The following is a 72,089-nucleotide window of genomic DNA, read 5'->3' as shown; positions in this document are numbered from 1 at the left end:
ACCATGGTCGGCCCTGCCTACAAGAGTACAAGTTTAGAACCAGTTACACAATATTACCTTCTTTATCATATAAGGCGCATCCACACGCACATGACCTTCCCACTTCTGGTATGTCAATTTGTATTTTAGTAGTGATGAAGGTTGATGAGGCTCCGAAGAATCGACATGACTACCCCACTTGGCGTGACAGAGCGGTGTTCATGTTGGTCCCGAAGCTATGCCAAGCCCATATTTTGGCATCCCCCCCCTAAATGCTCTAAAAATGATAAAATACGGACATTACTAGCAGTGGCGGGTGTTTCTTTGATCCAAGGTGGGTCGCGATCCCATCACGTTTTTCACTCGTTACTGTATTTTTTCCGGAAAAATAAAAATATATATATATAAATGTATTGAGTTCGCCCCAACCAAGTTATTTGAATCCGGACCAACCATAATGTTTGAGTCCGGGCTAACCTTGAATTTTTTTTTAAAAAAAAGAAAGCTTTTTTAAAGCCAAAAAACAAGAAATCATTTACAAAATAAAAATATAGATGAAGAAAGGCTAAGAAACAAAACTACGCAAGACCAAAGCCAAGCCCAAATAAAATTTAAACAAACAAACAAAAAAACTTTAAACCCAAAATCCAACCCTACCATCTGGTAGATGTTCGAACACAACAACAAACAAATGGAGTTTTCATTATGCGCTGGATGCTGTGTGACATAAGCTAAGGTGAATTGGTGAAATCGTTTGGGTGTGAAGTCAATTAATCGATTGATTGGGCACTATCGCTGTCTGTTGAAGCCTGAGGTTCGAAACTGACTCGTGTTGGAGTGAAATCGATTAATCTAATTACTCAACATAAGCAAGTAGAGACCAGGTTCGGCAAGTCGCATTTCACCTTTTTGTATTTCTTTCAATTTGGTATGTTAGGGCTTGAAATTATTGTTTACCCAGCCCGAACCGGATAACCTAGAAGCACAAAAAATATTTAGGTCTTGTGACTTTCGGCCCATACATATTAGATGCTCAAAATCCGTCACTGATTACTAGTCGACCTCCATGTAATGCTTCGGAACAATACCGCATTCCTCGATGGCAAATTAAAAATGTATGTGGAAAGAAATATCTAACAACCTATTAAATAAAGTTATATAAAATATATTTTCAATAAGGTATTAAAAAATCACCACATGTGTTCCAGTGGTAGGAGGTATGAGTTTTTTATTGAAGACTTAAGTTTAAATTTTACATGTGTCACTTTTGGGTGTATATTGACAATGAAGGAGTTGAGCTAGGCTTGTTCAAATGTTGTCAGTTCGAACCCTGAGCCCAACCGGGTTTTCGTCCAACCGTGTGTTATGCTAGAGAGTTATGCTCTTGTGGTGACAAAACGATTGTCAAGTAACTGTTGGCGGTATGGTTTCCCAGGGGAACGTCCAAGCCAAACTCTGAAGTCAGCGTGTGTCTGGTTAAGACAACATAGTTTGATCAGAGTTGAACGTCGGGACAAACCTAATTTGAAGAGTGCGGTAACCTAAATACAAAAAGTTAAAAGGTATTAAACAAAACCCACCCCTTTTGTAGCCTAGGGGGCAATGTTCACCAAAAAAATACCCCGTCGCCTTATTTTATCGGCCCACTACGACTAGCCTAACGGAGGAGACATAGTACATATGTTACACACACGGTCAACAAATAACCTTAGGTTCAAGTCACAAGCAACTGCTATTTTATTTTTGTATGTCCCCAAAAGACCACTCATAGCACTTTTTATGTTCTCAAAACGATATAATAGAATAGTAAAATGTATGCTATGAGCACATGAACGATTCGTTGTTATGTTCTTAGAGCATTCTCATCCCATTCTCCATCCTCATCTCTATAATTACACTAAAAAACATTACATTTCTCTCTTATGTTCAATTAAATAATATTTTTTATACCTTTATCAATACAGTTTTCTCTCTCCTCTACTCACAACCAATCCAACAAATATTAAAAAATAAATAGGGGCAAACAATGTTCCCCAAATGTTTCCCCAAATTTACAAAAAATCACTACATTTCTCTCTTCACCCTATAATTTACACTCACAATCACTCACAACCGCACCCCATAATTTACAAACTCTCCACATATAATTATAGGGGATGGGATGTGAATGCTCTTAATATGCAAATATATTTCCCTCTTTTTATGTACGGAAACCTTATTCGATTTGTGAAACTTAATTTTTTTTTATTTTTTTTTTGAAATAAAGGATTAATTTATATATAACACAAACCGAGCTACATCTGGATAATTGGAGGTTAACTAAGAGTAAGCGGGCTGACTTCTACTATCGATCCGAGCCATTTAATCACGTTGATCAGTTATTAAAAATTAAAACTAAAGCGTTAGCTATAGGTTCGGTTTTAACTCGCAAGTGAATGTCATATTCATACTTTTTATAATCATCATTAATGAGAGATTAGGCATTGTTAATCCTCATTCAAATCTCATACACAAAATAACGTGTTTCAAACTATCAATAAAATCACAAAGTTAAAAAATGTATGCTTGAGTCTTTTAAATCTGAATATGTTCATTTATTGATAAAAGTATATCAAAATATCTTGACTCTATTTGTAATTTTGTATGTGGCCATGATAACATTTGCTTTTTCCTTTTCTCTAAGCCTACCTTCTATTAAGACGATATGTTTACTTTTTATAAACAATAACATTAAAAGGTACAAATTATGCCTCTAAAGGCATGAATCTATCATCAACAATGTTGGCATTGACATTAGTTATCAATTCAAGTTTATGAAGTAAGTAATTTGATTAATTGCAACAATTTTTTTTTTCTTTTTCATGGAAATCTTAGATTTACATACATGCAATATATTAAGGCGGGGGGGGGGGGGGGGGGGGGGATGTGGTGTGATCACTCATCACACATCCCACCCAATCAAATGGTGCCACATCACCAACCCAAAATCCATCACATGTAATGGTTTTTTACTAGGGGTGGTGGTGTGGTTGATGGTGTGTGATGTTTTTTTTAATAAATACTAAATTAAATAAAAAGAAAACAATATTTTACATTAACTAAAAAATAAAACAAGATTACATTAAACAAAGACAACTAAATTAAAAAAAAACCGACAAAAAAAAAACCTACGGCCCTTCCCAACCCCACTTGTCGCATATCTCGCGTTTTCGTTGAAGTAGTAGCGATTTAACGGGTTCATCAAGATGGTCGTGCAGTTGTAGGAGGATTTGTAGATCGGCGTTTTTTTGTTTTTCATTCAAATGGTTGATATACGCCTCCTCACGCTTCATTTTTAAAATATGAGCCTCTTTCCTAATCTCCTTCTTCTCGGCCATTTCCCCCATCCTAGCCGACTTGTATTCGGCGAAGTTTTCGGCCACCGCTTCCTTTCCAAGTCTTGACGGTTCCCCACTTTTCTTGCGATTCGGCCGTGTGGGTGTGGGTATGTCTTCGTCGGGATTGTCTTCGGGTTCTTCGTTCAAGTTCATGTTCGGCATGTTGCATGACAAGCCACCGGTAGACGTCGTGTAGTCCCCGGACTCGGAAGTTTTTGATCTTTTTGAACAAGATCCTTTCTTCCTTGGAGCCGTTGGTCCCTTCAAATCGACCAACGGAATCGGTACCCACTTCGCGTGACGTCTCGCAATCTGCCACGCATCCAAGTGGGGAAAATCCTTAACTTTGTAAACTGAGACATATTCGCGCAAAGCGTTCGTTATCATAGTCGCCTCGCTCGCTCCGCTTTGTGGAGTTCGGGTTTACAAAACATTTAGAAAAAATATATTTATAACAAATTGTAAAAATAAACTACTAGATTATAAAATAAATAAGCTAAAATAGTTACCTCTTGGACGTAACAAGCGTTAAATTTTGACATTTTTCGATTCAAATCTCCCCACTTGCCAATCATTTTATCCTTGTTTCGTTCGGTTGCGCCGGGAAGTTGCGAGAAATGTTCTTTAATACGTTTCCATAACGCGTCTTTTTTTGTTGGTTTGAGCGTTTTTTTGATTCGGAGCAATGTAAATAAGCCTTGGTCAAGGCGACCTCCTCATCGGACAACCAACGCCGAGCACCTCTTTGATGCGGCTCCTCATCCTCGGATTCATCTTTATCCAAAGTTTGCACATCGTGACGAAAAGCACTTGCAAATTGATGTATAACATCGTTATTGTCTAGGGGATCGACGGACATTTGGGACGGTTGAGAGCCAAACATTTGAGACGGTTGAGACGGTTGAGATCCAAAATTTTGAAAAGCATTATTTGGGTAATTTTGGGTAGAAAAAGGGGGTATAAAAGATTGGTTTTGATACGATTGGTTTTGGGACGGTTGATAATAACGTTGTTGTTGGGAAGGTTGTTGTTGGTTTTGGGACGGTTGAAAAGGTTGGGGATAATAAGGATGTTGTTCGGAAGGTTGGTTTGTGTCGGATTCGTCTTGTAAGCGAAATCTCGTCGGTTCGCCTAGATTTTGTCGAACCTTTGGTTGGGTTTGGGTTTTCTTTGAACCCGACCCACGTTTCTTAGAACCCTCCATTTGATATGTAAAAAATGGTGTGTGTAATAGAAGATTTTGAGTTGGATTTGTGTATGTTTTGAAGATATATTTATAATGTTTTTATTGTGTTTGGTTTTAATGTTTTTTTTTTATTTTTTCAATTCCAACGGCTACATTGAACCCCCCCCCCCCCCCCACGGCTCTTTCTTCTTGGAAAACACCCCCACCAAGCGTGATGGCCATCTCGCAAATTTGATATTTTCGCGTGACCATAGGACCGGCAGCGGTGTTGTCTACCTCATTACGCGTGGCGGGGAGGCCACCACACACCGCATCGTCCGCCCTTATATGATGACAAATCTCATTATATGACCGTATTCTTTTATGCAACTTAAGAGCAATTTAATCTTGTGATTTTAACACTAGAACTTTGTTCATTTTATTACTTTTAAGTATTATAGGACGGAACGTTAAAACCAACTATATTAGACTGCACCGTTCAAAACAAAGCAAGTCAACCGGTTTAAGATTTATATGATTAGCTTTGGTTCGACAGTTTACAATTTTACATAATCCTCCGAGTGTTTTAGAAGTTAAAATTCGTCATGTATTGAACTTTAGCATTACTTAAGTACATAAGTCAAATAGATATTCATTTATTATATACTTTTTATTTGGATTATATTTGAGTTTTAACAAATATATTAATCATTTGCATGAAGAGTGACCTTCCACAATTGATCCACGTGATTTAGTGGTCCACATGCTATTATTATTTTTTAGATATAACTTCGCCTTTACCTTATACTTTAAATAGTATCGTTTTTAATTTTTAAACTATTTAAATTAAACTCAATATGATTTTTCTTTCATAGCTTATACTTGTTTACTTAAAAAAAACTATTACAACTTAATTATATTTTTTCTTTCTTTTACTTGAAATATTCAGCTCCAATGCCATAACAAAACAAACCAACTCGATTGAATTCTTGCGTCACAACGAACCAAAAACGTTTAGATACCCTTTCGGCCATTTTACGATTATGTTTTTGGGTTATCTGTTTCATTTCCTATAACCAGCCGCGAAGTGTGAACCAAACCACCGAGCAAGTCGTGACTCTCGTTTAATAAACGTATATTATTTTGTATTAATGTTAAATATGTATGTAAAAATATCTAAAGGTAGCCGAAGGTGATTTGGTGGTGTCGGAAGATGCTACCCTCTTCACACTTCTCAAAGTCACCCACTTTTTTGTCCTCTATCAATTTGAGATCTGGCTTCGTATCGGCCCATGGCCTTTACGATCCTGTTTAAACATTTTGGCCCTTGAGATTTGAGAATGGAGATGCTTAACCCTTCTTTTAGGGGTTTTTAAGAACACCATCCATTTTTATTAAAACACATATCAATACGCTCCAAATTGTGCTATACGGGTCGTATAATATGCGCCTTGTAGTCTTATAAGAGACGTATAAGGAGGCTGGGTGTCCTTAATAGGACCTTTATTATTATTATTATTTTGATACTTGAAATTTACATTTTGTAACAAGTTTGGTTGCTAACATTAGCCCTGTTAGATTTTCCTAGTTAAGTTAGAATGTATTTTAAAATCTACGTATTTAAGAACGGAAGAACCTACTCATATATATGTAACTAACTTTTGAACCCGTGTATTACACGGGGGTTTGTCAAATAATAAAAATAAAAAGATCTATTATCTAAAAGAAATGAATAGAATTATAGGTAAAAATAAAATATAATATATAGTATAAACAATAAGAAGTCTAAAATATCAAATTTACAAATTTGATTTTTTAATGTACAACATTTGCAAAAGTTGTTTTGACCAATTACTCGTGGATTACTATGATAAATGAGATGAGAGATTAGAGAATCAAAAGAGAAATTATAACCCATTTCTCAAAACTGTTTTGTCCCATGACCCATGGATATGTAGGAAAAAAAAGATGAGAAATTAGAGAATTTGAAATGAATTTATAACCCATTTGCCAAAATTGTTTTGGCCCGTGACCAATGGATAGTTAAAATGAATGAGAAGATAAATTAGAGAATTAGAAAGAAAATTATAACTCATTTGCCAATATGGTTTTGCTCCATAACCCATGGATAGGTAGGATGAATGAGAAGAGAGATTAGACCTAGAATGAATGTGGGATTGTCACATCATCCTCATTATTTTCTTTTATTAGTATAGTTAGATTGTTTAATATTTTGGTCCCTTAACTTGGTCATTTGATTTACCCGCCGCTATGTCGATGCATTAACGTGAATTGATTTGGTTGTTAAGGGTTAAGTTTGTTACAATACTGATACTAAATTGAAAAATTATCCTGTCATCGTAGAAAGCAATAGGGTTACTTGTATATCTTATAATTAAATTTTTAGATATATTTAAATAAATTAACTACAACTTATGATCAAAGCAACACAAATTCGTTTGGTATCGGTTAGGCTCGTTACGTTACTGCACTAAACTCTATAATTTAATTAATAAACATGCAGAATAATCGTGTAGATTATGATACAAAAACATATTAAAAAGACATTTATTTATTCAATAAAACACGGACCCGATTCGACACGAATTGGGTCGGTTTTAGTATTCAGATGTGTTCGCTACGATACAAAGAGAAAAACAATCAAACAAAAGAAAACATTTTTAAAGATAAAAACTTGATGGTGTGGCATAAACTGGTGGCGCCACGTGCATCAGCTTCAAGACAAGTAGTCTTTTAAATGCTGTAGTACAGAATCATGGAAATCAAATTCAAACCTAAGACGTTTAAAGAATCAATAGCTTACAAATAAACTACCATTTAGAGGTTCTAAACTTCTAATTAATGCGATGCATAATCTTGTAGAACAAGTATGAGATTCTGATAAGTCACCATCACCAAACTCAATAAATTGGTGTACCTTAGAACAAGTGTCACGTTCAAGTGGCACAAAAATGTGACAACATAGCAAAAGTATGAACTTACAACAAATTTTGAAATTTCCTCCCTTTTTTTTCTCTTCCTTGACGTGAACGAAAATTGATAATTAACAGTGATAGATTTATTCGCCTAACTATAGTATGCATCTTGATCTTCCAAAAAGTGTAAGGGTAAGTACGTTTTCGTATTGAAATTGATTAACTTAAACACAATTCGTATATGTATTTGCGACAAATACATCAACCCTAATCCGAATATATTTAAAACTATGTAATTGATAAATCGAATTGAACCATAAACTTCTAAGATTTGACAGTGAGAAAATATAAATAACATAATCAACCAACAAAACTGAATCGAAATTATCGACCAAGCTAATTACCAATGGTTGGATTTGGAAGATTTTTAACAAAGAAATACAATCTGGTTTCAGATATACCTAGTTTCAAAACTAACCATCGCCAAAACAAAACAAAACATAACCACGTTGAACTTGTTCGAATATTTGTTATTGGACGTATGGCCCAAAATCATCATTTTAGACCGAACTTTATCAAGTATTGGTTAACAAGTAGTTTAGTTCAAAAGTTTATGTCCAAAATTCATTATTTTATACCAGCTATTATGTTCGAACATTTTAAGTCCAAATGTAAAACGAAAAACCATCCATAATCAAACAGTTTCCATACGTAAAATCAAAAGCGACAAGGGCCGGCTTTCTAAAACCAAAAAACATAAATTATGGTAGCAGACCGAAAGAAAAACCAAAGAACTACAATTGTGATAGACCTAAAGGGATATCAACAAGTGTTTTAAATCGATGGAAACTTATAAAAATGAATAAAGTCAAGATATGCTTAGATAGATACAAACAAGTGTTTTACATCGATCGAAAACCACAAAAAACGACCATCATTTATACTTGGTTCCTCGCAAAGTTGTAACGAAACATCGAGAAAAAGAAAATTAAACACGCTTTCTCAATGCCTATACTAATATGCATATTAATTTCTATTGAAAAATGCTCCCATATGTTTGACGTGTCACCCTGATTCAAACGTACACGTTAAACTCTAGATAATCATCAGTCATCACGTGAGTATATAAGAGCTTTACGTGTTTAGAGCGGAACTATAACTATTCAAACCTAGGTCAAGGTTGTAATAGAAAATATTTTAATTGATTTAATGACAACTAAATGGATAAAGTACTTTTTTTTAGATAGGCAAACCGCATATATAAAGTACTAAACTTACAGAAAACAATCTCGTTGCAAACCTCTTTTAATAAAAGTTTGAAATGAGATAATAAATGAATCCTCTAGCTAAGTCTATACTTTATATAGCTATAATTTAAAATGGTCTTATGTGATATAATAGGGATGCAAACGAATTGAGCCTTTACAAATCTGAGCCCAAGCATCAAACAAAGTTCGTTTATTTGTCGAGCCCGAGCTCAAACCTTATAAAGGAAGCTCGTTTAGGCTTGTCGAGCCTTATGTATTTTTAAGTTCTACGTATTTTGGATTTTCGATGTATTAATTTCACATTGCATAGCCGAGCTGGCGAGCTTATACTCGTTTAAGGTTTTTTTTCTTAAAGTATATAAACAAGCTGTAGATAATTTAGTTAATAAATAATAAAGGAGTCGAGCCAAAGTTTGAAAAAAACAACTCAAAAGCCTAGCTTTAGAAACAAGCTCGAAGCAAGCCGAGCTAGAAACAAGCTCGAAACCCCTAGTTATATTCAGATGAAAACCAAAAAAAAAAAAGTCAAATATCACACATTAGTTACTCGTTTTTACAACAAAATTCTCCATTATTTTATATTACATTACCAAGTATTCGAATCCAGAACCTTATATTAATAGGTAAGTTAGTAGCATGTTTAGTGCCAATGATATTAAACATTATTACCAAATTGCAAATTATTCAAATTCATTGTTAATGCTTGCTCAAAAGAAATGGTGGCTTGTGTCTAATCTCTCCGTTTTCTTTTCGTAAGTATAATAATTTCTTTATGACAATTGATGAAATGAAATGTCATGCTTCAAATTTCAACATGATAACACCAGACATTAAAAGCCACATGTTAATGCTCCTTGATTTTTCTTGATATTAGTTAAAACTTCCTTAAAAATAATGATTTTAGCTAACCCAACATTAGCCAATAGTCATCGCTTATTCCTCTACCCACCGGTCCTACGATTAATAGATCATCTGTCATCAAGAATATATAATGGTTGAGTTTGTGTTTTCTATTTATGTGAGAATGTTATGCATACCAACAAATTTATGAGAAGGTCGGAGGGGCTTTAGTATGTAATGGTTGAGTTTATCAGTAGGGATGATAATGAGTCGGGATTAAATATTTCTAAACTCATACCCGATTATTAAACTCCGTTCCAAACATGTGGGGCTTTAATTGGGTAATTACTCGTCGGATTTCGGGTTTTCCCATTAGGTTTCGGGTTTCCTATCAGGTTTTGACAATATACCTGAATCAAATTCCATCGGGTTTCTATCGGATTTTGGCAAAATATAACTGATTAATTGCAAAAAATGATTACCATAAAATTGAAATGTCTAAAATAATTGTCATAAAACAGTTTCGATGGATAATATATGTAAAATATACTATATATAAACATATATAATATAAAAAAATATGTGAGGTACATCGGGTATATAATGAGATAAATGGGTTAACGTTATCGGGTAATCAGGTATATTAAAAATCCCAACTCATAAAAAATTTCTTAAATAATCCCAAACCCTCGTCCCAAACGCTAATTATTCGGGTATTACCTGTCCCATTTATGTCGGGTTTTGATTTTCCCATCGGGTTCGGGTTTCATTGTCATCCCTAGGTTTCTGTTTTATATTTTGGTGGTTTGTATTTCGGTTGGTGGCGGTGGATGTAATTTTGTGGCCAGTGGGCGTAGACAGCGTTTGGGGAATGGGTTTAGCCGTACCCATAAAAAAAGTTTTTTAAGTGCTATATATTCGTCAATTTCGACATCGCACCCATAGAAATTTTGACATCGAACTTGTAGAATCGTTTACACTGAATCTTAAGAAACCTTGACAACGAACGTTAACCCACATTTCAATTAAAACAATGTGATTTTTCCTATATTTATCATGTGACACGCCGAATCGCTTGGTCGGACCAAAAAGAAAAACCTGCACGTGAATGATAGACAATCAGTCGTCCGACTCAAAGTTTCAGTCACATAGAAAAAATCCTGGTTACGTCACTGTATGTAGCTAACGTCGTGCTTGGTTTTTTTCTAATAGAACTGGTTGGTAGTTAAAAAAATTAAAGATTGACACTCTAATGCCCAAAATTTTGGGGTTTTAAGTATTAGTAAAAACATCAAGCAAACTAGCAAAGTGTATTTACTTTTTGTAAAAAACATTAGAAAAAAAAACCTTTCGAATCTAATAAATTATAAAAGCAAATTAAAAAACAAAAGCAAACTCGAACATGTCTAAAATCTTTCAAATGCTATAAAGTCTAAATTTCTTCTTTTCCTTAAAGTTCGGTATCTTATATTTCCTTAAACATGATAATGCTAAACATTGGTTAAAGACTTAAAGGTGCCAAAATGAACAAAGCCATAGTATTTTGAAATACCTAAAATAACTTTAAATAAATGTGTTACATGCATTATGCATGCAAACATAAAAAAAAAAAAAACTTAAAGCGTCAAAAGTGTTTTAACCATTGAAAATTCCAAACTGGTAAAAGCGGGTTTATCAGACCGAGTGAGTGAGTGACCGACCAGCCCAAAATCTGGTTTGTGTTGGAATTTCCAAAAGCGATAGTTAGCGTTTGGGCAAAATGTTTCATATAAACCCGCCGAGCCAAAGCATAAACACCCCTGACCCATATATATTAACTTTGTAAGTTAACTTAGTTTTAGATATTAACTTTGAGGTTTTAGACTATCAATATGTACATCAAGCAAATAGTTTTACTCTTGATATCAAACTAAACATCAAATCTAAGAAAATGAAACTATTCTGACATACTAAAACATAAAAACGAACTAGCATGCAAAATGTAAATAGACCATTTTCATATAATTACTAATTGTTAGATTATTTCACAACCTTTTAGTTTTGTCAGGTTGCATTAATTCACATAACGATTTACTTTTCATACAAGAATAGTTCATATTGAATTTTTCTCGTATTCAAAATAAAACATGCATTATTTATGCATCTTATTAGAAAAAGAATAAATGAAACAAGCCTAAACTGACCTAATAACCGGTCAATTTTAACGTGCTTATATCTCTCCATTGATTAGCAAGATATTAACAGGGTCTCGTGAGTTTTCTAGTAACAGGTTTGCCGTCTATGTAAATTCAGGTGGCAATATTTCTTTCCCCTACCAAAGTGGGCTTAATGGCAACCCATGAGTCCATGGCCATCTTTTATTTCGCACTTGATTCATATTTGAGGCCCACTATACAACAACTTCATGGTTATAAAATACACATTCATCATCATCATAAAATATAAGTAATAAACATGGATTAAAAAAATTTTGAAGTAACTGAATTTGGAACTAGAATAATGTTGATATGTAAACACCAATATCATATGATAGCATACAATCGTATATTCTAACATTATTAGTATACACGCTCCAAGATTTCAGTATTAGACGATTACAAGAATTGTATAATGTTACATAACAAAATCCGTGAACGAAAATGAAAATGACAAACATACAATTTGTGTCAATGCTTATATCCGGCTTATATCACGACCAAACACGAATGTAGTTAACCAATTTATTGCCACGTAAAATCTATTCCTCCAGCTTACAACACGTGTAAGATAGGCTGAACGCCAAATGAACCAACTAGTGAATCCAGAAATCGACAAACCTTTCGTTTCCTGCAGATATAAAGGTTCCACATAAGTAAGGTCCAACCGCTTCGATAAGAGGTCAAAACCATTCATTTACAACTATGTTATTTTCCTTACACATTGTTAATGTATTTAAATATATTTTAATAAAGTATATTATTTCAGTAAAAATCTATATTTTCAGAATAACAAACTGCTGATTTGTTAACCTCTTTAATGTTTTATATATAAACATAATATAAATCAACTAAAATATAGGTAAATCAATAAATGAGTTAAAATTTGCTATAAATATTATTATTATTTTTACCTTGCTTTGCCTAAGATCCACAAGAGCTTTATAACTACCAACGGTCGCCATACTTCCGAGATGCTTATAAACAAAGGGTGCCCCGAGTTCCATGCCGCTGCCACCGTTAGCATATCCACCGCCCTCTTTACCAATCTTGTTTAGAAGAGCCGCTAGGTACTTCCCCTCTCTCTCCGCCACCTGACACACATGCAAAACCCGTGTGATTACATATAAAAAGAATGAAAACAAAGCCCACACTTATGCACTTACTTGGGCTAAAGCGGGAAGTGTTTGTTTCCCGGTGCTCTCGAGGTACCCACTACAATCCCCGATTGCAAAAATGTCGGGTGCGGATGGTACCCTTAACCATTCATCAACTCCTATCCTACAAAACATTATAAAACGTTCACATGTTGGGTAACACGTCAACGGGTTGGATTGTCCAATAACACATTTTGTTCATTTCTTAAAAAATATGGATAAATAGCTAATGCATTAAATAATATTATTGCAACGATCTAAATCTTTGAATAAAACGATTTAAGAGCTCCTATGCATTAAAAATACGCTCCGAGCAAGTTTCAACATGTTTGACTAAAAGTATTTATTTGACCCGCTTGAGAATAAACATAACCCTGAATATTTATTACCTTCCACCTGGAGCCTTTGGGAGATCCAAATCACGAATGAAAGACGAGGGGCCCACACCGGTAGACCAGACCAATAAACCGTATGGAACATCGGTCCCGTCGCTTAGAACTATCTTTTTAGGTTGTACATCCTTTACGGTTCCATGAACTAATCGAACTCCCGACTGCAAAAGTTCAATTTACTGTAAATGTAAAATTTGGAGATTAATATTTTGACTGGTAATCGTATCTTACCTTGGTCAGCTGAGTAGTAGCATACACCCGAAGGCGGTCATCAAATGAAGATAAGATATCATTAGCCTGCAAAAAAAATCACAATAATATACAAAATAAAAAAAAGGTGACAATTTCAACCCGTTTACTACTCTATCCGACCAGCCATTAACCCGTCAAAGAAAGAATTCTAAACACATTAACCTGACCTCGATTAAGGTAACATGAATGTAATCTTGTACATGAGTATATCTTTGACGAACATCTCTCATGATGAAATCACTAAGCTCGCCACTAAACTCGACTCCAGTGGGCCCGCCACCAACGACAACACAATGCAAAAGTCTACGCTTTTCTTCATCAGAAACGCCTGCGACAGATGTTTAGCTATTAGTAAGGCTGTAAATTCAGCCGAGCCAAAGTTGGGCTCGGACTTGAGCTCGAAGCCAGCTTGGTATGTTAACGAGCGGAGAACTCGAGCTTGAGCTCGGCTCATAACAAAGCTCGAGTCAGCTCGTTGAACTTTTCTATTTTCTTTATACATATTGATATATGAAATACAAAAAGTTTATTTTTTTAATACGCACATAATACAAAATTTATAAACTAGCGAATTTGTAACATAATATGTTTTATTTCTTCATTTGTTTATTTATAGATTGAGGATTTGAGGGACAGATTCAAAATACTACACGTATAAGTTTTATGTGTTATTATTATATATACTATAAATTTGCCTTTTACAGTTTAAATTAAACGAGGCAACTAGCCAGTTATCGAGTGAGCCACAAGTCGAGCCAACCCAAGCTCGGGCTCAGCTCTTTTACAAACCAAGCCTGTTTGGCTCAGCTCGTTTACAAACGAGCTTTCTTCAAGCGAGCCACGAGGTTTTGAACATCTCTAAGCCATTAGATACCAGGAACATCAGAGAGCATCAAGTTGAGAAGCAGCTTTCTTCTTATTTCTTGAGCATGGTGCACCTCGCGAAGGAAAATCGCGTGTTCTTTTACACCCTTGATTCCAAACGATGAAGCTTCGGCTCCCGAAGCAATAACTAGTTTGTCATATGAAATCTTGAAATCCCATGGTTCTAGTGTTTGTACTCCCTCTGTTATTGTTTGGCAATGCACCTAATGGTTCATAAACTTTTAAGGAAGCATGATCAAGGGTACAAAACTAAGTTAAAACAGTTACTTCAATAATCTTTTTTTAACAATTTGTTACCAGATACTAGAAAAGTGGAAGCAAACATGTATGTTTTCCATATGTTTTCCATGTGTATATGATCATAATTCAAGATCAGAAAAACCGCACACAATAGTAACCAAGTTTTCCATATGTTTTACGAAAGCTGCTCAATATTCGTCTTTCATTCAAAGCTTCGTGTCACTCAACTTCGTTAGGTATTCCAATCTTGTGTAATAATTTTTTTTCCATAAATAACAACTAGGTTTCGCAATAGTTAAATAACAACTAATTAAGATTCATACATTTTTCATTTACTTCCCAACTTTTAAAAACAATCATAACTAAATTTCATAGATTTTCAAATTAAAAAGAAAATTAGAAAGAAAAAATCAATAAATAGTAATCAAGATTTGGTCCATATATTTTCATTTACTTCACTTAATATTGATAAAAATTTAAAAGAACATTAAATACCTAAAAATATTTGGGAAATTTGTTTACAAGGTTGGCCATGAATCCATGATTTGCGGTTTAAGTGATCAATTCCCATATGGGATTATTATAGATCAACCAAGCAATTCAAATTATCAAAGATTTAATATTTTTAACAAATAAAGAATCTAAATTCAAAACCTTGTTTACAAAGTTACCCATGATTCTTGAAATTATTAAAGATCAACCAAACATGAAACAATTATCAAAAACTTGTTTACAAATTTACCCATTATTTTTAAAAATTATTAAAGATCAACCAAACATGAAGCAATTCAACTAAAAATCTATTCTTTACATACCCAAATGACCAAAAATTCAATCTTTTCAACAAATCAAGAAATTAAATTCAAAAACTTGTTCACAAAGTTACCCATGATTCTTGAAACTAGGGGGGTGCAAACGAGCTGAGCCGAGCCTGAGCTCGACTAGGCTCGTTTAACTTACAAAGAGCTCAAGCTCAGCTCGTTTCACGCTTTATTTTCAAAGCTCGAGCTCTAAGTAGATTTTCAAGCTCGAGCTCGGCTCGTTTACAATTTATCAATTATTTTTTATATAATTATAGTTATTTTTATATAATTTTTTTTCTATTATAATTTTATTTATAAAATAATATATATTGTTTAGTTATTTTATATTTATTTTTTCATAACATTATATATAATAACTAATAATTCTTAAATATATACTCTTAAAAATTATATAAATAATAGGCTCGTTTAGGCTCACGAAGAGCTTACTTTTAGGCTCGAGCTCGGGCTCGATTAAGCTCGGCTCGATCAAGCTTTTTAATGAGCCGAGCTAGTTCGGCACCCCTACTTGAAACTATTAAAAATCAACCAACCAATTCAACTAATAAAAAACTATTCTTTACACACTCAAACAATCAAAGATCCAATCTTTTCACCAAATCAAGAATAAGTTACCCATGATCCTTAAAATTTATTAAAGATCAACCAAACAATTCAACTAAAAATCTAATCTTTAGTTCTTTACACACTCAAAAAACCAAAGATCCAATATTTTTCACCAAATCAAGAACCTAAACTCTATACATACCTCATGATTCTTGGCATCAAGTCTTTTACAATTTGCCAAGAAGAAAAACGAACCGGGTTCATGCGAAATCGCCGGTTGGATCCGTCCAATCGGTTCAGCAACGGACCGAAACTCAAGAGTACCCACACAAGTAGAAGCTAATAAAGGAGTAAACACCATATGATTCCTGGGTGACACACAAACGACGTCGTATATGCTCGTATCGATTCCTTTCATTAACCTGCAACCCGCCCACCCGGAACCCAGAACCACGATCCGTGGCTTGTCGGGTTTCTTGGTGGGTCCCAGACTGGATATTGCCGGAGCAACGGTGTTGAAGTGGCGGGTGTGGTGGGTGACCCGGGTGGTGAATCGGGTCAGATTCTTGAACCGGTACATTGTGAAGAATATTTTGAGCGAAAATGTTGGAAGACAGAGGTGAAGTGAAGACTAAAGAAGGTGTTGGATGTTGACTTGTTGACCAAGTGCCACGTGGCGTGATTTAAGGATTGATGGAGAGTGTGGTGGCGGCTGAGATGGGATCTGTCGGTGGTCGGATTACGATGGATTTGACTCATGAGCACGTGGGCGGTTCAAGCGAATCTTATAACAAAATCGTTAGCCGATAGTTGAACGATGTGATAAAACTAGCGATTAATCGGATTCGAATTTATATGTATTTTTTGAATATATGTATATATGCCAAATTTTATATAAAAAATGTGGGTACTGACTAATGATTAATAAGAGATTAATCAGTGTCTAGTGAGGAATTTTACAGCCATTATTATGGTATCCCTTTCGGGGTTCGGCTGCCTAAGCGACTATAGCGCCACCTCCCATGCAGTTAGGCACAATGGTTAGGTGATGGCTTGGGCGGGTAATAATTACTTGCGTATGTTCTAACATGGATAACAAATTTCTAATATATTCAGACATTTCTAACAAATTTCAAACATGTATACAACAAAATGGATTATTATAATTTCGAAAATGTTTTCATTACACCCAGCAACTACAATGATATGATTTTGAAAATGGTTTACTCACCAATAGACGATTTTGGCTACGAGCTTGTCAAACAAACCGAAGAGGAAGACGTGATAACATCTACAAAAAATACATAACTGATAGCTCTAGATAGTGAAAAAGTTAGCCAGCTTTTAATGAAAGTTTATATCGTTGACGCCTTGACGATCCGAAATACAATGAAGAGACCCTTCAAGCAAGGTAGGTATTGGTAGCGGTGTGTTTAAGACTATACATTAGTTTTAGTATATGGTCTAGGTTATAAGAGCCACGTAGCCATCACGTAGACAGTGAAACTTTAACTAACATTTTTTTTCCTCTTGGATGTAGTGGTTTTAAATAAATTAAATTAAAGAAAAAACAATGTGTGATTAGTTAATTGACCCTCACCTCCTTTAAAGGCTTGGTAGAATCCCTTTTACGTCCCCTTGCATCTTCATTACACATTGTTTAAAGGTTAAACACCAAAATTCAATGGTTAGTTGATTTGTGCTATCAAATTCAAAATATTATGGTGCATAAAATGGGTTTTTGGGTTTTCGATAGCATTAAAACTCTTCCACAACATTATATGACATTGGGAGATATAACGTGCAAATAAAACGAATGTGTTAATTGTGAGAATCAAATAGGGTAATTATGTAATTACATCATAAAATAATTACATATTACTCTATGATGTAATTACATAATTATTCTACTTATATATATAGGGTTGAGTTATAATAAGAAGATTAGTTTTCCTATGAAGGATAGGAAATAATCTTGTCTATTCATATAAGAATTGAATGGTTGAGATTAGATTAGAGAGATCATCAAATGTAAAACAAGGGTAAATGTATAATAGGGATAACACATTTGTTGACTTTCTCTCTCCACATGCAAGGCACATGTCAAATACCAACATCATTTTAAAACGTTCATAACTTTTTTATACAACATTTTTTTTTCAAAACAATTTCACCATAAAAATGAGTGTTTTTTTATCTTTTATATGAGTACCATATTGCTTTATAAAAATAAAAAAAATCGTGGGTTTTTACAAGGTGTGTTTTATCATAATTGTGTTTTACAAAATTGTGTTATACAATTGTGTTTTATTTTTTCATAGTGTTTTTTGCATTGTGTTTTTTACATTGTGTTATTTAATTGTGTTTTCATTGTGTTTTTGTCATTGTGTTTTTATTTTCATAGTGTTTTTTCCATTGTGTCTTTTTCATTGTGTTTTTCATAGTGTTTTATTTTCCGACGAAATTTCCGAAGACTTTTCCGGCAAGGTGGTGGCGGTGGGTGGCGGTGGGCGGTGGTAGTTGTAGGAGATGAGTGAAAATTTAAGTGGGTTTTAATTAAGTGGGTTTTTGAAATTAAATTAAGTGGGTTTCAATATTAAGGTAGTAGACTAAAATACCCTCCTTCCTAGCCTTCTTAGGAAAACCAAATTTCTTATTTGATCCTTTCTCTATATATATATTAGGGGTGAGCAATAACCGAATCGTAAACCGAAAACCGACAAAACCGAATCGATATAACCAAAAACCGAATTAACCGAAATTAACTAAACCGAACCGAACTCTACATTGTTTAATATTTTCAAGTCTTTTCCCCTCTATTTCATATGTTATATGTATCAATAGTTAAATACTATCATTTTCATGTACATTTATCTCCATTTCATGTACTAATATCTCAATTTCATATATTTATATCTTCATTTTATGTAGTCATGCATTTATTTCATGTAAAACATTCATTTAATGTTTTTTAAGCAAAAATTTTAGCCCAAGTTTGATACGGTTATTAACCGAAATTAACCGAGCCGAACCGATAACCGATCGGTTAGGTTAGGTTAATGCTAATAACCGAACCGAACCATGCACACCTCTAATATATATAATTACTCTACATGATTCTCACAATTAACTCGTTAATTTTGTTTATATTTAATCCAAACCCTGTATGACATATGCTAGTAAAATATGTAAATAGTACTTCAATCTACTAGCAAACCATTTGTTTCTAAATCGTAAAATTTCAAATCGATTTTAAATGTGCCAATTGATTTGGTTCAGTTTGTAAACGAGCCAAACACAAGAAAGTCCGAGGTTTGAATTAAAAAAGAAAAATGAATGCACGAAGACCGTTATTTGAAACACCTATCAAAAATCATCTTGTACAAATACAATCTCCCCCAAACTATCAAACAATACATGTAAATGAATCAGTAGATTAGTGTGTGTGTGATTTCCTTATTTTACCTCCTTATAACTTTTCTCAAAAGTTAATATGTAACATCCTAGCCGAATTTCGCATCGGCCGTGGACATGAGAGATCCTCGTTTTATAAGTAAATACCATGCCTCTTAAATCACCAACATGTTTTGAGCTTAATGTTAGTGGACGAGAGGAGAGCTCCACAATTAAGCGTGCTCAGGTGGAAGTAGTACTAAGACATATGACCTCCTGTATGTCTGCACCCGGGCAGCCAAAATCAAATTCATGAGCTTTTCGTGTGCAAAGCGGACATATGGTACGAGGGACATGATGTTACATGATAAGTTACAACTTTGCAACTTTATCCCCTCATAATAACACACAATACCAAATATTTTTTAACCTTTTCTAATAATTAACTTGAAAAATAGGCCTAACCCGATTACACTGTGAGCATAAAGAATATACATCCCTCTAGCCCCGGCAACAAATTAGTGTATTGTTTGTCACTTGAAATAATAATACTGTTGACATAACTATTATGTGAATCTTTATGTATTATCAAAACTTGTTTATGACATTTATTTGAGACATTTTATGGTAATTATTTGTTTGTAATTGATTAGTTATTTATTGTTAAAACCTGATAGAAACCTAATGGGCTTTTAACAGGTATACCCGATAGGTGTTTTGTCAAAACCTAATAGAAAAGCCAAAACCCTATGGGTATTCTCAAAACACGACGAGTTTAAAACATGCTTTAGTAACCCGGTATGAGTTTGAGAACAACTAAACCCTACCTATTTTGACATAAAAAAAAACCCTCCTTTAAATGCATTTCAAGTTGTTCATACTTTAAACCCTCAAATTAAAATGCAGTAAACCTTATCAATGACAATGGCTACCGACATTCAGCTGATGATTATGGAGCAATCAAGAAAACGACAGAGACTCAATCATCACGCTCCAAAGCTTCTTCCAAACGAACAAGTCGAAGTAATAATGTTTACCCTCAAATTTAACCTAAATTGTTTTACTGCATTCAGAAATTTCCAATTTTTGTAAAAGGGTTTTTGGGGTTTCATGTTTGGGTGTTGTTTGATCATCATTTAACCCTCAATGTGAAGACTAATTAGGGGGTTTTTAAGTAATAATCTCAAGATTTTCATGCTTAATTTGGAATTTAAAGTTGCTTCATTTATGAGTTTTAGTTTTATTAATATAAGTTTTTACTTTAGTTTATGTGCATTCTATTTTACAAAATTTTTAAAAAATGAGCTCGAGCACGAGCTTCGGCTTAAAAGTAAGCTTGTTCAATAAAGGAGCCTGAACTTTACTTGTCGAGCTCGAGCTGGCTCATGAGCTTAAGCAAAACTATCATGTATCTAATTTTTGTTTATATAATAATATAGTAAAAAACTAAAAATATATTTTTATAATATATACATAAGGCAGGTATAGATATTAGTTAAATAATTATTATATGATAAACGGGCCTAACTCGAGCTTGAAAAACTACTCACGAGTCAAGCTCAAGTTTTAAAAATAGAGCTCGAAAGAAGCTGAGATCAAGCTTGAAAAACTACTCATGGGCTCGAGCCTAGACGAGTTTGGGCTCGGCTTGGCTCGCTTACACCCCTTGGTTTGTTCAGTTTTAGCTTTACGATTCAGTTTAGTGTAGATTGTTAGGGTGAGAAAATAACTGATTAACCGAACCGAAACCAAATTGACCGACGATGAACAATTCAGAGATATTTTGGTTAAGCCATAACTTATTAACCGTATCTGCATGTTTTGGTTCTGTTTTGGCATGTGGCATAACTGAATTGACTGAACCGATTATAAAATATTGTTTCATGCTTCAAAGGTTTAAAGTTTGTGTTCATAACAAATATTGTTGCAGGTCCGGAGTGTGGAAGAACAGTTCCGAGGTTCATGGCACTCTGCAACCGTGATTAAACGCAGAACTCATATCCGTGTAGTGAAATACCATCATCTTCTATGTGATGATAACTTAAAGAATCTTGTTCAGTTCATCCCAGTTTTATTTTCAGTTGATGGCATAATTCCCACTAATTGGCAACCATCTAATTTCCCTAATTATCGGGGTAGAATCAGACCGGTCCCACCATTCCATGACGAAAAATATTATCATTTTGGACTATGTGTGGATGCATTTCTTGAAGATGCATGGTGGGAAGGTGTTATATTTGATCATAATGATAATGATATAGTTAATGCTGATGATGATGAGTTGGATGAACGGTTAGTTTTCTTTCCTGATTTGGGTGATGAATCAAGGGTTTTGTTGAAGAATTTGAGGGTTACTCAAGATTGGGATGCGACTATTGACACGTGGCGAGTTCGTGGCGATTGGGTTTTTCTTGAAATTATTGAGGAGTTTAAGGTCAAATTTAATTTACCTGTTTTTGTTTCGGTTAAACAAATTTGGTATGAATTGAGGACGACGAAGTGTTTTCTTGATGAAATGAGAGAGTGGACGTGCCCCGTTAAAGAAAGTTGGAAAGAAACCGTTAAGGAGGTAATAATTAATAAGTTCAGTTTGCTAATGTACGGTTTTTTGCAAGGATTAACGTTTTCGGACACAATTTTGGCGCTTGAATGCGATTATGAGACAGACTATGTTGGTTTGCATACAGAAGAGAAAGTTGTGAAAAGTTTGAAACTTTAAGGACTAATAGCGCCGAAAGGTCAAGTAAAAGGGCTAGAAAAGAAGTTTCACCAAAGTACCGGACTCTACAAAGCGTCTTAAATTGCTTTCCGGAGGATCTTGATTTAAACCCAGACGAGATTCGGCTATCAAATCCGATTATAACATAAACAATGATGTTTTGCATAAAAACAAGAAAGTGGTTAAAAAGGTTGAAACTTTAAGGACTAACTGTGCCAAAAGCACAAGGAAAAGGGCTAGAAAAGAAGTTTCACCAAAGTACCGGACCCCACGAACTGTTTTATCTTGGTTGATAGATAATAACATTGTTTTACCAAGAGCAAAAGTACAATATTGTTGCAAGGAGTATGGGGCCATAACAAAGGTAGGCCGAGTGACACGTAATGGGATAAAGTGTAATTGTTGTAACCGTGTTTTTAGCCTCGCTAAGTTTCAAAAACATGCGAGTAGCAACAGTAACGGGCTGCCCTCAGCTAACATTGTTCTTGAAGATGGTCGGTCTTTGTTAGATTGTCAGTTGCAAATTAAACGTGATCAAAGTTCAAGATTGAAGAAAAGGCGAGATAATATTGGAAATGATAGTGATTATATATGTTCGGTTTGTCAATATGGTGGGGATTTAGTGTTGTGTGACCAATGCCCGTCTTCGTTTCATACGTCTTGTGTAGGATTGAAGGTAAGATTCTTGGCATTTTACTTTCAATTTATTCATTTATTATTTCTTTGACTTTTTTTAAAGATGGCAACTTACCCGTTTGCATCTGACTATGTTTATTTCAAACGGGTCAAATAAAAAAAATCAAACGGGTTGAACGGATTCTCCCTAAATCTATTTTTGACTCATTTACTTATGCCCGTGTTTGATCCCAAATGGATCAAATAAAAAAAGTCAAACGGGTCGAACAAGCTGAAAGTCTCCCACTATCTATTTTCAACCCATTTGTGTTTAATCTTAAACAGGTCGAATAAACGCTTCAAATTGGTCAAATAAACAATTCAAACTGGTCAAATAAAAAAAGTCAGACGAGTCAAATAATAAAGTCAGACTGGTCATAAAAATAAGTCTTTCTGGTCAAATAAAAAAGTCAAATGTGTCAAAGCGGTTTTGACACATATGAAATAAATGACTTGTTTCAACCCGGACCTGGTTTGACCCGTTACCCAACCGACCCGTTTTAACACCTCTAACTTTAGTTTTCTATAAATTTGGTTTTGATTGATTAGGAAGTGCCAGATGGCGAATGGTTTTGTCCATCATGCTGTTGCGGAATTTGTAATCAAAGTACATTTAGTGAATATTATCAAGAAAATGTGGAAACTAACATTCTAAATTGTGAACAGTGCGAAAAACGATGTATGTAGGTTCAATTCTCTGTGTTAATTAATTTCGCGTATAAGCATTTTTATTAAAGTTTTTAATTAATTATTAAGTTTGATGTGATAGATCATATTGGGTGCTTAAAAAGAAGCATAGATTTCAAGAAGGTGAAGGATTTTGAAGCAACTTGGTTTTGTAGTTTGAGTTGTGAAGAGGTACGCATCAAGCTGTTCACTTTTCGTCCTTAAACTAAAGAAATAACAGAAATCATCCTTTATGAATTATGACGTAACAGTGTACGTCCTTTCCTCAAACATATGTTAGATTTTGAGGTTAAGGCAAACGAGGGTAGTTTTGTCCTTTCACCTTTTCAGGAACTATTTGTGTAATTAACTTGTTTTAGTTAGTAAAATAATTTTTTAAGTAAATGTGATAAAAAGGCCAAAATGCCCTCATGTGTTGTCAACATGATTGCATTTAACGTCGAAAGGATGATTTCTGTTCTTTACGTGTTATTAATATTATAATATATATTTAAAAAATGAATCTTGATCCTATGATTAATACTTGTGGGATTTGCAGGTATTTACAGGTCTTCAAAGGCTTCTCGGAAAGTCAATTCCGGTCGGGAAAGATGCAAGACCCCGTTACCGGTAGCCCTTGTTGGATTTACTCATAAACGCAGTTCATCATCATCATCATCATCATTATACTCAGTATATCCCACCAATAGCAAAGCTATGGTAGGGTCTGAGGAGGGTAAGATGTAGACAGCCTTACCTCTACCCTATAAGGATAGAGAGGCTGCTTTCGGTGAGACCCCCGGCTCGATAGTAGTTTTGCATCAAGCCTTGGACATAAGGCACATAGCACTCAATCATCGGGACACCGGCTGATCGGTGCATGTACCCTTGTCTTTCGCCTATCAACGCCACTACATGATGCCTGATTAACCGTCCGTCACTTTTAACGTTATTTTCACGAGATTAGTAAAATAACGTCAAAATTAGTGCAATTTCACTTTTGCCCACCTGAGGGTTCACACATATATACATCATATGTGCGCACCACAAGCAGGGCTAAAACGCAGTTCTAAAATCAGAGTTAATTAAAAACTTACGCGGAACATAAAACCTTTATAAACATTACATATCAAATCATAAACATGTATTAAAACATTCTTCTTGTCTTTTCAAAATCAACATAACTTATAAAACATAGCCTATCTTCAGATGCCAGGCTTTTATTCTTCTGCCATGTGTCACGCTCACACCAGCTGTCGCATCCTACTCACCTGCGTGTATACTAAAAGTCAGCTACGCTGAGTGAGTTCTAGTTAATCACACATTATACAATACATACACTTACCTTCAATTATGCATCCGAAGATACATAATAATTACTTTACTAACTTACTTTCGTTACATAATTTCATACATACGTTCATACTTTATTACGTTCATACTATATAATTACTGTTCATTCCGTCTCAGATATTATTAGGGTCTGGTCCCTCTTTCCTTTGTCTATCTCAGATATTATTAGGGTCTGGTCCCTTCTATCTCAGATATTATTAGGGTCTGGTCCCTCTTTCTTCGTCTTCGTACATACCGTCTTTGCATACCCATAACATACATACTTTCTTTAATCATTCATACATACTCGTATATTGTACATATATCTATCATACACATTCATCTATCATAAACATACCTCCCTTGTTAGCATGTGCAATATCCGAAGATCGTTCACATACCGACAAGCTTTCATTCACATTTAAGATATACATACATAACATATAAACCATATAAGGCATACACTTACCAGTTAAGGTAAGTGTATTAACTATCACATCGAGTATGCACACAGCCCCGAAAACATAACAAGGAAATGGGGCTAGAAACTCACCTGAATGCGATTACGTTCACCGTTTATGGTAATCCCTTTCCTGAGCTGTGCACGACTAACTGTATAACAATTACACGTATCAATTAACTATTACTACTCGTATATTGTATTTCTATCTTTATATGACCCACAACGAATGGGGGTCCGGGGGCAGCGCCCCTGGCAGCGGGGTCCAAGGGGCAGAGCCCTGGCTGGGGTTAAGCTGCCAGGTCAGCTTGGAAAAAGTTTATTTCCGATAACTGTCTTAACACATTTTTCACTATGATTTTAATTCATTTCTCAGCGAACTTAACTTTTGGCGAACTTATTATTAAGCGAATTTATCGTTAGCGAACTTAAGCGTAGGCGAAATTAATGTTCAGCGAACTTAGTACTCGGCGAACTTGGAGTCCGGCGAAGTTAGTGTTCAGGGAAGATAGCGTCCGGCGAACTTATTCGGCGAACATGCAGGCGAACTTACTGGCGAACTTACTGGGGAACGAAGTTGATCAGCAGCGAACTTGGCATGCAGCGAAGTTATCCAGCTGCAGCCCTGTTCGTCCCTAATCCTCCCCGTAATCATCATCGTTCAACATGAAATCCCCGGGTATGGCATTTGACCATCCCGCGATCATTCCTGTGATCGTTTTGGATTTGATTTGGCCCGAAAACATGTAAAGTTTGGACCTTAAATTTCAAAAACGTTCAATACAAGACCTTCGGTTTATCTTAAACGATTCGCAAGCAGACGCGGGTTTCTTAAGTTTGTTTCTAACATCAAGTTCACAACTTTACGTTCTATTTACACCCGGTGTAATCTCGTTCTAAGTTTCAAGGTTAAACGTTAATAAAAACGTAAACTTTAAGATCAAAACATACCTTTTCGTGTTCGTTTGATCTCGTTTGGCTTGATTAAGAATCCTAGATCTTGTATATAGCTCGTGTAATAAAGATCTACTTGAACTATCGTCTACTCGATCCCTAACTTCGCCCCAACCCTCACGGCCGTGTATATATGTGTGTAGGTGTGTGTTTTTGAGTGTGATAGGCAAATATGGAAGGTAAGAATGAGGATTAGGGTTTTAGGGATGGTTTAAGGGGTATTTATATCCCTTAAAGCCCATGGACCTAAGGCCCATTACCCTTTAATCCACCATAATTAATCCAAGTCCATGATTCTTTATTAAACACTAGCTAATATTATTTAACGCTCGACAACTTAACGAAATCTTCCTTTATTTAATATTATAATATTTTAGGATGTTACAAAAGATAACTTAACGTGGACCTTACGAAAAAACAACGCATTTCAACATTCTAATCTTGATGCCTCAGATACAGAAGGAAGAACTGATAGAGAATTATAGCAAACTTAATGTTGCTATTATTGTGATGCACGAGTGTTTTGAGCCCGTTAAAGAGCCTCGAACTGGTGGAGATATAGTTGAAGATGTTATATTTTGTAGACGGTAAGATAGTTTGTTTTTCTTTTTAATTTCATTTATTTACATTTCCGGTTTGTAATATGAAATTAAATTATTGTAGGTCAGAGCTACGCCGTTTAAATTTTAAGGGTTTTTATACGGTTCTTTTGGAGAAAGATGATGAGCTAATTTCCAAAGCTGTGGTGAGGTGTGATTAATTTTTTAATTTAATTAGTCTCAGACTCTCAGTAAATTTTAATTATTTTTAGGCTTGTAAACGAGCCGAACGAACACGAACAGAGCATGCTCGTGTGCGTTCATGTAACTTTAACCGAGCAAATCGAACCCGAACATTTAAACGACCGGGGTTTTCTTGTTCGTTAAGAAAATAAACATGTTCGTGTTCGTTTATGTTGTTCGTTAATAGTATAAATGAACGAGTCAAGAACTTAAGCAACATGACTGAACATAGATGAACAAGCATAACTGAACAGACATGATCATAAATGAATACAAAGGTTAGATGAACAATAGATTGATTTTTAGCTGACCTTTAATCGGTGTCTGTTCATTTATGAACGAATGAGGCATGTGTACATGTTCGATCATTTATTATATAAACGAACATAATGAACTTCTCGCTGAACTGTTCACTAACGGTTACTGAACGTTTAGTTCATTTATAGGCCTAATTATTTTATGCATTTATGAGTTATGACCATCTAACATGCTTTGATCTTTGTTACAAGGGTTTATGGGGAGAAAGTTGCGGAAGTCCCACTTGTCGGTACAAGATTTCAGTATCGGAGGCGTGGAATGTGTCATATTCTCGTGCAAGAACTTGAAAAGGTATTATATGTTTGTATTTATGTGAGTGGATTCAAATGAGAACAGTAAAAAAAAATAGGAATAAGATGAACCACCTTTTGGTACCTAATTATTTATTTTATTTTTTATATTGAACCTCCATCTATTTATTACTAGGGAAGATAGGGGCCGTTTGGCCGATTAGTGACTAGTCGGCGATTTTTTTTCCGATCTTCCCAACACTTTGAAAACATCGTTTATTTCTCTTTACAGCCTTTTTTTATATATTCAAGTAATTCAACAAATTATCACCTACTTTACTTAAATTGCATGCTAAATTTCAGAAACTTAAGGAACTAGGAGTCGAAAGACTCGTTTTGCTTGCTGTATCAAGTGTGCTACAAACATGGACCCGATCATTTGGTTTCTCTGCAACAACCAAATCAGAGAAATTTAAATTCCTAGACTTCACGTTTCTTGACTTCCAAGGCACCACAATGTGTCACAAACTCCTCATTAAAACCTAGCACATCAAAAGGTATACTTTCTGTTATAACATATTATAAAAAATTACAACCGACACATTTGTATGTTTTGCTTTTACATATTGTTGTATTAGTTTTGCAGGAAGTAGTTGCAGAAATGTTGTAGATTTAGAAGTTACTGATGTTTTGGAAGAATCACAAGCATCTGGTGAAGGTGTAAACGGGGTGTGAAACCCGATTTTTTAAATGTTATCGTAGGAGAAATTCTGCGCCCTTGAATGTTGAGGCGGTTTACCGGAAGTGGATGTGTTAGAATATGTAACGAAAGTAAAGAACGAGTAATGTAAGAACATATGCAAACAGATGGGAGATGACATGTTTTAACATCTATATAATTTATGTTATGATTATGTCTTTACTAGACGAGTGCCCGCGCGATTTAATGGGTCTTTGAACGCGGACTCTATTAATCACGTAACAATTATGAGTGTTCATGGTTCGGTTTAAAACCTTGAAACTGGTCACCGGCTTGGTTTCACAGCTGGGTTGTTTACTTTCTGTCGTTTTTTTTACTTCCTTTATCCTTTCAAGTATCATATATTGACTTAGTTGGAATTGATGATACAATTATATTAATAATCATTTTAAGCAAATTTTATTATCAAAACTTAAACTCTTAAACCAAACCAAAACCAGGCCATTAATAACAGTTTGGTTTCATTTTATAATGGTTTAGTTTTCGTTTAAAAACAATCAAAACCGGCATTGAAAACCCCTACGTAACATATTAATTTTTTTCAATTGAAAAAATTATAATAATATTATATACAAATTAAAGAGAATAAAATACTCGTTTTTATGATGCAATATTTTTACAAAAATATTAACGTATGAAAAACTTATTGTCGTTTAAAAATCGTGGTGAGAAGTTGGTTTAAAGTTGAAACTAAAAACATGATATGGTTAAAGATGAGGGGGCAAACTTGTAAGTTGAGTGAATTGTGTTTAAAAGACAAGTTTACCCTTAATTACACATGTATTTAATGCTTTAAGTGTTGTAAATTACTTAAAAATGGGTGTCTTAATTTGCCCTTGTTTGATGTATTATATATAGTATAGATTGTGATACTTGTCTTTATACTTGATACTTGAGTCATCTATTGAAATATGATCTAATGGTCGACCCGTGTTGTAAAACAGCTTGTGTGATGACACGTTTGGTCCTTTGGTTGGAGTTTACTTTTATCGCTATGATTGGAATTTTAATTTCATCGAGTGAAACATGCAATTTGTTTGATTTGTAATAAAAAGGTTAAAATTGTTTTTTTGACGATTTTTAACGTAAATGATCAAATTAAAAGAAAGTTACTTCATTAAATAGCCAATTGTCATTGTTAATAAAAAAAATTAACTAGTTGGAGGGTCAACAAGTCAACGTGTCCCAAATACTTTAATTTTCACCCATAAATAAGAATGGTATATGAATTTTAAACGTATACGTTATAAGATTGTGTTGTGGGCATTAACCCCACAACGCCCCACATGTCACATAATATATTTGCGCCCCAAGCACCAAAACATAGGGGTTTGGAAGGGGATTTAACCCTTTGGGTGTGGGGCGGTTACTGAGCACAAACATCATTCTGTGTTGTGTATAGTTTTTAAAATCTACCACTTTTACACAAACCCTCAAGCCCCAATAAAGGCAAATGATACCCTCTTTAGAGCTTCTATCAAGTCTACATGGTGATTTGACAATTTGTATTTAATATATATGAATAGTGAACATTAATATTATTATCTTTGTTATTATTTATTTAATGACTCGAGTATGATTATCTTTTGGTATATTTATCTCCCGCTTAATCAAATTGTTCACATCATCGTTTGTTGGCCATATATTTCCAAAACAAGTCCCCGTTTGTTGATATCCTGTTATGTGAGGAACATAATCAATCAGCCGAGCATCGTTTTGTTTCATGTAGTCCATTCGAATTTGTGGCATGCCATTGCTCAATGATGTAAAGTTCCTGCGATTTATGCTTTTCAGACTCGAGATTTGTTTGAGATGTTTAAGAAACACTAGTTCAATCCTCGGCCTAGATAACTAGTCCTTAGGTGAAGGTTAGTATTTCCCACGGGGTGATACATAATCTGGTTAATTTGAGTGCAGTAACCTGCAAAACAGAACATCATGAGCTCGTTACGAGAAGAAGAGGGGGGGGGGGGGGGTCTTCTCGTAACCACCCTCTAGCGTGAGATCCGGTATGGGTAATTGTGAAATATAGGAGAGCTAAGTACTAGAGAATACTTGCGCGTGGAATTGGAATCCTTTTAACATTGGTGTTTAGATGATGTTTATAGCTGAAGGGAGGGAGAAAAGGAAGTGTGTCACTTGCATTGTTAGAGATTTTCCAATCAGTGAACTAACACGTGCTCAAGGAAAGTTGGTGGGTAAAACAGCCGACTGATAGTGACATTCGTACTACGTGGCACTATTGATGATGTGTTGTCGTCCTTTTATTGACCGATATCTTTTTCACCAAGATACTCCATTTTTTTTATCATCTCTAGGATGATCTTAGAGTCAATCCTTCTAGAATGTCAAAGGTGACGCATGTGTAAGGTGGGATCCTTTGGGGTGAGGAAAAAGCTTTCCATGATTACTTTTTTAAAGTTTGTAGAAGACTCAGAATAGAATGTTGTTGTGCATGAAGGGATGTCGATTATTTAGCAAACTTGGTGGAGGAAATTAAGGTCATTGGATTATGTGGGTAAGGGATAGATTAAAGGTGCTTCATGTGAATTCCTTAGGATTGGAATACAAATTTGTGTTAAAGGTGGTATGGTTGTTTTGTTTAAGGGGTCAGTGTTAATGTTATTTTATCCTGGTGGTTGTATTTAGATGTTTCTAGCTACCGGTTCGAGTTATATTGAAGTATGTTCTTTTTTTAACAATAAACCTTTGTTATAGTGTTATATAAGATACTTAAACTCAAAACCTCAAACTTCTTCTTGGTGTTATAAAGGTTTTGACTTTATCAATATTTCACCATTTATTGATTTATTTTGTTTTGAGTAAAGCGTCATTTTTGTCATTATGGTTTGACAAATAATGCGAATTTAGTTCAGAAAGTTTATTTTTGCATATAGATCCTTTACGTTTCCCAGTTCTTGCCAATTACATCCAAATCACTAACTTCGTTAAATTTAATTGTTAAGTCAGGGGTAGACATGTCTTTTTCACTCTTTCTCTATTATAATACTTATTTCAGTGAATTGCGGTTTTCGTCCCCTGGTTTGTCCAAATTTGCTATTTTAGTCCAATAGTTTCAAATTTGCAATTTTCTTCCCTATGTTTTTATTTCACTTGCAATTAAACCCGAAAATTCCCTAATGTTGTTTCGTTTGGTCATTAAACCCATCAGTGTGTCCTTCACGTGAGGAGCAATTTTTTCCCTTCTTTTTTCCTTTTTCCCCAAATACACCTTAGCCCCTCACGCGAGGGGGCTTGCGAATTAGGACTAAGATATATTTATGAGAAAAAAACAACAAAACTGGTTGTCACGTGAGAGGTACGCAAATGAGTTAACGACATTAATAAATTCGGGCTTAATTGCAAATGAAATGAAACTATATGAACGAAAATTGCAAACTTGAAACTATTTGACTAAAACCGTAGATGTGGACAAACCACAAGGACGAAAACCGCAATTCATTGAAATAAATATTATAATAAAGAAATATTGAAAACACATGTCTTCCACTGACTTAACAATTGAATTTAACAGGGTTAGTTATTTGAATGTAATTGGTAAAAACTAGGAAACGTGAAATGCCATATGCAAAAAATAATATTTTTTAATTAAATTCGCATTATTTGTCAAATGACACTTTACATTTTTATTTTTGTAAAAAAAAAATAATAATTGAAAAAAATTACTTAAAGTAGCCTGACCTAAAAAATGGCTATCCCAAATCAGCTTATACATCTTAGCCGTCCATTCCTCGAAAAATATATCTCAACCATCCGATGCCATTACTTCACCTCTATATAACAAACCATCTCAAACTCACAACTCAAACTCAACTAGGGTTTACAATACATCCTCAGCGGCTGGGTGACAATCTTTGTCTTCTAATCTAGTTCTATTATTATTATCTAATGTTTTTTTAAGGCTTCGCTTATCTGGTCGGCATGAATTCACTTTGTTTCTGTCTGACTCGTTCCCTAGAAGCAATATTAATCATGCTGTTTTTACATTTTTTTAAATCCTCTTTAGATATTTTTTGTATTCATTAGAGAACATTTGAACAGCTACATTATTTTACATAGTTTTAAATTCATACAAGTTCTAGCATATTATAGCTTTTTATTGACTATGATGAGCCAATACAGACCTGTAATGATTTGCGAGCATGATCGCAATTATTATGAACATCTAAGGGACTGAGTTGAATTTGTTTTAATATGCTAGAACTTATTTGACTTTAAACATTTTTTTCAAATTATGTTTTTGTGGCTTCATTATATTATAATGTGATTTGCTGAAACTAAATAGTATCGGTAAGTTTTGATTTATTGGAGCCTAGAACAAATGTTCCCCTCGCTATCCGGTGTATCTATTGGTGTTGCATTTGGACGTTGGGATACTATATTTGTACTTTGAAGTATTAGTTTTGTTTTTTGTTTTTTTTTGTTATTAAGTTTGCCTCTTCTTTCAGCTGCAAGTTTTGAGATCTAATGATTGATTTCTTGATGGCTTTGTTCTGGGGGTATAAATTGAATTTCGGAACTAGTGGTTTTTGTTTATATCAAAATTTGTAATTTTATACAAATCTTGGATCCCTTTTTTTCTTATATATTTGAGTATGCTTATATAAATTTTTCACCATTCGACATAGGTTAATTTGATTATAATTTGTTTTCATCATTTAATACTGTATTGAAAATTTAACATATAGCTGGAATTAAGCAACAGGTTAGAGTTGTTAAATATTAAAATTACATGTATTTTTATTGTCATTTGTACATGTCTTATGAATTTGTTAAATGAGTGTTTAGAACGTCGCGATGATACAATCGACCAGGAATTTGATAGCGTAAATATTAACCGAGCATCAACATGGAATCAAGGAGTTTCATTTTGTTAGTGATTGTCTTTGTAAAATTAGCTTTATTGTGGGTGACATAAGTGTACGTAATTTGGAAGGATTTTTGTAATGCGTAGCATGATTTGTAACAATCTAATTAAACTTATTTTCTTTACTTGCATACACGTTAAGGCTATGTGTTGTTTGCAACTTATTGTTTTACTCAATGACAGTAGTTGAATTAAAAACTGAGACTCTTTTAAGTCAAATCAAATGCATTCATTTTATGAACTTGGTTTATAGGATATTTGTGGTTGGACTGTAGTGTTTCCTATCTCTAGCGGTAATCGGTTGGTGCGGTGGTGCTGTAATTCCTTCGTTATGAATGCTAGTTCTCTTTTACGCATATTTATAAATCTTGTTACGGGAATTGATCTCGTTGTTTCCACCTCATACTAAACCGTGTATTGATCTCATTGTTCCCACATCATACTAAATAAAATTGTTATTTATGGGTGATTTTGGAATTTGCATCCCCCTAATCTTATCTGAAGCTTCAAATATCGCTGGATGAAAACGAGTGCACACGTTATCAACTTCGTTGGTGGTAGACTTGTTTGATTCGAAACCAATTTAGATGTTAGTGGAGTCTTTAGCCACTTATCTTATGTCTTTGCTAGTAAGATAAAGGCTCCAAGCCTCTAACTCGGCCATGTAACTCTTTAAAGAGGTTAATCAACAAAGGCAATTATTGGGCTTAATCATTTTTTAGTGCAACTCTAGTGGGCTTGAACTTACTAGCCTTGAATTGAATAGGGTTGATCTATCCTTAGTTATGTTTAATCACAAATTCACAGTAAATGTTTTTAATCTCAAGTCCAGTGATATGATATAACTTTCCATTTATGATCTTATAATTAGGCAATTGGAAATCTGTATTATTTTTAATGGGTATATAAAAACAACTGAACAAGGCTCAAGTTTAGCCCACAAACGAGCAAACAAAGAGACAGGAACTAAATAACGATATGAGAACACAATATAAATTTGTGATTCGACACCTAGCCAAAGCAAGACATCCTCTTTTATTTTCTCCATAATGATAACCTAACATGCTTAAATCCTTACAAATAAGCTTTTTCAAATAAGTTAAAAATCCATATTCAAACAAGCTTCTTCAAATTAGCTTATATAAGCTAATAACTTTAAGCTTAAAATGCTAAACTAAACACCAAATTAAGCTTATTTTGTAAAAGGCTATAAACTTTGTTAAAAAAAGCTGGGCAGGCATCCCCCTTGTTGCAACCGTAATTAGTGGAGTATATGTTTTTATACCTTAAAAGGATATTATAATTTATTTAAGCCTTCCAACATTTTTATGCCTTTACTAAAATCTTATACATTGGATTTGCTTACATAGTTCACACAGGACTAAATAGTAGTAAATGTGGTTTTTTATTCAATTAAACCAACACTTACGTAAAATCACTTTGATTATTGATTAAAACAAAAAATCGGAGCTAGAGAAAAGACAACAATAATGATAAAATATGTGAAATGGAAATTGTTGTATTATGGATATGGATACAAAAATGTTGGATTTGTGTTTTTTTACTGATAGAACCTATGCAACTTATTTTTAGTTTATTATTGCGAGTCTTAACTTCTATAGCGAAGCCAAATTATTAACCATGAAATTTAAAAATTCTTCATTTTTAAGGTTCGATTGAAGCTTTCGAGAAGGTTAGGACGTTTTTGATTCACACAATCATTATTCTTCCATTGTGTATGATTCGTTTGCATGGTAAACACTATCCAAAAGAGGATTGTGACGTAACTTGTCCGTTTATCTGTCATTTTATTGTACTCGTTTATAAATTATTGAAACAATATTTTTACCCAGTTTCTCATTATACTTGGTCATGCACTATTATTATCAGCAAACAAAACATTTCATTTTGATTGAAACAACTTTGACTCTTAACCCTAAAGACACGCATATAAAATGGTATTTTGCCTAGTCTAGTCATGTCCTTAGTGATAAATCAATCTAAAACAAAATACAAAACAATAAACACACTTTCATTGTAGTTTCCTCAAGAATATGATACATTTTCCAAAATAACTGCCACCTGGCCCCACCCTTTACCCAGCTAATAAAAATTATGTATAGAATATGAAAAACATGGATCAGTCATAAGATGCTTTTGCTTCCCAAACCAAGGATGACCAAATTTAGGTACTTGTACAACCAATCATTCTTGAGGTACAAGTTGTTAATAGATTTTGAGATGTGTTTGTTTTGATTGGTGAGTCGAGAAAGCAACAGGAGGAGTGTAACGAGTCAAATGCATCTAGTATGTATAGTATTTAGCCCATAATACAAATAACGTGTTTGACCTTTCAACAATCACAAATCACATGCTACCCCCAATTCTCTTCATGGGCTACTTGTGATTCTTTGATTTCACATTTTTGCCCTTCTACAAAACTAACTAGACCAATTTATAAGCTTAAGTTTCAATAAATCTTACATTTGAATAATGTTTAAATCATGTTTAAAAATTGTTTGACCAGACCCTCATCAAAACCAGATTTTATTAGTTTGATCGAGATTGCATATTCTAGCGCAACTTGAGATTGGTGCTTCAGTTATAGCAACTTCTATGTGTATATGTTATACACGTACCTACAAACATATACACACATAATGGTTACATACAACGCAAACCACTTTTTAGTGTTATATAATGCTCACTACTTATTTTTCATACGTAATTTCAATTTGTTACAATTGTTAGCAAAACGATCCTAATAAAAAAAAGAATAGGTTTAACACGGGTTATAGAGTATATTAGTAATAAGTGTATAAATACATATACATTGCCCCAACTAATTCGGGATCAGAGACTAAAGTAAGGTCTGACCTAAACATAAGGTATGTTTAATCTGTAAGTATCATGTAACGTTTGATATGCATGAATGATAACGTAAATAATTAGAGCCATTGCGAGGAAATGCAAAAGAGGTTTTGGTTGGTCAGTATAATGGAATCGACTATTACATTATGAATCTTGGTCCATCAAAACTATTCCTTCCAACACTCTTTTGTTTTTTTTCATTTCATCCTCGTGCATCATACTCTCTAGACAACACCACCTGGGCACCACAATTACCATTTGACCACCACCGCCACTACAAACAAATAAACGGTAATGATTTATTTCATTCTCTTGTTCATTCCGTTTTCTCCACCCAAACATACTCTTCTCAGTGAATTTAGGGGCTGTTTGTTTACATCTGAAAGGAACCATTCAGATGTAAACATCTGATTCATTCAGGCTAGACTGTTTGGTTTCAAACAAAAAAACATCTGAATGGTTAAAATTGGGTCTGAATCATTCAGACTTAGTGTTGTTCCTGAATGAGACAGAGACTCATTCAGATCTGACTCATTCAGATCTGAATGAACAAACAGCTCCTTAGTTTTTTCCATGCTTATTTTAAAGATATATTTAATATATTTAAATAATGATCTATCAAGTAAACCAAGTACCAAACTCTTCTTCAGCAAACAAAACATTCGAATCTTCGAGCGGCAATTTAGTCCAACCAAAAATATAAGCAAACACAACATTAACACGGAGAAGAATAAAAGGGCCCCACTTTGACCACCTTCTCTCTCCAACTCCACATCTCCATATAAATAAATCCCACCACAACAACATTAACCAAACATCCTCAAAACAAAAATCCGAACGTTAAACCAAACCAAACCAAACATGTGTACCGTTGCAATCTCAAACTCACCTGTCTTCTCTCCATCACCACGAGTCTCCTCTTCAATCTTCTGCAAATCATCACCGGAATCTTGTTCCTCATCACCATCCTTCAAATTCCGCCTGCAGAAACCACCACCGCCCGCCAGTGGACTGTTCAGAGGCTTAAACGATGATGTAACGAGTACTTGTTCTTCTGTTTCTGTTTCACCTACACAGTTGAAGAGAAAGAGACCCACTAGGCTAAATATTCCGGTTGCTTCTTTGACTTTCTCTGCTGACCGGTCAACGACGGAGTCAACGGTGGAGGACCGGTGGAAGGAGGTGGAGGTTGAAGAAGATGAGTATTCGGTTTATTGTAAGAGAGGAAAGAGAGAGTATATGGAGGATAGGTTTAATGCTATAGTTGAGTTCAATGGAACAAGTAAACAGGTAATTTTTCTAATATTTTTTTAATTTAAGTTAATTTTTTTACTATTACTGTGATTATAGGGGGTAGTTTTGGTTTAGGTATGTGCATAAAACCAAAAACCGATATGAAATGGAAAAAAAACCAATTCAAAATAACTAATCTGAAATAAAAACCGATGGTTTGGTTTTATGTTTTTGTGAAAAATGAACTTTTGGATGCGGCCTTGGTTGTAAATAAACGGAACCGAAACGACTTTATAGATTTTCATTTTAGTTTAAATTTTGAAGTAATTTATAGTAATATCTATGTGTGAAATTAAATAAAGAATTTGTTTTTATTTATAATAGTTTTAAGTATATAGTTAATAAATTATCAATTAGTTAATAAATTTTAACTATTAAAATTTTTTAGCTATAAACTCATTATTTTTGGCTATTTTTTTTATCAAAAAGGTTTCAATCACAAATAACAAAACCGAACCGAATCCCCCGAAAAACCGAAACCAAACGGTTGTAATAATCCCAAAACCGGCATTTTTGTTTTTGGTTCGGGACCCCCAAAACCGAACATATCGATCCATATACACCACTACATGAGTACAAGTATTTGTTTGTTTAGATTTTTGTTGTTGTTTTAGTGAATGCTGTTTTGATCTTGTTTTTCGCGACAATTTCAGGCGTTTTTCGGTGTTTTTGACGGCCACGGTGGATCAAAAGCTGCGGAATTTGTGACCGAAAATCTCAAGAAAAACATTCAAAATGAGGTAGAAAGTAGGGGTGAAAAGGAAATAGTTGAAGCAGTTAAACAAGGTTACTTAAACACAGATTCAGAGTTTCTAAAACAAGAAAAACGAGGTGGAGCTTGCTGTGTAACCGCGATTATTACCTCTGGCAGCCTCGTCGTATCAAACGCAGGTGATTGCCGTGCTGTTGTCAGTATTAGCGGGGCCGCAGAGGCCCTCACTTCGGATCACCGTCCGTCAAGACCAGATGAAAAACAACGAATCGAATCACTGGTAAAAATTCTATAAAAAAATAATATTTTATTAATTATTCTTAATTTAATTTATTATATAAAAAAACTTGATTACTAATATTTTTCGGGTACTTTTCAGGGTGGCTATGTTGATTCTAACCGAGGCATATCTCGAGTTCTTGGAACACTAGCGGTTTCAAGAGGCATTGGCGACCGAAGCCTCAAACAATGGATTAGCGCTGAACCAGAAACCAAAATGTTTAAAATCATACCCGAGTTCGAGTTCTTGATAATGGCTTCGGATGGTTTATGGGAAAAGGTTTCAAATCAAGAAGCGGTCGATTTAGCTAGACCATTTTGTGCATCAAGTGATAAATCAGAAGTATTATCCGCTTGCAAGAAGCTTGTCGAACTCTCAGCTTCACGAGGATCGGTTGATGATACGAGTGTAGTGATCGTTCAATTGGGTCGTTTTTGTTTATAAAGATCATCAAGATTCAAGAAACATTTATATTTAGTATTCATAGTTTGACAACATTGTAACAATAGAACATCTTAGTTACTTTATTTGTTCATTCTTTTTAACATATTAAGTTATTTTTAACTTCTAATTTCTAAGAATTCATTCTATATTTTTGGATACGAGTACAAGTTATAATGCATAGTGTACAATGTATTTGAAGCTAAGAAACTAGCCGTTGAAGTCACTGTTTGATGCGTCAAGATATGCTGCTGAATTATTGAGATTCTTTAGTGCAATATTGAATGGTTCATTTGATTCTTTATTCTTGAATGGTTCACTTGATTCCACTTATTTTGAATCTTAGTGATCTGACCATATTTCAACTTTGATATACTTTGGCTTTCAAAAACCATAAGAAATATAACGAGGTGCAATAAAACAAGATTTTTAAACATGTAAATCACAAACTTTAAAGGTTTTTTCTTTAATAGATTTATATATATAACAAAGAAAAAGCTAAAAAAGAGAGGCCAAAAGAATAATCCTATATCCATCTTCTAGTTGTCTTTTTAATAAAAAGAAGAAATTTATTTTTGGCGTAGAAAATGATCAAAACGACTTTGTTTACGCAGTGTCATGTTTACACATCAAAACAACTTATGTGATCTTAGGTTTAACATATTTAGACAAATAAATTATCCTTATCTGAGTCGTTTTGAGACGTCCATTTTACTAAATGGATTGGTTAAGAGCTCGTGGTAACTTAATGAGTTTGATTAAATCGTGTTAAAAGATATTAATACATCATTACTTAGTGATCCCATCCGAACAACCTTCGCTGGTTATGCGGTACACCCGATATCCGTGGTAGGGAGATTGTAGTTCGTTTTGAAACCATGAAAATACTAAACCGATATTTAAACTTTTTTGGATGGCCAGCCCAATTGTCTTATTAAAAAAGCAATGGGTATAGGCCCATAGAAATTTATCCCCTATTACACTATTAGGCCTTTTTATATATTTTTTTTATCGGGCTTAAGTTGAATGTCAATTAATAGAATCTATCTATTCTAATAAAATGATGTCATTTTTTGCCACTTGTCAATACCATAGCTCTCCTCATCTTTTTTTCAACCAATTTTCATATATGGTTCTTATCTTTTAAGTTATTTCAATATATGACATTAAAATTGTAGGTTTATTCCAACTAAATCCATTACTACATATAAGAAGTATTCTCCATATGGATTTATAAGAGATGATTAGTGAATTTTGAAGTGTTTATTATGGTTTATATTTAAAATAATAAACAATAAACATTCGATTAATAATATGTGGAATGAGAATAATCGACTTGGACTAAATTATGATAACGGCAGCGGCTAAGGCTTAGCCTTTAATACCTAAAAATACATATGATTTTCAAACTAAAAGTTTTCGGGTTGACCCGAAACCTAAAATTCGGACCCAAGAACCAACCCGAATTACTTCGGTTCAGGGTTGGGTTAGTATTTTCTTTGGTTCAAGTTTCTCGGGTCAGGTTAGTTTGGGTTCAGGTACGAATTTTCTTGGGTTGGGTCATGTTACAGGTAAAAGTGGCACCCATACTTTCAACGATTATAAATAAGAATCACTATATTCATTTTATACAACTTTAAATCTTCTAATATTCTTTTAACTCTGAATAATCACTATTATTTGAACATGATTTTAATGTTAGTATGTATTTTTCATTTTCCTGGAAATTACATACATATGAAATAAACAAATCATTTTGTTATATTTAAATTTTTGGTTTTTATGTTGCCTGATTATACAATTTTTATTTGTAAAATATAAAGTTAATTAAAAATTTGTTATACACAGAATATTAATGACAACAAATTTGTGATGATCAATCAATTTCAAATTGTAAAGATTTTATGAATAATTATATCATCAAAGTTCAGGTATAAGGTTTTTGAGATAATCACGTTTTTTTATAAACATAAGGAGATGTTCTCAAATGACATCATATTAATTGATTAAAAACTATGATATTTTATGTGTATGAATATTTTTTTTATTAGTATCATGGATATATATTATCATTTATCTAGAGTTGGTATGTACTTGGAGAACCTTTTTTGTCACACGGACAACTATATATAGCTATATCAAGAGTTATAAGCACGCCTATATGTTACTTTATTAAAAGTTAAAAGCATATATGGACTAAAAGTTTTGATTTTTGATAAACAATGTAGTGTAACAGGAAGTTTTTACCTATTTGTAACATATTTGTGTAATCTTAGTTATGTAATTTATGTAATTTTAATTTAATTATAATTGTTTAACAATGTATGATCAATTTGTTGACTGTATTTCACTTAATGGTTAAAGTTTAAAATTTTCAACAATCACCCGTGTAATACACGGGCCTCAAACTAGTATATGATATAACAAAGGATGTGACTCAAAAACCACTAGGAATTTACTTATTGTCGTTATATTGTCTGTTTAAGTAATACAGTTTGATTAGTTGGAAAAAATCTATAAAAGTTTTTTTGGAATATGACCTAACTTTGGTTTGGATGATTCAAATTGGGTTATTCTTTATTTCAGTGTTAGAAATTGCATACCCATGTTCTTTCGTGATTGTAAATACCTCTAAAAGAAGGAAAATATAACTATTCCTCTTCTATTGTTGTTGCACGGATGAAAATCCATACATTCGTAAGAACTCTTGGGTGAAAATTACAAGTATGCGCATTCGAATATTATGTATGACAATGTGAGATCTTACAAGCATAAAATTTATATTTTGCCGGGACAAATTTCTTAATAAGTAATGATTCCTTTAATATTGGTGAGTATATTCTAAAAGAAATATTTTTGCAAAAATGAACTAAGTTTTATGATTTATTTTCGCCCCCAAAAAGATTGAGCATGCGATGAGAAAATTAAAAGTCAAATTTACCTTTTAGCTACCAAGAAGCATTTATACGAAGTTTGGAACAACTTTGTCTTGTTTTCACATCTTCATATAAAAAGACGAGACTAAAGGTACTCCTATAAATTGAACGCAACTCCTTCATGAGTAAAAGTAGAAAGATAATGTAATGAACTTAGTAACATATATATTTAAGTAAAAATCACGGAGGGTGGATACTTTTATCACAATTAAAAAGAAAGTTATTAACCATCTCTAATATCAACCGCTTCTAATTTTCTCGTAGTAATATGAATATACACAAGTTGTTAAAATGTGGGACAAGTAGTTGAGACGGTAAATTTTCTCTTATGGGTTTAATATGTCATATGTGTTGGTAGTTGAAGTTAGTTATGTAGGTAGCATTGTCACCAGTACGATTAGGTTGGGCATTATATGACCCATTTACCCATTTTCTTCCCACAACATCACAAAACTTCAATATCCTCCAAACATTTTGACATTCACTTACTCAATTCACAAAATACAACAAAACATATTAAAGGTTTTTCATTATGAACAATGTATTTCAAATAATGGGGGATTTACTAATAGAAAAAGAATGAAAAATTTTTATAAATAGGAAATATTAATGGGGTGTAATGATTTATAGAAGAGAGAATTTTTTTGGGTTTCTAGGTATTCCGCCATTTCAAATGGCGGAACCGACCATGGTAGCATAACCTGTCAGAAGTTGTCTGTTGACATGGACGTTAATTTGGTGTTCATAAGCTACGGTTGTGGCGAAGCCAATAAAAACCACATGTTCCGCCATTTCAAATAGCGGAACACAATTTTCACCATTTATAGGCTACACCTATTTATTTTTATCACTTCCGCAATTTGAAATGGTGGATGTGAACAGTACCGACAATTAACATGACATAACTTTCTGCCACCTTTTTGACCACATATTCACTTCTGCCATTTCAAATGGCGGAAGTGAACAGTGTTGTTATGACACCTTTTTGTCTGCATGTTTTTTTACCACACATTTTACTTACCCTCACTATTCACTCTTGCCATTTCAAATGGTATAAGTGAACAGTAGAATATAATAAAAAGTATCATAGGTTTAAAAAAAGTATATTTTAAATAGCTAATTTATTTTTTTCATTTTCTCTACATATATAATCTTTTTTTGAAAATGAAAAATAGGTGTATTGTTAACGGGTTTTATCTCATCGCACTCTCGTTTCTTCGGGCGAGTCTTTACGGTCGAACCATGCCTATAATTTGTTTAGTAAGCGTACCTATAATTGAAATACTTTATAATAAAAATACCATATAATATAGAATTTTTATGACACTTTTGACAAGATTGTCCTGGTTTTTTACGACACTATTCACTCATGCTATTTCAAAATTATGTATTGTATGGTATTTTTATTATAAAGTATTTCAATTATAGGTATGGTTACTAAACAAATTATAGGTATGGTTCAACCGTAAAGACTCGCCTGAAGACACGAGAGTGCAATGTGATAAAACCCGTTAACAATAAAACGCCTATTTGTCATTTTCAAAAAATATTATATATGTAGAGAAAATGAAAAAAATAAATTAGCTATTTAAAATATACTTTTTTTAAACCTATGATATTTTTTATTATATTCTACACACTTATGCCATTTGAAATGGCAAGAGTGAATAGTGAGGGTAAATAAAATGTGTGGTCAAAAAACATGCAGACAAAAAGGTGTCATAATAACACTGTTCACTTCCGTCATTTGAAATAACGGAAGTGAATATGTGGTCAAAAAGGTGGAGAAAGTTATGTCATGTGTCAATTGTCTGCACTGTTCACATCCGCCATTTCAAATGGTGGAAGTGAATAGTGTTGGTCAACACCCCTCGTCAGATGTGTCAGGATTTACACTATTCACTCACGTCATTTCAAATGGCGGAAGTGATAAAAATAAATAAGGGTAGCCTAGAAGGGGTGAAAATTGTGTTCCGCCATTTGAAATTGCGGAACATGTGGTTTTTATTTGGCTTCCGCCATTTGAAATGGCGGAACACCAAATTAACGTCCATGTCACCAGACAACTTCTGACAGGTTATGCTACCATGGTCGGTTCCGCCATTTGAAATTGCTGAACACCTAGAAACCCAAAAATAAAATTCTCTCTCCTATAAACCATTACACCTCATTAGTATTTCCTATTTATAAAAAATTTTCGAAAAAGAATGGGTTCGAGTCTAGACACAAGCTCTTGTCGGTCAGTTTATGGTAAACCATAATCAACTAAGGTTGTTCCACAAAAGAGCTGAGTATAGATAGTATCTACTCAAGCTCGAACTCATAACAGTATAAGTCTGAATTCTTATAACACATAACATGTTACCAACATTAAACCGAACTATCAATATACAAGAGAAAAATTGATGAAAATTTACTCAAGAGAGCTACTTTAGCTTAAACTCAGGTTATACAATCTAAGTCGAGTCAAGTCATATCATGTTGAATTACAATTGTGTTTCAAACGAGCTAAATAAGTTGCACAACTTGCTAGTAACGACCTATTTATCATGTATTAAATAATTGAAGTACCCTATTTTTTTTTGAACGACCAACAGAAAAACAATATATTCAGCAACAAAGCCGGAATAGCAAGAAGCTATTCGGCCCACAAGAACAACACCACAAACATCACGACTATACCAACAGGAAAAAAACGACTAAACAAACAACTAGAAAACAACAAAAAGACTACACATTAAACTTTCTCCAACTATCCCACATTATTGTCTCCGATTACCACCTACTTTTCACTCACATTAAAAACCCAAAGTTTTGACTATTTCCACCACGCTATAAGTTGCATCGCTTTCCTATTAAAAACCAGATCGTTTCTAACCTTTCAAACGCTTCAAATTGTGGTAAGGCAAATTGTATTAAACAATTTAACTTTCTTTTTCAAAGTTCCCTAATTAACAAAAGAAAAAAAAAGTTAATAAAAAGTTCTATTTTTTTTTGAGCTTTATAAAAGGAAAATGACAAGATTGCATCAGAAAGTGATATTTAGTTGGATTGAGCTAACTAGCAAAGAAGGTATGAACCAAGATCTTGAATTGGATACTTGTGGTTGAGGTTGATGTGGACTTCAGAATGAGCCATACCTCCATTAATACCTTTATCACAACTTCACTTTTGGTTGCCACATTCAATCTCATCACACCACCCAATATAAATTCTATATATATGACTTATCCTAATCAAAGAATTTCTAAAGTCCTATAATACAATCAATATACATGGTGTTTGATTGATAGGATAATTTTGTTTTTAGTAAGATAGGTTTTGTCATTCAAAAGTTTAGTGGCGGCACAGCTTGTTGCCCGCTTACCTGCCTATTTATTGTAATTGAGTCCTTTTATTTGAAATGAAAACAAATTAGAAGCTAAAAAGGAGATAATGTCAATCGAAGAAAATATAAATTTGAATACGATTTATTATTTAAATCATATTTTTATTACGATAACCATCATTTTAGTCTTGGCTCCTGGCACGGGCTTCATTATTTCTTTTGGTGTAGTTCAAAAATATAAGTGAATGTATGTGTGAGTCGTCGTTAAAAAAAAGCTATAACATAAGTGTCGTTACTGATATGATCAAATGCTTGAAGGCACAAAGAAATCTAAATCAACTACAAATTTAAGAGATTGACTAAAGCCTAAATATACCTCATATTCATATATATGCTAAAAAGACCTCTCTAATTATAAATGCCTGATTTAGTGGGGGGAACTATAATATGTAACTATCAGTTTGATACAAAAATAAATAATACCAACTTCACAATATGTATAAGATTTATTATTATTAAATCTAGAAGTTACAATTAGAAATACACTTTTAGTTTTATGGAGTCTGATTGTACACGTCTACATACTTTGGTCTACACAAGTCTATTGGTAGGGCTTATAGCCATGTCATCAAGCGGGTCCCACTTCCAGATTACTTTTAGCCTTTATCTCTGTGGCCAGTCGCGTTCTCCATGTGTTCTGCCGTCTCGAATACAACTGTTTTCTTCTTCTATATTTAATTTTTTTATTTCTTTACCACACAAATAAGAGGACATGACATTTTATAATCAAGAAAGAAAGTTCACGAATAATGCAAAAAATATGTATAAAATAAACAAACAAACAAAATCAATCATGTCCCATTGACATGATTACATGAAACCTCGAAAAATAATTTACTGGATAAGATTGTAACTAGCTAGAGCTACTATTTTTACGTGAAACTTGAAACCTAATCTGATAAAACCTGTAACTGAACCTAGACTAACCCGATTCGAAAAATCCGAATCCGATAGAGAACTAACCCTAACCCAAACTAAAGTAATTTGGGTTGGTTCTCAGGTCTAATTTATGGGTTTCGGGTCAACCTCAAACTTTTAGTTTTAAAACCAAATATATCTTTATATATAATAGGCTAACAATTAACCGCTAATGTTATTAGAATCAGGCCAAGATCGAATACTCTTATTCCATCTATTACGGATTGACTTTTTTATTGATTATGCACATACTCTACTTATCACTAATAGCAACCGTAAGTGAACACACTATTCACGTCAAATTGAAGACGCTTTTGTTGATCTTTTTTTTATCAAGGTTGGACTTTGTTAAATTTTTCTCTGTTTTTAAAATTGTTTTATCGGTTTATGTTGGTTTTTTGTTTGGTTATTTACGTTACAAAGAAAAATATGTTACTTTAATTGTAACATTATAGTTTTTATTACTATTTATTGTATGGTTTTTGTTTTCTAGGATACTTGAAACACAATTAACCAAATCAGAAAACCCCAAACCCGAACTACCCATGCGAGATTTGGGTTGGATTTAGGGTCAAGATGAAAAAGTTTGAAACCCAAAAAACACCTCTAATTGTAAGAGCATAAATTTGAGGTTAAAAAATAAAAAGCAAAACGAACTCAAAAACTCTTATGAACAGCGCCACCCTCTCTTTTTTCTATGCTTACATATGTGTCTCCATCACGTTCGTCGACCACTCGCCGGAAAGTTTGTATGTTCGTTTGTTTAATATTTAATGAATATCATATGAACATTGTTCAGTTAACTAAACGAACTAAGATGAACAAAGGTCACTTTCGTTCAATTATCTTTGTGAACTTTCAGTAATGTAATTGTTTATGTTCGTTCTATTACATCCTTTCGTTCATGGTAGTTACGTCGTGTTTGTTAATTAAAGGTTTTGAATACTTTAAAATTTTTACATTTGTTTTCACTTGCTAAACAAAAAGTCATTTAACCTTTATCAAGAAAATGTGAACTTCTTTATATATATATATATATATATATATATATTTAGGTAATTAATTAGGTTTGATGTTTTGGATTAAAAATACTGATTTTATTTTTCAATTAACACATGTTTGTTTATGTTTTTAGTGTTTGTTTACGTTCCTTTGTTTTTGTTTGTGTCCGTTTATACAATAAACAAATGACCACCAAAAAATCTATAATTGTAGTTAATGAAAACTAAAACAAAAATTCGGCTGATTATATGTTATGAACCATTCATTATTCTTTTCCGGCTGATTATATGTTATGAACCATTCATTAGTCCCATAAAAATTAACTGAATAGACATGAAGAAGATCTTGTCGGATTTAAGCGATAGGAAGTTGTGTGTGTACAATTATACATGTCCTTTTTATTTAAATAGTACAAAATTTTGGACATGTTAAATATTTGAACATAAATATTACATATTGATAATGATATCTTTTAGCCCAAAAATGTATGTTATATATTTATACAATATCTTCTAGCTCTTATCCACTTATATCTCCATATCCATTATCCATAGCTTTGTTTTTAGGCACCCTTCCATTTTACAAACTCTTAATCTTTCAAACAACTTCAAACGCGTCTCCAAGTGAATAAATATCTACCTCACAAAGTTTAAAGGAAAAATTAAAACAGAATTCTTTAGAAGTCTTTTGTTTTTCATTGCATAAAAAACATTTTAATTTATAAACATAGTTCGTTATCTTCAAAATTTGATATCGGGGTGTTGATCAATTTTTGTATTAAAATTTCGGTTAAGTTTTTGATGTTTAGAAGTTTAATTAAACCCTGGCCTTTATAACAATCGGTTATTGGGCACTCGGGTAATAGATTTGTTCGATTAGGTTTAAGGTATTATACAAAATATGAAACCCATAAAAAATATACACTTTTTTCTAACTTTTAGGTTCAATACCTTTTACGTTTTCTTCTTTTAGTGTTTCATTGTGGATTTGGCGACGGGTTGGGTAGTGGTGGTTTCAACGACGATCATGGTGGTGTCAGTGACGGCGGAGTTGGCGGTCATGATTTCAGCCAATCAAATTTTGTTTTTATAATATCCAAATAAACCATAATACTTTGTTAAAGAGTTTGTTAGTCAAAGTTTACTGTCTACATGACATTGACGTTGTGTTTTAACTAACCAAACCATAAAACTAGGGGTGTGCAAGAAACCGGAAAAACGATCCGAACCCAAAAAACCGAAAAATCCAAACCGAAACAAAAACTGACTTTTGGTTTTATGTTTTTGTAAAAATCGCACTAACGGTTCGGTTTTTGTTTTGCATGTAAAAAAACCGAAAAAACCGAACCGCACTGAATTCCTCAATTTTTGTTTTTTAATATTTTATATTACGAAATTTATAAGAATTTGATAAATACGTAACTCCAATATTTTTGATCAAATGTATAATAGTCTATTATTTTACAATTAACAAAATTATTTATACTTAAATTCATTATTTTTTGTAAACTTTTTTTTCAGCTTAAAATTTTCAAGCTCAAATGACAAAAACCGATAAACTGAAACCAAACCGAAACCAAAATGAAAACCGAAACCAAACAGTTTTAAAAACACCAAAAACCAAAGTTTTAGTTTTCGGTTTGGTTTTAACCAAAAACTGCACTAAATCACACCACGTACACCCCTACATAAAACATAGTCTTGTACCACGTTGTTATGTTGCATAATTAGAGTAGAATAGAATAAACTTAGGATGTAAAATTTGTTACTTAAATAAATAATTTATTGATTTGACATTCTTGAACTTATTACTAAATAAATACGAAATTCTTGTTTCATTACTCTCCAACTACCTATCAACTATATATATCAAGATAAACCACCGTATCTTTCTTCTTGAGCCGACTTTCATCTTATTCTATCTATAAATACCACCTTTTCATCACCTATCAAACCATATCCCATATAATTCACATATTCATTATTTCATTCATTCAAAAAAAGAAAAGAAAAAATGATCAACACACCAAATTGGGTTCGAGGTGTATGCATAGGCAAAGGCTCATTCGGAACCGTTAATCTTGCCGTCAACAAGACCAACGGTTCCATATTCGCGGTTAAGTCAGCAAAACAAGACACAAACCGGTTGTGTCAAGCTTTAGAATCCGAGATTCGGATTCTTAAAACGTTGTCGAGTAACTACATTGTTCGGTATCTCGGTGATGACTACACAAAAGAAAACTTGTCCATGGTGTATAGGAACTTACACATGGAATATATGCCAGGTGGCACGGTTGCTGACTTGGCTAGACATGGTGTGGATGAGGTTAATGTTCGGTGTTACACGCGGTGTATTGTGTCGGGTTTGAGGTACATTCATGAGAGGAATATTGTTCATTGTGATGTTAAGGGGAAGAATGTGTTGATTGGAGTGGGTTATGGGGTTGCTAAGTTGGCGGATTTTGGGTCGGCGATGGAGGTGGGTGGGTTGGTGTCTAGGACTCGTGGTAGTCCGTTGTGGATGGCCCCAGAGGTTGTTCGTGGGGAGTATCAAGGACCAGAATCTGATGTCTGGTCCTTAGGCTGTACGGTGATTGAAATGATCACTGGACAACCTGCTTGGCCAGACAGAGGAGTTGACTCTCTGTGTCAAATTGGGTACTCTGACGAGTTACCAAACTTTCCAGCTCACATTTCTGAAGAATTACGTGATTTTTTATCGAAGTGTTTAAGAAGAAACCGTTTGGAAAGATGGAGTTGCGATCAACTGCTTCAACACCCGGTTCTGTTATCATGTTCTTCGCCACCGTCAGAAATAACGTCCGATGAATGGTCGCCAAGATGCGTGTTCGATTGGTCTGAATCGAATTTCTCAGACGATAATACATCCGAGAGTGAAAATTCGAATGTGAATTCGAATTTCATTAATGCACGACAAAGGATTGCTGAACTGTCTTCTAGTTCAGCAGTGAACTGGGAATCTGACGGATGGGAGTTGGTGAGGAATGTGGTCCCCACCACTTTCATAGAACCGTCTGATTTCCAGTTCACCGAACACGGATTCATAAATCCGGAGACATGCATAACTTGGACGGAATATTATGATTCGGTGGAGGGTAATGACATTGAAAGGACAAATCAGGAATATGGAGATTCTAACGGTGGTTATGATAGTGATGATCAATGTACCAACAACTATACACAGAGTACAAGTGTTGGTTGGAACAATATAGAATTGGATAGTAATTACGGTTGTTGTGTGTATGTATCATTAAATAAGTTGTCATTGTTTAGTTCAAGTGTATTCGACATATTTATTATAAAATTCTGTGTTTGTTTAATTTTAGACCAATTTATGATGTTGTTTGGGTTCATTGTTTACATATTTATTTACACACTTTGTTTATGTACGAATTTAGAGTTGAGTCAACTAAGCCACCAGAACACAATCACATGAACACACAAATGAAAATAATAATATGTACATAATCAAATGACAACGAAAAAGGATTTTTATAAAGTTGAAAGTAATTTAAAGTTCACTTCGCTACACACATAACTATTACACACATAACTATTAAATAAATTTTGTATAATATGTTTGCGTGTAGCGAAGTTAACTTTTAATTTTCGATATGTTGAAAGATGAAACCACTCATGTCTTTATTTATTTTACATTTCACGTTATCTCAAAACATAGCCTTATGCATGTGGCCCCTTCTTGGGCCAGACTGCTTTTATAAAATAAAAGCCCTTCTAATTTATTCTTCTGTTAATCTGTATGTTTCTGGTTCGTTTGGGTCTAGGTTGTCACAATGGGACCCAACCTGATGTCGGACCTTGAGGCAAACACGCTTCTCATTCTTGTTTCTATTCCACCCATCTCGACCCTCAAATTTTTTTGCCTTCTTTCTCTTCTATCAATCACATTTTCCGATTTCCTAGCATCTAGCTAGTTATCACGCCCACCCAGGCAACTAATTCGTTTATGTTAGTCTGTATGTTTTTGGTTCGTTTGGGTAAAGGTTGTCACAATAAGACCCAACCTGATGTCGGACCTTGAGGCAAACACGCTTCTTGTTCTTGTTTCTCTCCTACCCATCTCGACCTCAAACTATTTTTTGTCTTGTTTCTCTTCTATCCATCACATTTTTCGATTTCCTAGCATCTAGTTATCATGCCCACCCGAGCGACTAATCTGTTGCAAGCCAGGTCGCTTTCCTCTTTGTTATTTTGGCGAGAGTGAGATTATTCCTAAATTCCTTTAAACACAAAATTACATTTATTAATCCATTTTGGTTCCTTTTCATAGTTTTTACGGAGTTACAACTTATTGTAAAAACTCTGTTGTATGTATTATGTTACTGTCATAAATGTGTTAATTTACAAAGATCTAGCATATAAATTGATATATAAGCAATGTTAAATGCAAGATAGCAATGTGATATGTCTTTCATGTACGTTTTTTACATGTTAAGAATGTGCTTATAACCCGTTGAGTTCAAGAGTTTTTTTCATGGGTATTAGTAAAAACTGAAATTCTACAACAATTCTACCAAGTTAAAATATTCTGTTTGTTATACATTTTTTCAATATTACATAGTTGGGTGTAGTAATTTCGGTTGATCGAATGAGTATCACTTGATAGTTGATACTATACTATATCCAAAGGTAAAATAATATTTATTCACTATTTGTATTCGTACCATTATAAATTAATATTCTGTGGTAATGATGCTATCAATGGATGAATAGGTACCAAAACAAACTACTCTTTCACCAAACAAATTTATCTGCTATTATATTCATAACGTTGTTACATGCATTAAATCAAGCAACAACAAATATACATATTCTGACTTAACTTATTTCTCACTCACCAAACAAATCTAACAACTTTATTATAAATTGGTATTAAATAATTGTATCAATTCTCTGTGCATATATTTAATTATACTATCATTACTAAAATTTTCGTTAGGGACCATAACAACGTCAACATACTATTAGACTACGGGATATACATTTATATCCTTAATTTCACGTAAGCATCACATCATCTACTTTATCCCATTTCATTCAATCTCACCCTAAGGAAGTTGTTTAACCCACTTTTACATCTATTTCTTTAATGTAAAATTGATTCTTAAATTATCGTGTATGTGTGTATAGGATTTTAAAGTTCGTTAACATTTTAACACACCTTGCATTTAACGCCTCTTAACCCATAAAGGGAGTAAGATGCCACTCGTTAAACCTTGTCAACTCAGCTTTAACGCCTTGGATGTTAAGGTATACCCATGAGCCTTATCATTTAGTTATATTCATAAGAGTAAATTGCGGTTTTCATCCTTGTAGTTTGTCCAAATATGCGGTCTTTAGTCCAATAGTTTCAAATTTATGATTTTTGTCCCTGTGGTTTCATTTCACTTGCAATTAAACCCGACTACACTAACCCCGTTAAGTCTTGTTGTTAAACCCATCAGTGTGCCCCTCATGTGAGGGGCAGTTTTGTCGTTTTTCTCCTCAAATAATCCCTCAGCCCTAATTCGCAAGCCCCCTCACGTGAGGGGTTGGGTTGTATTTGGGAAAAAAACGACAAAACAGCTCTCAGGTGACGGGCACGCTGATAGGTTTAACGACAAGATTTAACGAGGTTAGTGGAGTCGGGTTTAATTGCAAGTGAAATGAAACCACATGGATGAAAATCGTAAATTTGAAACTATTAGACCAAAACCGTAAATTTAGACAAACTACATGAATGAAAACTGCAGTTTATACTGTTCATAAATTAAAATCATGATATTGTTTGGATATTCTAATAAAAGGATGCATCTAAATGATGAGTGATACGAGGTTGTTCAATATTTATATAGTAAGCACCCAACAATAGTTTTATTGTTGGAATGTAATGCCTACAGAAGTACTTATTTAATATCACAACCACATGCTAAGCTTGATGGTTGGGTCTTTCATGCCCATACGCCAGATTAATTGAGGTCTACACATTTGGGTCTCTTGCCTGTTTTTTTCATTTTCCAAAAACAACTAATTATATCATCTTATGAATTCATACTATTGTGGTAAGACTTCAATATTGATAGTGTTTCGTATTAATTACTATCTAAACCTTTTAGCAGTATGGTCTTACATGTGACGGTACACAGGTTGTTGAGCATAAAAGCTAAGTGTAGTAAATAGCACCATATTGAGTCATTGACATATTGCGGTACACTGATACTTATATTATAGACCATGCCTAGCATTCGTATATAAAAAGGATTTAATACAAGTGAACTTGTAAAACATATGAGATAAAATAATTCAAACAACCTTGACCATATTTACTGGTACTCTAGACATTCAGTATCCCAATTTTTGCTCAAGAGCACAACTACGGTACGTAGACACTAGGTCTCCCAACTAATCCGTTGTTTTACTTATACCGACAACTGACACCCTGAATTACTAGCCGTTTTAAAACGTCCCATCAGTAACACGTCTGTTACACGTGTACCTACATAGGTTTTAAGAACTTAAAATGACCAGAACCTAATAATATCTTATGAAACTATAATCAACAAAACTTATTCCATTAACACAAAGATGCTAAAAATTATGTTAGGAACTTGATGAACACATGAACTTCCTCGGTTAGGTTATGATCTAATGATGGCATAAGCGTATGTAAACATGTCCTTTTGGGGTCTTATGTATAGGTAAATAAATATGAAAGGACAATGAAGAATGGGTGTTGGCTACATACTAGGCATGCCGTAAAAATTGGCGTATATGACTCAACGTTCAGACTCTAAAGGTTTATATGATTTGCCTAAAGACGGAAACAATCATATTCGTTTTTAAAGATAAACGGACCATCTGAAAAGTATTATATATACAGTCCGTCTAATCATTCGAAGTTCATTAAATTACCTCAACTTTGACTTTGGAATTATTAAAATTTAGTCCATTGACTTCTAGAAAATCAATGTGTGTATTCGAGTACAATCATATGTATAATCACGTGTGCGTGCGAGTGTGTACATACATACATACTTTTTAAACGGGGTATAAATAGTTTATCTAGTTAGGTTGATGGCTATGTATCTTCAGAGATATGTTAAGATACGATGTGTGATCAATGACATTGTTAGGTTTTTAACTTCTCTTTAAGAAATATTTTGCAATAGAAGCTAGTTTTAACATGTTAACCTTTTTAAAAGATTAAAACTTAAACACACCAAGATCCATATGTAAGCTTAACAACCATAGGGTGTTAGAATAAAACCACCGTTATGAATTAGTGGTAGCTCTATGGTGTAGGGTGCATGCTTAAAATCAAATGTTTCAACCTTCAATAGTTCAACACTAGGGGTGCAAACTAGTCGAGCCGAGCTCGAGCTCAACCAGGCTCGAGCTCGGCTCGTTTCGAGCTCTATTTTCAAAGCTCGAGCTCGGCTCGTGAGTAGATTTTCAAGCTCAAGCTCGGTTCGTTTACCATTTATAGTTATTTTTTAAATAATATAATTATTTATATATATTTTTTTTCTATTATAATTTTTTGTATAAAATATATATATTAATTAGTTATTTTTATTTATTTTTTTTAACACTATATATATATTAATTAATAACTATTAAATATATATTTTATAAAATTATATAAATGGCAGGCTCGTTTAGGCTCGCGAGCCGGCTCGAGCTTGATAAGTGAAGCTCGGGCTCGGGGGCTCGTTTATTAAACGAGCTTACTTTAAGGCTCGAGCTCGGGCTCGGGCTCGATTAAGCTCAGCTCATTCGAGCTTTTTAGCGAGCCGATCTCGAGCAGCTCGGCTCGTTTGCACCCCTATTCAACACTATACAAATTGTCAAGAACAACAACAAAAAGATCACTCTTTTGTAGGTGAATATGCAAGTTTATGGAATCCAACACCTTCAAAGACAAACTACAAATAAAGTTATATGTAGTTTCCAGATCTACTATTCTTATGTTGTTCTTCCTTGATAACCTAACTAGAAAACTATATCCATATACTTGCAAGTGCTTTTAATAACATACTCAATCTTGGTTATAAAGAGCTAATTCATCCCTAGATATGGAAATAAATGCATCCATTTGTTTAGTAGGAAGTGAGATACCGATTTCAATGTCGGTTGGTGAATCTTTTGAAGCGTTAACCGAAATAGAGGTGAAGAAACGTGGATCGACTCACTGGTAGACGATCTACTTTCCTCGGGTGTGATTATGCTATTTCACCGATGGTTTTCTTGGATCTGGATTCTTCCACCTACAAAATGAACAGCACCGTTAACTTACCCCTCAGAAAGGGACAGAGGGGTCCTCTTTGGGGTAACCCTCCGGTGTGAGAATAAGTGTTTGTAGGAGAAGATAATAATATGAGAGTAAGGAAATCTGGAGAGTATTGCTTAATACAGCTGAATACTGTGTAGTTAGATGTGATTGTGTGTCTTCCTTGTGGAGTTGATGTGGTATTTATAGTGCTAGGGTTTCCACTGATTGGGCTCAGCCTTGTTGGCCTCCTCCAATTGCTCTGCGCCACGTGTCCTCTGGGACACCTGGTGCTTTTTCATTGGTTATAATCACGTGGTAGCACATGGGTTATGCTGAGTTGTCCACCTTTCATTTGGCAGCTGTCAACATCAGCATATTCTTATTCCTTAAAAAGATACCTTCTGGAAGGTTGCCTGACGTGCACAATCAAGGTTGCCCTAATCCTGATTTGGATAAGGACGAGGTTGATTATGTGCATGTGTGATATGCGCCTATCCTGAGGATGCGCGAGGTCTTCTCTTTATTCTCACGCGCAGATGTTTCATGCGCAGATGTGATATGCACAAGCATGTGATATGCGCCACGCGCGGGTGTGATATGCGTGAGCATGTGATACGCGTGAGCATATGTGATGCGTGAGCATATGAGCATATGTGATGCGTGAGCATATGAGCATATGTGATGCCTGAGCATGTGATGCATGAGCATATGTGATGCATGAGCATATGTGATGCCTGAGCATGTGATGCCTGAGCATATGTTATATGCGCCATGCGCATAGGTTCTGGCTTTGTGCCTTCATAATGTCTTGATTTCAAGACTCTTGTCTATATCTTGTGGGTTGACCCGCCTCGCTCGGTGTTGAGGCGGGTACATACCTCTTCAAGCCCCCCCAGTCTAATGTGTGTCTTGTCTCGCGCGAGCGAGGTAAGATAGATATTAGACTTAATAGTTTGCTCTTTTAATAGGGTTTTGTCTTTTTCTTCTTATTACTTGTCGTTGCGCGAAATTCTATCCTTTTCGTTGAAACGAATCGTCTATGTACGTGATGGAGACGTGTCAGACCTTTCGTGTGCTCGAGGTGCTACAGTTGCCTTTCATGTCCCCTCACATAGTGTCAGGAACACGTGTCACGCTCGCGTTGGTCCGTACCTGCGAGTGGTGGCGCGTGTACTCTGGTGGCAGCTGTATAGTTTCTTTTCGTGTCCCCTCACACAGTGTCAGGGACACGTGTCGCGCTCGCATTGGCTTACACCTGCGAGTGGGGGCGCGTGAAATCCGATCAGCACCACCTTTTCTCTCTCCTGGGCCTATAAAAGCCAGCCACTTTGAGTTTTTTATCCTTCATCTTCTTGTTTATTCAGAGCTTTTTCTTTCTTTCATTCTATTCCGATTACCGTCTTCTGCTTCCAGATCTCTGTTCTTTTAGAGGCATCCTCCGTTCGTTTTTACAGTTGTATGTCTGATAGTTCAGACAACACAATCTTCCCCAACAATCGCCGTGTTAAATCGCTAGTAATGTCAACTTTGAAGAAGACCGGCAAGGGGAAGAAAGCTGCTGAGGCCTCATCGGAGGAGGTAGGGAGGACTAAGGCAGTGAAGAAGTGGGATGAGATCCCCTGTAAACTGAGGCAGGCCGATTTCGACAGCCTTATCGCCTCTCAGGGTTTTCTCCCTGAGTATGGCTGCATGCTGCCGGCGGCCGGGCAAACGGCGGCGGACCCGCCTACCGGCTATATATCCCTTTACTGCCATTTTTTCACCCACTGCAACCTTCGTCTCCCGATGACAAGGTTTGTAGGTGCGGTGCTTAGGTTTTATGGGATTCATATATCCCAAGTCCATCCGTTTGGACTCGTGCGCATGACTCATTTTGAGTTCATGTGCAAATCTCAGCGCGAGGAGCCCACCCCTCGGCGCTTTCAGTTTTTTTACAAGCCCAAGATCCAAGATTCTTGGTTCTCCTTCATTCCTCGCAGTCAGAAGGTGAAGTGCTGCACTGTTTCATTCAAGAGCCTTCATGACTGGTCTGAGAGATTTTTCTATATAAGGGCTGGTGTGATCCCCATCCGTATGACCATGCGCGCGATCTCTTCTGCGCCTGCGGATGTGGGTGTCCTCAAGAACCCAACTGGCGCCTGGGTAAATAAGTTGACCGCTGAACCATCCCCCGCCAAGAACATTTGTGAGGAGGCGCTGGTGGGGGTTGGTATGAGCAGGAGGTGGGCGGACAGCGCGACTGAGCCCGTTATCCAAGTTGACGGCTTGTGTAAGTTAATCTCATTGCTTTACTTCTGCGCGAATATAATTCGTTTTGCTGATATCATTTGACTTGTTTTGTGCAGTCACCAAGGAGTATATCCACGCCGCCTATGATGAGCATATGGAGGGTGGCTCCGTCGCGCTCGGCGCTGGGGAGGTTGGTTTCCCCGATCGCTTTGATGACATGTTCATCCCTGTTGATCTGGGATTTCCTTTTGACAGCGATGCGCCTGGTAAGCCTTTGTACTTTTGTTTATACCTTTATAATACCAAATTTGGCTAACATTTCCGTTGCACGTATTGTAGATGCGCTCGAAAACTACGAGCTGGAGCTCGCGGAAGAGGAGGAGGAAGAGGAGGCGCCCCAACTAAAGCGTAAAGCTAAGGGGAAAACTGGCGCAGGGGCCAGTAAGAAACAGAAGAAAGATGCTGCCCCTGTTGTTCAGGATCCTCCTACTCAGGCGAAGGGACCTGAGAAAACCCAGGTGTTTACCACCAAGTTTTCATTGTCTTCCCTGCCTCAAAAAGTGGGCAGACCTCCTGTCCACCTGAGGTATGGTGCCACTACCTCCTCCCTTCGCGCGGCGGAAAAGGGAAGCGGTGTTGCGCCTTCGACAGGTATACTTTGCTTATCCTTTGGTTATCTTTTATGGTTCTATGAGCGCGATTCTGATAGAATTACTAATGAATCTTTGCTCACTCAAATGTTTGTAGAGCCGGCGACCCTGGTGGACCAACCTCAGGCGCAACAAGGTGCCGAGCCTGCGCCGGAGGTCGCTTCGAAGTCCCCTGTTTTACCCTCCAAAAAGGGGAGAATGGACTTCATGGCGATGTTTGCCTCGCGAACGGAGTTGCGCCAAGGTATGTATTGCCCTTTTATTTTCTGACTTTTTTCTTTTAGATCAAGTCATGAACCTTTTCTTTTTGTTGATTTTTCATAGAGGTCATTGATGGCGTACAAGCTGCTGGCGGTACTCCTGGCGCCGGTGCCAGCGCCGCTGGTTCTGCTCCTGCTCCTGCAAGTGCTGAATCTCCCCTCATCGGGATTACTAAGGAGCAGGAGGCCGTTTTACGCGCCGACCTGGCGGCGTCGAGACTTCCCTCATCTCCTCCTGCGCACAGCCCTCCTCGCGAGACTGATTTTGTTTCTAGGTCGCAGGAGAAAAGGCCTGTTTCAGAGGAGGATGAGGAGTTTGAAGTTGAGGACTCCGACGGTGGCCGCGCCAGCCCTTCAGCGCCACGAGATTTTCCGGCGCAGCCTTCTCGTGGAGCTGGCGCTGACTTTTCTGCTTCATCCCCGCAGGTATAGGTTCTTTTTTGCTCCGCTGTGCGGACTTCCATATTAATGTTTTGATGACTTAGATCATTACTTTGTGTTTGCAGGAAGCCGATCACATTTACCGCCCGAGATGGAATATTACTGAAGACAGCACATTTCAGTCCATGGGTGTGTGTGCGGAATTCTGGGCTCATTCTGTGCCTCCAGCTGAAAGGAGGTTTCAGGAGGGCCGCGCTCGCGATGACTTGCTCAACGATCATCTGTTTGCTGGGTCGGCTTTCTCTGCTGCCTCCCAAGAGCTTCGCTATGATTACGTAAAGGTACGTGATGCTCTTGCGGAAGCTAAGCAAGAGGCTAAAGTGTCTGCTTGGCATCTTTCTGATGCTCGAGAGAGAGCTGAGAAGCTCCAAGCAGAGCTCAGTGAGAACAGAGCAAGTGCTAACACCGCCTTCGTGAAGCGCGGTCATGAGCTACAGGCTGCGAGGGAGAAGCTACAGGCGGCCGAGGCGGACGCTGCCAAGTACGCGCGTAGAGTGCGCGACTTGGAGCTGGACGCGGAGACGCGTGACCAAGCTCTTGTCCAGTCTATAACTGACAAATCATCACTGGAGAGTGAGGTTGCCCGCCTGAAGAAGGAGCTGGCGGCCGCGCAGGCCGAGAAAGATGTAGCCTTGGCGACGGCAGCGTCTAGCCAGGAAGCAGTCGAGCTTGCGCGAGCTGAAAAAGAAGAAGCCTTGGCGGCAGCAGCGTCCGACAAAGAGGAGCTAAAACAGACTAAGGAAACTGTTGGGTTATTAAACTCTCAGATTTCTGCTCTTGAGACGTCTGTTGCTTCCCTCGCGCAGGATCGCCATTGGCTAATCTCACAGGGTGTGACTCGTTGCGCTTTCGCGATGAAATACTCAGACGAGTTTCAGGCCCTTGTGATGGATTGCAACGCTGCCGCGCGCTTGGTTGGTCGAGCTGAAGGGTTTAAGGATGGCTATGAATATGGTATGCTAAAGAAGAACCCATCCGATTACCCTTATCAGAGCGACGTTGCCTGCGCGGACATGGCCGCGATGGGGGAGAAGTATTTGAATACTCCCATTCCCGTCCTTGCGCAGGTATTTTAACCTTAATGAGATTACCTTGACTTATTTTCCAAGTCTTTTTGTACTCATATTTTTCCTTATGATTTGCAGATATCCGCGCTTGCTGACCAGCCCGATCTTGGCGCGCTAAAGAAATTACTTGACGAGTGCGAAAGGGCTGGTGGCAGCGATGATGGCGCGGGGAATGCTGCAACTGCTAGCGGCTCTGGCGTGGCCAAAGGATCCGCTCCTGACACTATTGTGATAGAAGACTCCATTCAGGATGAACAACTTGACTATGGTCAGTTTGGAGATGATGAGGAGCGAGCTGCGCCAGATGCTGAGGGCGGTGATGAGGATGATGAAGAGGCTGAAGTCGACGTGGAGACCTGAGAAGCCCTTCATGTTTTTTATTTTTATTTGTAATTTGTATCTCATCATCTTGTAAACTTGTAAATTTCAATGCTTTGGAATGAAATTTTGTTTTTCCCCTCTTCGCATCTTGCGCATTCCCATTCATCTCTTTATATTGCATGTTTGCTTGTTGAATATAAGATATGCTTGCACGTTGGAATAAGAACAAGGTTGTAAGGAAATTATTATACTTAACCCTTGTCATATTGTAAGTGATTTTGCCATATCTTGATTATGTTGACACGTGCCTTGGCGTTTTCATTATTCCTCTTTTGCGCGACGCTATCGCGCATTTATTATAGGGAATTATGAGTTTTTTAGCCTTTACGTGTCAGTATGTGTTACTCAGATATCCATTACAATTTCATGCGCGACCTCGACCTGAGACCTTAACAACTATGTTTTGGCATTTGCTTTGCCTTAGTTGTGCTTAGGTATTTTTATGGTCAGGCTGCGCAGCATGTAGGATGGATGTTGTGAGTGATTTGAGCTAAGGCTCACATTATTGGGCTAAGGCCCTGAGCTAAGGCTCATATTGTTGGGCTAAGGCCCTGACGTTTTAGAGTTAAGACTCGTTAACGCGTTTTTGAGCTTGAATCTCGCGCATGTATGTTTTACTTCGTTTTATTTTGTTTTGATGTCAATACAATGTTGTCATATTGCTCAAAATTAATAAAGGGAAGTGTGAAACATGTATGCAAAAGGTAATGGAATCCACATTAAGAGAAGATAGCGCGTATCATTATTCATAATGGCTTAAAAAGCCTTGATTACAAACTTGACAATTTTTACATGAAACATTTTCTAAGCTGTGCCGCGTTCCATGCGCGCGGGATCTTCTTTCCATTCAAATCTTTTAAGGCGTTTGCGCCTTTTCCCAATTCTTCCAAGACTTGATAAGGTCCCTCCCAATTGAGGGACATTTTTCCCGGGGGTATCGCGCGGCTAGCTTCATTGTTTCGAAGTACAAAATCATTTTTCTTGAAGTGGCATTCTTTCACGCGATGGTTGTAATATTTTTTCAGTTTTTTCTTGTACTTGGCTTCACTGATGATAGCCGCCTCTCTGCGCCCTTCAAGTAAGTTGAGATCCAACCTCCTTTCGCGCTCGTTATCAATCTTGTTCATCATGAGCACTCTATGGGATGGGCATCCAATTTCTGCTGGAATCATTGCCTCCGTTCCATAGGTTAGGCTGAACGGGGATTCGCCATTGCTGGTTTTGCTTAATGTCCTGTGTGCCCACAGGACATTAGGTAGCTCTTCGACCCAAGAATGGGATTCTCCCTCCAACCTTTTCTTCAGCCCATTTAACAAGCTTTGGTTCGCGCGTTCCACTTGTCCATTCCCCTGAGGGTGATAAACTGAAGTGAAAATTTGGTTGATGCGCAATTCCTTGAGCCAGCTGGATATCTTCTTGTCAGTGAATTGTTTGCCATTGTCGCTCACAATTTCCATGGGCAAGCCAAAACGGCATATGATGTGGCTCCAAATAAACTGCTTCATCGCTTCGGCTGTGATTTTTGCTAGTGGCTTGGCTTCAACCCATTTTGTGAAATAGTCTACTGCCACTACCAAAAATTTTACTCGCCCTTGCGCTTGCGGAAGGGGACCCACAATGTCGATTGTCCATTTGTGAAAAGGCCATGCGGAGGTCACTGGAATCAAGTTGTTCTTTGGCCGCATGGTGTTTGGCGCATAGCTCTGACATGCTTTGCATTTTTGGATCTCCTTTAGAGCGTCCAAGTACATGCCTGGCCAATAGTAACCTGCGCTCATTGCCTTGGCAACCACCATGCGCGGGCCAGCATGTATTCCACATATTCCTTCGTGTATCTCTCTGATCACATAGCTTGCTTCCTCAGCATCTAAGCATTTCATGAGCGGCCCAAGATAAGAGCGTCGATATAATGTGCCATCAAGGAGTTCATAGTTCTGCGACTTGTGTCTTATCTTCCTCGCCTGTGCGCGATTGTCCGGTACCTTTCCCTCCTTCAAGAATTCCATTATTGGAGTTATCCATGATGAAGGAGTTGTATGAGTTACAAGGACAGACTTCGCTACCACCGACGGGTTGCTCATTACTTCTACCCTGACATCTTTGCCAAAGTGATCGAAGCTGGTTGATGCCATCTTACTCAGCGCGTCGGCAGATTTGTTTTCACTGCGCGGAATATGAATGATTCTGAAGCAGTCAAATTGCTCGATGAGCTTTTTCGCCTGCTCTAGATATAGAGGCATGGTGTTCTCCTTGGCATCATAAAGGCCATTGACCTGTGCTGCTACCAAGTATGAATCAACATGGGCCTCTAGCTTTTTAACTCCGAATTTGTGCGCGATGCGCAGGTCAGCCAGCAGGGCTTCATACTCAGCCTCGTTGTTGGTGCTCTTGAAGTCCAACCTGATGGCGTAAGTATATTCATGATTCTCTGGATCCACCAGTTTGAGACCTGCGCCGGACCCCTCGTTGTTTGAAGCTCCGTCAGTGAACAATCTCCAAACATTATCTTCATCATTGGCTCGCGGAAGATCTACCTCGCGCTGAGCCTCTTCAATTTTTTCTTCTGGAATTTCCGCGATGAAATCAGCTAAGACTTGTCCTTTTATTGCTGGACGGGGCTTATAGGCGATCGTGTGTTCACCTAATTCCAGGGCCCATTTTGTCAGCCTTCCCGAGAGCGCGGGGCGCCGCAAGACTTGCTGGATGTTGTAACCAGTGAGAACTTCAATAGGATGACCATTGAAATATCTATGAAGCTTGCGCGACGCGTGTGTTAGTGATAAAACTAACTTTTCCATGATGGAATAGCGCGTCTCAGGATCTGTCAGCACCCGACTCACATAGTATATTGGCGTTTGGATTCCCTTGCGATCCACCAACAATACTGCGCCGATGGCGCGCTCTCCTGCTGATAAGTACAATGTCAAGATTTCACCAGGAAGTGGAGCTGTGAGCGCGGGCAAATTTATCAAACACTCTTTTATCTCGCTGAAAGCTTGCTCGGCCTCAGGAGTCCATTTGAATTGGCTTTTCTTTAAGCAATTTCTCAATGTGTTGACAAATGGGGTAGATTTGCTTGCATGGTTCGCTAGGAACCTGTTGATTGATACCAATCTACCATTCAGCTTCTGGACTTCTTTCATGGTGGATGGCGAAGGCATGTCAAGGATGGCCTCCACCTTCTCAGGGTTCACCTTGAAACCATCCTTGGTGACCATTACACCTAGAAATTTTCCCTCTTGTACGCCGAAAGTGCATTTGCTCGGATTGAGCTTCATGTTAACTTCCTTTAGGCGCCCAAGGGTTTCCTCGATGTCTTTGAGCATTTGTTTTTCCTCCCTGCTTTTGATCACCAAATCATCCACATAGACTTCTAGGTTTCTTCCAATTTGCTCGTTGAAAACGGCATCCATAAGTCTTTGGTAGGTGGCGCCCGCATTCTTCAAACCAAAGGGCATTTTTGTGTAACAAAAAACACCCTTGTCGGTTCTGAAGGCGGTCTTGTCCTCATCTTGTGGTGCCATTTGAATCTGGTGATAGCCTTTGTAGGCATCCAGAAAACATTTTAGCTTGAATGGCGCCACGGAGTCCACCTTTGCGTCGATGTTTGGGAGGGGGTAACAATCTTTTGGGCATGCTTTGTTGAGGTCCTTGAAGTCAATGCACATCCTCCACGACCCGTTACTTTTCTTTACCATCAAAGGATTGGCTACCCACGTCTGGTATCGTATCGGGCGGATGATGTTTGCGCGCAGTAGATCCTCAACCTGCTCATTCATGGCCCTCGCTTTCTCATCCCCCATGACTCTCTTCTTTTGAGCAATTGGCTCTACAGACTTGAACGTGTTGAGAGAATGTTGCGCTAGATCTCGCGGAACCCCAGTCATATCAGAGTGTTGCCACGCGAAGACCGACATATATGCTGTGAGCAACCTTTTCATTCTCAACCTCGTGTCGTCTGATATCGTAGCGCCAATTGTGATTTTCTGCTCTGGGAATTTTGGGTTGAGAATCCATTCCTCTGGCGCGTTGTCTGCCATTGGAAGTTTCATTCTCCCCTCCCGCGGAGTACTTGTCACTGCACACAAATGATCCCGGTATACAAAAGTTACGCCTGTTGGTGTTGGGAACCCCAAAGCACCGTGCGCTGGCGACGGTATGGCGTTGAATTGGGCAATCGTTCCCCTACCCAAGATCATATTGTGGCATGAAGCGGTGGGCAAGACCAAGAAGTTGACAACTTCAGCTCGCTTGTGTTTCTCATCCCCCATGGTTAATTCAAATTGTATTTGACTTAGGGGATGAATGATTTCATTTGAAACACCAGAGATTGGTGCATTCACAATTTCAAGCCTTGCTTGGTCTGCCGGATCCAGTTTTCTGAAACATAGCTCATACATGATGTCTGATTCGCTGCCAGTGTCCACCAGGACTTTTGACACTTCATAATGAGCAATGTGTGTAGTGATAACAAGAGGACTGCTGATAGAAGGGCCTCCCATGATTCTTGGGAAGATTACTAGTTGCTCGCGCCAATCTCCTTGGATTTGCGCGCTTCTCTTTCTTGATCTTTGCCCTTGATTTCCCCCCTCGGCTACACAGATTCTTTTGTACTTTTTGCTGGCAGAGGCTCCTTCTGGTTGTTCATTTTCTGGTCTTGAGTTTCTCACCAGGTGAGCCAGCTTGCCTGATTTCACATCTTTCTCAATTGCATCCTTCAAGTGGTGGCATGCATCAGTGTTGTGTCCTGTGGACTTGTGAAACTCACAGTACTTGCCACTGCTTGACGGTCCCTTGTAGTGTAGTGGCTTGGGGCTTTTGAACTGGACATTCTCGGTGCTCAACACTTGTGAAGGCGTTTTAGTGGGGGGAGTCCAAATTCTTGGCAGAGGTCTGCTAGGATCTCTGCCGCCTTCCCTCTTATCACCTTCCCCGCGATTACGAATGTCTTTTTGGGGCTGAGGTGAGCTTGGTTGCGCCTGTTTTTCTGCGGGAGAAAAACTGGTTGGTTGCAACCTGGACCATACAGTGTTCTGTTTGCCCCTTCTTTCGTTGTTGCGCGGTGTCTCAGCTTGATGCCCTCTTTCTCTTGCCCTATCTTGGGCAATTTGTTTTTCATTTCTCGCGAATACTCGCGATGCTTCCATTAGCTTGGCCGAAGTGGTGGGCATGCCTTCTCTGCTTATGAGAGCTCGGCGGAGTTGATCGCTGCGCGCGCCTTGTATAAAGGCCACGCGCAATAGTTGCTCAGTGATACCTTCGATTGCCAGAGACTCCTGATTGAAACGAGTTATGTGGTCTTCGATCGTTTCATCATTCCTGCGCACGCAGTGCATGATGTCATCAGGGTCGCGCGTGTGTCTGCGCTGTTGTACGAAGTGAGCTTGGAACTTTTCCAATAGTTCCTCGAACCCATCGATTTGCCCAGTAGGCAAGCTCTCGAACCAGACACGAGCCGCGCCCGTTAGGCATCGAGCAAACATGTGACACCATGTTGGCATCGTCCAGCTTTCTAGGTTTCCCGTGTTGTAAAAACCTTGCAAGAAATCGTCTGGATCTGTTGTGCCGTCATATTTGCCCAAACCACTTGGCATCTTGGTTTTGTGCTGAATGGGGGCCTTCGCGATGCGCTCAGTGAATTTTGAATGTTTCACTAAGATGGCTGGCCTGTACGGTGTGGTTACGTCCACTTGCCCTCTCACTGGTGGGCTGTACGGTGCGTGCAGATCCAGATCGGCTCTGGCTCCAGGCGCCATGTTCATTTGCGCGCGGGGCTGTGAGCCTCCTGCATGAGTATCTCGCGTCCTCCTGACGCTGTGCACTTCTTCATCACTAAACTCAGCGTGTTCAGTGTGAACAGAGTGACCCTCTTTCGGCGCGCGCCCCCTTCTTGTTCCATGAACAGTTTGCTTATCAAACGCTTGCCTTTGTGTTTTTTGTTTGACCAGCTCATTGTACTTGTCCATTAGACGCCGTTGCTCGTTTATGAGCCATTCTTTAGGGTCATTTGTTTCATCTTCTGGACCCATTGGTCCTTTTTGTTTCGCGCCGGCAAGATTTTGTAACGTGAGATCGTCTGGAGGAGTTTCAGTCTGGCCATGAGGAGTTGTGATGAAGGGACGGTTACTGGTGGTGCGCGTAGAATCACGCGGCACCCTCAGAAACTGCTGTCCCTCATTAACATCCTCACGTTCAATATCCTCCAGAACTTGATCGACGTTACGAGCACCAGAAACCATGGTGAAAATTTGTTTTTTTTTTATAGATCTGATGAGATCTTGTTGCCGTTGTAACAGTGGATGGCGCCAATGAAGAAACGTGGATCGACTCACTGGTAGACGATCTACTTTCCTCGGGTGTGATTATGCTATTTCACCGATGGTTTTCTTGGATCTGGATTCTTCCACCTACAAAATGAACAGCACCGTTAACTTACCCCTCAGAAAGGGACAGAGGGGTCCTCTTTGGGGTAACCCTCCGGTGTGAGAATAAGTGTTTGTAGGAGAAGATAATAATATGAGAGTAAGGAAATCTGGAGAGTATTGCTTAATACAGCTGAATACTGTGTAGTTAGATGTGATTGTGTGTCTTCCTTGTGGAGTTGATGTGGTATTTATAGTGCTAGGGTTTCCACTGATTGGGCTCAGCCTTGTTGGCCTCCTCCAATTGCTCTGCGCCACGTGTCCTCTGGGACACCTGGTGCTTTTTCATTGGTTATAATCACGTGGTAGCACATGGGTTATGCTGAGTTGTCCACCTTTCATTTGGCAGCTGTCAACATCAGCATATTCTTATTCCTTAAAAAGATACCTTCTGGAAGGTTGTCTGACGTGCACAATCATGGTTGCCCTAATCCTGATTTGGATAAGGACGAGGTTGATTATGTGCATGTGTGATATGCGCCTATCCTGAGGATGCGCGAGGTCTTCTCTTTATTCTCACGCGCAGATGTTTCATGCGCAGATGTGATATGCACAAGCATGTGATATGCGCCACGCGCGGGTGTGATATGCGTGAGCATGTGATACGCGTGAGCATATGTGATGCGTGAGCATATGAGCATATGTGTTGCCTGAGCATGTGATGCATGAGCATATGTGATGCATGAGCATATGTGATGCCTGAGCATGTGATGCCTGAGCATATGTTATATGCGCCATGCGCATAGGTTCTGGCTTTGTGCCTTCATAATGTCTTGATTTCAAGACTCTTGTCTATATCTTGTGGGTTGACCCGCCTCGCTCGGTGTTGAGGCGGGTACATACCTCTTCAAGAGGCGTTGTAATCAATTGACGGAGTCTCATGTTTTTTTGGCTTTCCCCATCCAAAATCAACATCATAAACATTTATCTTGGGAGTTCCAGACACCCCAATCGTTGGAATCGGGTCAAAGGCTCTCTCAAGCCATGTATCCGCCTCGGTTATAAGTGCATCCTTATTTTTTATCTTCTCGCTTAGCGCCTTTCCGAATACTTGAGCAGCGATAAGAAATCCTTTGTTTCCAGCTAAAAGTATACTTTTTGTGGGAGCACCAAAACATGGCCCAACACAATTACCAAAATAATTCTGTGGAAGTGGTGGATGGATACGAGACCTCCAATCCACAGCACACATAAGCCTTTCTAGCTCTTCGTCGCTCTTTCGTACACCAATTCGTGCCCGTGATTTCGCTAGGCAGCTCCAGACATAAGCGCACACAACCGAAAACGATGACACGTATTCGAGCGTTGGGAGTTGGGTCCTTAACCATTTCTTTAACCGGTTAATGTGGGCTTGGGTTAAAACAATCGTGGCTCTAACTTTATTAGTCTCGGGATCAAGTTTAGTTACTTCGTATCCGTCATCAATAATTTCAAGCCCTGGTTGATTGAAATACACTTCATTTAAGTGTTGTGGATATTTAATAACTCTCTCATACAAGGGCAACGATCCTTTGGCTAAGAATAATTCATCCGAACCATGTTTAGTGATCAAGGTCCACGCCTCCAAGAAATTAAACCGCGTGATGGCATCGCAAAGCGAGTGGTGATTCGTGAGCCCAATCGCGATACCCTTATTTGGGTAAAGTGTCACCTGCACTAGGGGTGAGCAAATTAACCATCATAACCGCAAACCGAACCATAACCGACATAACCGAACTGATTTTAATCGATATAACCGATGGGTCGGTTTAATGAATTTTTGAAAATCGCCAAATATGGGTCGGTTTTGGTTAATGTTAATTCCAAACCCGCGAGAACCGAACCGCCCCATTTATGTAACTTTTACACTTATTTCCGTTAGTCCGTTACAGAAAAAAGTTCTCCACACCTACTAAGATTTAGGCAAATAATAATATTGGTGATATTGGTTACAATATGCATTCTTATGGCCATTATTTAATATGTCAATTAGATTTGTATATTCCATAAATTGTAGTAAAAAAAGAAAATATATTTAAATTCCACAATACAATTAGCGGCTATTCAGTGTTCGCAATCATACGAACGGATTGTTTATTTTAATCACGGTTAACCGACCCATAACCGACTCGTTATAACCGTTAAAGCCGATTAACCGAAACCGCAATGACGGATCGGTGATGGTTATGGTTATCAATTAACCACTATATCGGTTATGGATATGGGTTTGACTAAAAACCGCCCCAAACCGACCCATCCACACCCTAACCTGCACAGAGAAAACAGGGAGGGCCACATAATTGGAAACTTTTGATGCCTGTCCTAAACGGGGGACAAGTTGATAAAACTTGTTACATTCACGAGGATGGTTTCCTACAAGATGATTAAAATCAAGATCACATGATTCTGCGAACGTAAGCGCGACGGAATCGCCTTCAACGTGACTGGATTTCGGGTGTTTGGAAACAATATCAAGTTCCCTGCAAACGGGAAATAGTGTTGAAGGGTGACAGACAATGAGTGTTTAAGCTTGGGGACAAGGGTTTGAAGGAAATACGATCTAGGATGAGGGAAGACTTGGTGGATTGGAAACAAGAGTAGCCATACGGCATCGAAGAAAGTAAGTGGTAGGGATCTGTCTCCGATGGTCGCAGCCGGAGGAAATACCCGGGCGGTCTCTACATACCATTTCTGGTTTTCTTTGGATCCATTTTATCTTTTTGATTTATGTGATTCTTCTTATCTACTTATATAAGAGCATTCACAACGGGTGCGGTTTGTAGTGATTTGTTGTTGTGGAAAAAAGTATGGTTTTTATAAAAAGTTTGAAAACTGATGTAACGGTTTGTTAAAGTGTTATTGTCGTGGATGCTCGAACAAAGATCTAGGACCACCCATGCATTGGGCTATATCTATATCTTTTTGTTGATGTTTGTAATTGTTTTTATTTATATAAAACACGACAAGGGAAAGTAGTCCAAAATAATTTTGAAAAAAACAAAAAACAACGTTGTAATCATCGAAGAAACTACTGGATTCTAAAGTTGGTGTGGTGGGTTGATAAGTCGTGCTAGGAGTAGGTAACTAGGTATATTATCTCCGTTCATTGATATCTATATTTTAGATGTTCGTATTGTTTTTTATACCTATATCCTAATCTCTGTTTAATTTTATCTCTAGATTTTGTATATTTTTTATTTTTTAAATATATATAGAGGTTTCTTATTATTTATCTTACCAGCTGCCTATCCTACCTCTTTTACATGTTTGACGTTTTTGGCAGCCCATCTTTATCTCAGTAGAATCTTTCAGGTCCTCCTAACTTCAGTTATCCGATATTCGCCTTCATAAGTCACATCAGTCCTCAGATAGATCCATATGACGGTCTTTCACTCTCTCGCTTTACTTTAAAAATATTTCATATCATTAAGCATTTAAGTTTGTACTTTAAATATTTGGATTTGTACCTTAAGAATAAAAGAAAGAGCGGGAAGTAATTTAAAAAAAACAATAACATACAGATAGAAATAGAGAGATGGAAGGTTAAGCAAAATTAGAAAAAATAATTTTGTAGAAATTAGTATAGAGCACATTAGTATAGACATAAATTGGATGTGGCTCAATGGTAGAGCACTCACTTTACTAGTGAGAGGTAGGGGTTCAAACCTCACTACCACCAATTTATATGGGAGATATGAGGGATGACTCTGGCTTGCCAGGGTTCGAGTTCTGATCTCACCCGGTTTTACCGGCTCCTCGCTGTCGTGCCGTTTGGCGGGCGTGGGGTCGGGTTTTATCCGGTGAATCCCTCAACAGGTGGACCGTTAGGGGCTCCGTCCGTCTGGACTAGTGGCCAGCTTGGGCTACCTTTAGCCAATGAGGGTCGCGTACGGAGTACCCGGCGTTACTTAGTTGGCCGTTCAAAAAAAAGAAATTAGTATAGAGATTCAAATCATCAAAATCAATTACCTATATCCCTTTTTCATATTAAATTACGGAATTACCCCTTTTATCCTTTTTAATTTACAATTCCCAAAGTCCTTTAGATGAAAATTGGGGTATGAAAATTCATATGAAATGTGGCTTCATGAAATGTGGCCTCGTTACTTAATGATTGAAATTTGGGGTATGCAAATTCATCTGATTTGGCTTTTTTGCTTTGATTTGTTGTCTTTCTTCAAACAGACCGGAATTCACTAACCTTTTCAATGTTATTATTTTACTTTGGTTGAAAGAATCTGGGCACTTGATTGTTAAAAGCCATCATGAAAGTTTAAGCTAACATTTTTCTGCTCAATTGTTCTAGTTAATACTGATGTCTTACTTCCAAGTTGTTTATGACCATGGTCTACATCTTTGCAATTTTGGGTCACAATGTGAACAAGTTTATGTTTTTAGTGTAAAGTTTACTTACCCGACTCGAACCATCGAACCGACCCGAACAATTTTTATGTTCGACGATATAAAATTGGAGAGTCTTAATTCCACCGACTCAGTTTAGGTTGAAATTGAGGAGATATGTAATTGATGTTCAAGGAAGGGGATATGTGTAAATAGTTTTTAATTAGTTTATTAAGGGTAAAATAGTCATTTAATTAGTAAGTTTTAATGAATTGGATAAATATGTAATAATGGTGGTTTAGGAAGGGGAAATATATAATTAACTTTTAAGGGTTAAGTAAATATATAATAAAAAACACACATTTTTATTTGAACATTAACTATAAAATAAGAAATAAATATTAAAAACTAAACCCAGGCACTTCTATTAACAACAAAAAAATATACATCTATAATATATATAAACGAAATCTTTAAAAGCTTTATAGTTAATCCCTACATTTTCTCAAGCCACCAGATTGCATTATTTGTAAATGAAGATTTATCATGCATTTGACCCGAATTCACGGGCAAGGGTATCACCAAACCCAAATATTCCTTAAACGGGTTATAACATCTCATTAAATTAAAAATTAATTTCACCAAATATTTGATATGAAAATCCTATAATAAATAGGGATATATTAAAAATTAATATATGATTTCTTTAAAAAAAGATATATATTATTTACATTTAAAAACAATTTTATAGTAAAAAAATAAGCGGGTCACAGGTCTCACCAAACTCAAATAGTTTTTAAACCGGGTTATAACATCTCATTGATTTGTGAAATCCTTTTATCATCAAATACTAAGTATATTATTAACTTATGTACAATAAATAAAATTAAAATTCAAAAAATATATAAATATTATAAACGAATAATGTAAAACAACCACGTATTACAACCCCC

General features: G+C 36.3%; 3 protein-coding genes, 2 non-coding genes and 2 pseudogenes across 7 annotated transcripts; 5 read left to right on the top strand and 2 right to left on the bottom strand.

The window, feature by feature from the left end:
* Window positions 1-12,074: 12,074 nt before the first annotated feature.
* On the bottom strand, window positions 12,075-16,805 carry LOC143631907 (internal alternative NAD(P)H-ubiquinone oxidoreductase A2, mitochondrial-like). The gene is made up of 8 exons (XM_077100537.1): window positions 16,259-16,805; window positions 14,436-14,649; window positions 13,729-13,889; window positions 13,541-13,606; window positions 13,307-13,470; window positions 12,927-13,041; window positions 12,675-12,854; window positions 12,075-12,391 (listed from the first exon to the last, which is right to left on the bottom strand). Exons 1-8 carry the CDS (start codon window positions 16,634-16,636, stop codon window positions 12,239-12,241), a joined length of 1,431 nt encoding a protein of 476 aa, XP_076956652.1. The 5' UTR covers window positions 16,637-16,805; the 3' UTR covers window positions 12,075-12,238.
* Window positions 16,806-20,373: 3,568 nt separating this feature from the next.
* On the top strand, window positions 20,374-28,320 carry LOC143631865 (increased DNA methylation 1-like; annotated as a pseudogene). Its single transcript, XR_013153443.1, has 11 exons — window positions 20,374-20,472; window positions 21,380-22,154; window positions 22,288-22,844; window positions 23,393-23,522; window positions 23,613-23,701; window positions 24,069-24,122; window positions 26,633-26,842; window positions 26,919-27,005; window positions 27,547-27,646; window positions 27,949-28,130; window positions 28,224-28,320. The product of XR_013153443.1 is annotated as an increased DNA methylation 1-like (transcript).
* Window positions 28,321-32,464: 4,144 nt separating this feature from the next.
* LOC143631912 (small nucleolar RNA SNORD25) lies at window positions 32,465-32,549 on the top strand. Its single transcript, XR_013153450.1, has one exon. It is a non-coding gene; the product is annotated as a small nucleolar RNA SNORD25 (small nucleolar RNA).
* A 59-nt stretch (window positions 32,550-32,608) lies between these two features.
* Window positions 32,609-32,750, top strand: LOC143631917 (small nucleolar RNA snoR136). Its single transcript, XR_013153455.1, has one exon. It is a non-coding gene; the product is annotated as a small nucleolar RNA snoR136 (small nucleolar RNA).
* Window positions 32,751-36,921: 4,171 nt separating this feature from the next.
* LOC143631906 (putative protein phosphatase 2C 25) lies at window positions 36,922-38,934 on the top strand. The gene is made up of 3 exons (XM_077100536.1): window positions 36,922-37,394; window positions 38,051-38,389; window positions 38,489-38,934. The coding sequence occupies exons 1-3, from the start codon at window positions 36,966-36,968 to the stop codon at window positions 38,831-38,833; spliced, it is 1,113 nt and encodes a 370-aa protein (XP_076956651.1). The 5' UTR covers window positions 36,922-36,965; the 3' UTR covers window positions 38,834-38,934.
* A 9,943-nt stretch (window positions 38,935-48,877) lies between these two features.
* LOC143631864 (mitogen-activated protein kinase kinase kinase 18-like) lies at window positions 48,878-50,530 on the top strand. Its single transcript, XM_077100487.1, has one exon. The coding sequence runs from the start codon at window positions 49,088-49,090 to the stop codon at window positions 50,528-50,530; it is 1,443 nt and encodes a 480-aa protein (XP_076956602.1). The 5' UTR covers window positions 48,878-49,087.
* A 4,442-nt stretch (window positions 50,531-54,972) lies between these two features.
* Window positions 54,973-71,140, bottom strand: LOC143631863 (malonyl-coenzyme A:anthocyanin 3-O-glucoside-6''-O-malonyltransferase-like; annotated as a pseudogene). Its single transcript, XR_013153442.1, has 4 exons — window positions 71,120-71,140; window positions 69,065-69,486; window positions 67,671-68,467; window positions 54,973-55,262 (listed from the first exon to the last, which is right to left on the bottom strand). The product of XR_013153442.1 is annotated as a malonyl-coenzyme A:anthocyanin 3-O-glucoside-6''-O-malonyltransferase-like (transcript).
* Between the last annotated feature and the right edge of the window lie 949 nt (window positions 71,141-72,089).

This window comes from Bidens hawaiensis, unplaced genomic scaffold (genome assembly GCF_021521415.1).
Source record: "Bidens hawaiensis isolate Kalapana, Puna unplaced genomic scaffold, B.hawaiensis_p1.1 tig00006258_1, whole genome shotgun sequence".
Taxonomy (NCBI): Eukaryota; Viridiplantae; Streptophyta; class Magnoliopsida; order Asterales; family Asteraceae; genus Bidens; species Bidens hawaiensis.
Note: the sequence above shows the minus strand (reverse complement) of the source record. Positions and strands in the feature narration are given on the sequence as shown.

Bases quoted from the DNA above. Each gene is read 5' to 3' on its own strand.
- LOC143631864 (XM_077100487.1), top strand. From the start codon at position 49,088: ATGATCAACACACCAAATTGGGTTCGAGGTGTATGCATAGGCAAAGGC.
- LOC143631906 (XM_077100536.1), top strand. From the start codon at position 36,966: ATGTGTACCGTTGCAATCTCAAACTCACCTGTCTTCTCTCCATCACCA. The intron at 37,395-38,050 runs GTAATTTTTCTA...CGACAATTTCAG, and splicing joins TCAATGGAACAAGTAAACAG to GCGTTTTTCGGTGTTTTTGA. The intron at 38,390-38,488 runs GTAAAAATTCTA...GGTACTTTTCAG, and splicing joins AACAACGAATCGAATCACTG to GGTGGCTATGTTGATTCTAA.
- LOC143631907 (XM_077100537.1), bottom strand. From the start codon at position 16,636: ATGTACCGGTTCAAGAATCTGACCCGATTCACCACCCGGGTCACCCAC. The intron at 12,855-12,926 runs GTAAGTGCATAA...CATGTGTGTCAG, and splicing joins CACTTCCCGCTTTAGCCCAA to GTGGCGGAGAGAGAGGGGAA. The intron at 12,392-12,674 runs GTAAAAATAATA...TTATATCTGCAG, and splicing joins TGGATCTTAGGCAAAGCAAG to GAAACGAAAGGTTTGTCGAT.